We start from the raw sequence: 70,816 nt of genomic DNA on the forward strand, positions 1-70,816 counted from the left end.
TCCAGAGACTCCCCACACCATTTACATACTCAAGTCTTATTATGGCTGTGAGCTGCAGGAAATGGAGGCTCATGACTATTTCCCTGTGCCTTGTCATTGTTTCTCCTCCAATCTCCCACGATCTCTTTCATTCTGCAACAGTCATGGACAGAAATCACAGCATGCATTTATCAAAAATGCCAAACAAGTGGTGAAGAAGATCACAGGAAGGCATCAGTTGCTTGGAACACAAGATTTGCCTACCCGTCTCAGCCCCGGAGGCCCAGATCCTCACCATCACTTATCTCCCTCTAGAAGTACTTGAAAAAAGAAGAAAAGAAAGATAAACAAGCTTTAATTCTTGCTCACGAGGACAAGAAAAAGGCCCACACAAACTTAAAGTTGTGCGCTATTGATGTTTGTGCCATTATATTCCAGAAACAGGTGATCTGAATAAGAAGTGAAACCCGTGAGTCTTAGCCTGTTTCGTCCTTTTTCTTGTATTTCAAATAATTTGAGGGGGAGATTTGTGATGGTGAGGATCTGGGCCTTCTTATGTTCCAAGCAACTATTGCTTTTGTGTGATCTCCTTCATCACTTGTTTGGCATTTTTGATAAATGCATGCTGTGATTTGTGTCCATGACTGTTGCAGAATGAAAGAGATCTTCGGAGATTGATGGAGAAACAAGGACAAGGCACAGGAAATCATACCTCTTCTGACGGCGTGCGTGTGAGAGTGACGATCTGGTTTGTGATCAGGGAACTAGTTTTATCTTATTATGAATTATCAGTTATGTTTGGAAGTCTATATTTAATTGCTTGATGATTAATGCGCTTTCCATTTCCTATATATCATTTCAATCACATCCCCAGTTTCCGACGAGCGTTTGGTTTAGCTTTAAAAAGGTATTTTGCGCCTTATAAGACAAAATTGATCCCCTCATACGTCCATCTTGTACAGCTCAAAATCATTTAGAATAAGATAATTCAAACAGACATCTAGTAATTGGTAAGAGAGCTCCCCTGATCCAATGGTGGCCACTCACTCTTATTTGCAATATTCCATGCTAGAATAGAAGTGCAAGAATATTTTATCCTTACTTTAACTATTAATACAGTTCTGAAAGGCTTTTTTTCACCCAATGTTGAGTTTTTTTTTTTTTCAAAGGTATAATAACATGTTGCCAAAGAAAAGGATAATATCATACTGATTTTAAAACTTTCATATATTATGTTACTCCACAATTTTTATTAGGATCTAGTTTATCTAAATTTACTTTTGGGGCAAAAATTATACTTTAACCCATAAAATGTATAGTATAACTGGTTAAAACAACGGTAAAATGCATGCGAGTTATTATTCAATTATTCTTTTTTTTAATACAATATTATTCAATTATTCTAAATGTGACACATCATCACAAATGAGTATAATAGATTATACTGCTCTGGTATTTAATCTAAGACTTAATTAGATGGTTAGTGGTGGTTCTATATATAAGATTTATTTCACATATTTATCAATTTTTTCTTAAATTAACCCCATTGATATTCTCTCAATAGTAATCAAATAGGAAAAGGAGAGAGGGATGGAATTAAGAAAGATGCCTATGGTGTTTTGAAAAAAAAACATATTATATTAACTAATTTAACTAATATTTTTAATTTACTTAAATTAGTTAATTAAGGTTTATATTAAGAATTGGATGAGTATATGTATATCTTTTGCGAACCAATACTGCAAAAAAGTAAATAAAAGAAGAAAAATATATGCAAGACGACCCCAAAATTAGTTGGCATAGCGGAAAAAATGGGCCCCCAACAGGTGAGCCCAGTTTAGTTTGAAGTTCAAACTGTGCAAATGGAAGCTTGTAATCCTCGACTGGCTACTTGTATTTGGATCATCTAATGGCTTTTGCTTTAAATGCCCTTCATTAAATTTGGAATTCGAAAAACTACGCGAGAGATGCTAAAGAAGACATTGAGAATAATTTAATCTAGTATGCAGAAAGGTTACCGATTTAATCAGGAGCAATTTTTTTTATTTTTTTCCTGAAAAAAAAGATTATTAATGATTTCTTAACGTAAGAGCTAAATAACTACTCCTCCGGTCCTAATTATAAGACCCAATTGACTTATTTGAGGAGATTAAGGAAGTAAGTTAAGTTGGTTATTTATAATAAATAAGTGTTGTTATTCCTAAAATATCCTTACTAATTAAAAATGCATAAATATAAAAGAGAAAATGGATTGGGTCTTATAATTAGGACCAAATAAAAAGTCAAATTGGGTCTTATAATAAGGACCGGAGGAGTATTTTATACATATTAACAAAATTAATTAAATTAGTCATTTATGATATCATTTTTAATTATATACATTATAATTCCTTTATTATGTGCAATTGATAGAAATATTTTGAAAAATATTATAAGTTTAAGACATGAAATAGATTGAGATTTTATATTTGATATTAAAGTAAACTCCTTGTCTCTTATATTTAGTTCGGAAAGTCATATTTGAGTTTAGAAATGAGGATGAATAAACTACAAAAGATTGCCTTCAGTTATTAAGATGTGTTTGGATTAACAATAATAAAATAACTTAAATTATAATAAAAGTTAATTAGTGTTGTAAATTGGCTTTTAATCAAAAGATTAATTTAAAAAATTTAAACTTATTAATAAAAAAAATTTTAGATGTAAAATGATTGAAAATAACATAAATTTTATGAATAATACATATTTATATTTTTTTACATTATTATCAGGTATTCAGCGCTTTTGATAGTATATAATGTGATAATTTTAAGCGAAATATTAAAATTAGAGTTAATTATTAATTGAAATACTAAAATATTTAATGAATAAATTGAATATAAATTAAAAATCTTGTTGAAGTGAAACTCCTAAGCTTGGGAATTCCACACATGACTAGTGAGTTGCTTACACGAGAGAGGAGATAAATCACGATTGGTAAAAATTCTAGAACAGCGTCAAATGCCCTTCACGGCCATTCCCATTCAGATTATACTATGTAATTTGGAAAAAAAAAAAAATTTCAGGTCATCTGGTGAATTTTTCTTCGTTCAACTTTCATTTTGTCATACGATCTTTTGAAAGTAGCTCGCATATTTTTTCTATCCAAGCCATGAGATGGATAGTTTTTAAATTTTTTTGAAAATCATACTTTTCCTGATATTAAAATTTATCGACATTTAGAGAGAGAGAGAGTATTGTTTGGGCTTTCTTATAAGGAAAAAAATTCACATTTTGATTATTTGAATACATTAATTTTTGTAATATTTAATAATTTGACATTTGATATAATTATAATTTATATATTTTTATTCATTAAATATATGACTAAATGCTCAAAACCCTCTGAACTTTGAATTACCTGCATATAACTTCCTCAAACTTTACAATTTTAAATTAGGGATCCTAAAGTTTCATGTTCTAATTTTCAACTCCCATGCGATTAAAAATTTAGATTACCCATTAAAGTTTAACAGTTTTTGTGACGAAAGAATTTGTTATATTTTTAATTATATATCAAGACAATTTATAGCTCCATGTCCTAATGTTGCTAGCTAGTTGAAGCATAATATATTTTGGTGGTGATGTCCTCCAATGTAAGTGAATTTCAAGAAGATGATGCATTTTGATGAACTTGCAATTTGCAGTGAAAGCAATACAGGGAGAGAAAGATGATAGATCAAATGTCTTAAGATAATTCCCCAGTTCATGTCCTACACAACACATGCCGTTTAAATTATTTTAGTTTTACCAATGGAGATTAGGTCAAACGAAAAGGGTTAATCTTTTACAACATATCGAGTCAAGGTTCGAATCTCCGCTAGGTGATACATGTACTCAGATTTAGGGTGTGTTTGGATGAAACCAAACCATGGTTTGGAGAATAGCTTTGAGAGAATAGATCTGAAAAAATAGATTATGTGAAGAATAAATTTTATAAAAAGTGATTATGAGAAGTGAGAGTGTTTGGATAGTTGTTATCAAAAATACTTTTTATATATACAAATTACTAAAAAAATATAAGTTAATATGATAATTATATAAAAGATAAATTTTATGATATATTTTAATTTGAAAGAATAAAATTGTTAATAATATATTTTTTACCAACATAATTAATAATACATAAGATAATGTAATTAATAAATAATTAATATGTGTATATATGTTTATAAGATATAAGGTTAAATATGTTTATAAAAAAATAATTGAAAAATGTTAAAGTCATATTATTGTTGAGATCTACTCTGACAAGTACAATCATCTTTCCAATTTGAGTCAGAAGCAGAATGAATTCACTTCTCCTGAAACCATGGTTTTGGCCCAAACCATGGTTTCAGATTATTTGTCCAAAATTGATGCTGTTTGGGTGACATTTCACCAAAACCATGGTTTTGCCTCCCAAACCATCGTTTTGAGGGTCATCCAAACAGAGCCTTAGTGCCTAATTGTTATGATTGGGCCTGGTAGTATTGCAGATCAAGCAGCCCAAGAGAATGAAGGTCTAGGAGATACAAGCCTAAATAGGGAAAGCTCTGCACATGTGCCCCATAGAGGAAATCAGATTCGCAGGACCACCCGGATGGGAGAAAGAGGAATAAAAACTGTGAGACGCAGGGAGGAAGGGGCAAGCAAGCTTTTGGAATATCTCCTCTCTAATTATTCTCTTCTCTTTGACAAATTCTCTGCTACTTTCTGTTATTTCATATTCTCTTGCATTTTCCTCCAAAACAAAAAAAAGATTCTCTTGTATTTGCATTTCCAATTCCAATGTTTCCATCTGCTTATGCGATTAAGGATTCTTTGTAAATGTTGTGTCATCTTTGATTCTGGAATAATACAGAGATAGATTACATATTCTATATTTGATTTATCTTACTAACAGTATCTCAAAAAGGATTATATTGCCTCTCTAATGAGAGAATACCTATTACTTAGCCCAAAGAAAAAAAACTTAGCTTTTCAGTACGGGAAATCACAAAGGTTTAGGTTTGGCAGCTATTGGACGATGTGTTTTATCCTTTTGATGCGAGACAACACTCTTGATCACCCTTTGAGACAAATCTTTTTAGAGACAATTCATGATTGGGCCTGGTAGTATGCAGAAAGGTTAGCGATTTAATCAGGAGCAATTGTTTTTATTATTTTCCTGAAAAAATGTTATTGATGATTTCTTAATGTAAGAGCTAAATAACTAATTTATAGATATTAACAAAATTAATTAAATTAGCCATTTATGATATCATTTTTAGTTATGTGTATTATAATTCCTTTATTATGTGTAATTAATAAGGATATTTTAAAACAAATTATAAAATTAAGAGATGAAATATATTGACATTTTATATTTGATATCAAAGGAAACTCTTTGTCTCTTATATTTAGTTTGAAAAGTCATATTTGAGTTTAAAATGAGGATGAATAAACTACAAAAGATTGCCTTCAATTATTAAGATATCTTTGGATTAACAGTAACACAAAAACAACTTTTATTTCATTGACTATAGTAAACTTAAATTATGACAAAAATCCATGCTCGAATTTTGAGTACATTGTAAAATTATGACAAAATTATTTATAATTCATTGCACGGGAGAGTTTTCTAGTTAGTGTAATATAATGGTAAACTTAAATTATGATAAAAATTAATTAGTGTAATAGAATTTATATTTAGATTGACTTTTAATCAAAAGGTTAATTTAATAAAAAAATTAGATGTAAAAATAAAAATGACATAAATTTTATGAAATAATACATATTTATATTTTTTATATTATTATCCAGTATCCATCGCTTTTGACAGTATATAATGTGATAATTTTAAGGGAAATATTAAAGTTAAATTTATAAGAATAAAAAGAGTTATTTATTTATTGAAAAAAAATAGAAAATGCTAAAATATATAATGAATAAATGTGAATATAAATTAAAAATCTTGTTGAGATGAAACTCCTAAGCTCTTGGGAATTCCACTCGTGGCTAGTGAGTCACTGAGCTGCTTACACAAGAGAGGAGATAAATCATGATCGGTAAAAATTCTGGAACAGCGTCAAATGCTGAAATGCCCTTCACGGTCATTCCCATTCAGATTATGCTATGTAATTTGGGAAGAAAAAAAAAGAGAAACCTTTTCAGTTAATTGATAATTCTTTCAATCATATATGTTCATCTGGTGAAATTTTCTTCGTTCAACTTTCATTTTGTGATACGATCTTTTGAAAGTAGCTCGCGCGCGCGCGTGTATATATATATATTTATATTTTTTTTGTTTTTTCTATCCAAGCCATGAGATGGATAGTTTTTAAGGGCCAATTTGTTTACCTATTCTGAAAACAGTTTTTTGTTTTTTGTTTTTTTTAAAATCTTGTTTGGCAAGTTATTTTTAGTCTACTGTTTTTAAAAACAAGAAAGTAAAAATTTGTTTTGAAAAACTAAGAACAGAAAACAACTTTTAGATGTTTTTAAATTTTGTGTTCTAAACTTCCTAATTTCTTGTTTCAAAAAATCGGGCGTGATCTTTTTTCTCAATCGAACGCTTCTTTGCTCGACGGCTTGAAGATTTGTCCTCCAGTGTTCATGGCCCATTCTCTACTCTCAGTGCTCGTCCTCGCTTCATCGATGTCTTCAGCACGCTCGTTTCCTTACTCCTCTCTCCCTCATTGCTGCTTCCTCACTCCCCCAACATTTCTAGTCCCCAGTCTCTGCTTCCTCCCTTTTCAATCCTCAATAAGTGAGTCCTCAATCTATACTCTCTTTCCCTAACTGATTAATTTAGTCGATTTTTCAACTAAAATTTAATTTGTACCATTTAGTGGGTTTTCATGTATACGATTTAGTGGGCAAGGGCAGCGGCTTTGGTGGTTCCATTTGATAGAGCTACGAAGTTATACGAACAAGAGAGCTTGTCTTTATTTTAAGTTCAATTTAGGTATGGTACCATGCTTCTTCCACAATGTTGAAAACTTCCTTTAATGTTGCTCTTCTCTGTCTTGTTGTTTTTATGAATGATAGTTTGATGTGCCTTGTTGTTTTATCTAACTAGTATATCATTCATTTCGTTGAAATGTTGTCCTTAGAGACTCAATTTGAGTGTCGGTTTTTCTTACATGCTCAAATGGGTCTTGGACATGAAGGAGCTCATCTTCATGGGAGAGAGTTTTGAAATTGGGTCTTGAAAATGATGGATTTATTCGTAGTTGACTGGTACATATGTATGTGAATAATGGGCTCTTGAGTGAAGCGAGGAGAGTGTTTGATGGTCTCTTTGAATTTGGTGTTATAATTTGGAACTCATTGATCATAGGTCTTTCTAAATGCTAGGAAATTGAAGAGGCCAAGAACCTGTTTGATGAAATGCTTACAAGAGCTTCTGTCACATGGAATTCTATGATTAGCGAGTCTGTAAGAAACAGGAAACTAATAGAGGCATTATTATAGCTTTTTCACAGGATGCAGGAAGAAGGGGTTGAGCCTAGTGAGTTTATAATAGTAAGCTTGTTGAATGCTTGTACTCATGGGCTTACTTCAACAAGGAAAATGGATTCATGCATGATTGCATGAGAATGACTTTGAGTTTAACGTTATTGTTGTGACAGCAATAATTGACATATATTGCTAATGTGGATCTATTGAAAATGCTCTCTCCAGGTGTTTGAGGAGTGTCCTAGGAAAGGATCATCATGTTGGCAGGAACTCCATTATTATAGGGCTAGCCATGAATGGCCTTGAAAGAGAAGCAGTTGAGTTCTTCTCTGAACTTGAATCTTCTTTAAGTTTAAAGCCAGATTACATAAGTTTGATTGGTGTGTTTGACAACTTGTAAACATCTAGGCAAAGTTGATAAAGCTCAGGACTATTTAATGATGGACAAATATGAGATCAAACCATCATTTAAACATTATGCTTGCATGATTGAAGTGCTAGGCCAAGCTAGACTGCTGGAAGAGGCAGAAGAATATCTGTTTTATGATTTTTCTTTTACATTAATATTTTAGATTATCTTGCACATTCTATAGTAACAATTGTAATCAATAATTCAATATTGATGATCGAGCTTATAATGAATATTTCAGATTTATCTTGCACATTCTACGCGACTGTTTATGATTCCTGTTTTGTCTTATTTGAATTATGAATAATGCATGTAATCATGTATGATGCATTATATGATGTCATTGTTATGTTTCTTGTACGATCTGTCTCTGATTTGAAGTTATAAAGGCTCAGATTATGTTAAGAAGAAAACAGTAACATTCAATATATGATTTTAAAAACAAGTATCCCAAACAACTTTTTGTACTTTTTGTTTTTAAATATAATTTTTTAAAATAAACATCCAAACAATTTTTTTTTTGTTTTCAAAACTTGTTCTAGAAAACAGTTTTATAAAATTGTTTTGAAAACAAAAAAGACAAAACCAAACAGACCCTAAATTTTTTTGAAAATCATACTTTCCCTAATATTAAAATTTAGGGAAAAATCTCAAAAAAGTGACTATTGAATTTCAAAATGACAAATCAGTATTGGTTACTACACTTGTAAAAAAAATGACTACACTTACAAAGCAAATAATAACATATTTCTGTAGTAATTCCTGATTTGTCATTTTGAAATTCAACAGTCACTTTTTTGAGATTTTTCCTAAAATTTATTGACATTTAAAGAGAGAGTATTGTTTGGGCTTTTTTTATGGGGAAAAAAATTTCACACTTAGATTATTTGAATACGTTAATTTTTGTAATATTTAATAATTTGACATTTGATATAATTTAGAATTTATATATTTTTATTCATTAGATATATGACTAAAATGCTCAAAACCCTCTGAACTTTGAATTACCTGCATATAACTCCCTTAAACTTTAAACGTTTAAATTATGGATCCTAAAGTTGCATGTTCTTATTATCAACTCTCATGCGATTAAAATTTTAAATTACCCGTTAAAGTTATCAGTTTTTGTCATGAAAGAATTTGTTATATTTTTAATTATATGTCATGACAATTTATAGCTCCATGTCCTAATGCTGCTAGTTAGTTGAAGCATAATATATTTTGGTGGTGATGTCCTCCAATCTCAAGTGAATTTCAAGAAGATGATGCATTTCGATGAACTTGCAATTTGCAATGAAGGCAATACAAAGGGAGAGAGACAATAGATCAAACTTCTTAAGATAATTCCAACACATGCTGTTTAAATTATTTTAGTTTTACCAATGGAGATCTAGTTGAATGGAAAAGGCTAGTCTTTTATAACATATCTAGTTAAGGTTCAAATTTGTTAAGAGATGTATGTACTTATATTTAGTGTTTAATAGTATCTCGAGTAAGATTATATTGCCTGTAATGAAGTCGGGCAAATCACAAGGGTTTGGGTTTGGGTTTGGGTTTGGCAGCTATTGGCAAATCCTTTTGATGGGAGACAGCGCTTTCGACCACCCTTTGACACGGATCCTTCTAAAGACGGACCTGGTTTTCCTCCTTTTCTTTTACGGTCCGCTCCCATCCTCTACCCTCAAAACTACACCATTTTGCGGTAAAAGGGGAATGCCGGCACCTTTTTTCTTTTCCCCCCTCGAAATAACATCTAACAGTCTAAAATATTATTCTGAAAGTATCTAATATCTTAAAATAATCTTTACTACACTTAATGTAATAAGATAATTTTTGGAACCGTTAAACTATATTTTTTAGTGCAGTTTTACTCTTAATATATATATTTTTAAGTAGCAAAAAGTATCCTAAACTATTTAAGATACTGAGCATTGCTAAAAATATTTTAGGTGTTAAATGTATTGAAAATCACTTTAGAATACTGGATGCTACTAAAAAAAATATTTTACAGCGTCAACTGCTAAATATTGAGTGTTACTCAAAAAATATTTCAAATTTCAGATATTAAGATATTAGATACTGGGTAGTATTAGAAAAATATTCAAAGAGTTCTGAGTGTGCTAGAAATTATTATAACATATTAGGTATCACTGGGAAAAAAATTGAGGCGGCTGGATAATCTTTTTTAAAAAAAAAAAAAAAAAGTGTTCACCATCCCCATTTTACCCCAAAACTACAGGGCGGCGGACCGCAAGAGAAAAGGAGGAAAGCCGGGTCCTCTAAAGACAAGGAATCTCACGCATACAAATTGGGAAGCGTTACTGTTTCATGGCCAGAACGTGCCGTACCTCTTCTTTTTTGATACTGCTTAGGGGCGGGCCCAGTTTGCGATCTCGGTGTTTGCTTTTGTCTTTGAATGACAAAGTGTATGGCTTTCTGACTAGGCCCTTGGGTCTGGTCTGCTCCCTTCTCCCTGCCTCGGCTTGCCTTTTCATGCTAAAATATTAGGTTCCAAATGATATCCAAGTTCTACAAACTTATCATCACGCTAGAGGCTTTTTTCTGCTAGATATGACCCTCTTTTGCCTTTGCCATCTATTTCTGTTTCTGGCCGACGCACTCAATGGAATATACTGAAGTGCCAACTTTTCGCTCCTTTTCGGTCTTCTTTCATGCTAAGGATGCTACCCGGTAAATCAAATCAAAGTAAGTGGGGTTAATGACGTTAATTTTAACAAAATAAGTTTATTCATATTGTTGTATAAAACTTGAAATTTCTTACTACAGATGCAAACTTAATCTAACATTAATGTGTCATAAAGACTATTCATGAATTCCCAATCTGCTGGAAGAGATACCATGAATTAATGTTCCTTTTAACTTTTTTCTTCTCAGTGAAACTTGACTAGAAACATACATTTATTTAAATGTTTGTCATTCAGTCCAAAAATACGAGGGTGTTTTAATGCTTTTCTCAACCATTATTTTATCATACTTCCTCTCCTAGATATAAGACAATACAAATGAGATCTTATATTTAAAATTAGAAGTAGTATGATATCCCCTGTTTAGTTTTTTTTAAAAAAAAAAATCAATTGATAGCAAGTAATTATAGAACCTTACTACAAGTTTAATTTTTTTACAAGTTTAGATTGTTCAGCTTGGTATTATTGTCAAATGGTGTTTAGCCCGCAATTAATCTTTCTTTTAGCTCAGGTCATAAGCCAACCATTCATGAGGAGATTAGTAGCTAGATTTTCCAGTGTACTCCTCCCGTCTTTATATAAGATCTAATTAATTAATTTAAGTAGATTAATAATATTAGTTAAATTAGTTCATATGATTTTTTTTTCCTAAAACACCCTAATTAATAATCTTTTTTACTTATTCCTCTCATTTCCCCACTTAATTATTGTTGAGGGAATATTAATAGGGGTAATTTAGAAAAATTGATAAGTAGCCTTATATAGACCAACATTAATTATTGTTGAAGGAATATTAATAAGATTAATTTAAAAAAATTAATAAGTATGTGAAATAGGTCTTATATAGACCAACATTAACTTCTTAATTAGATTCTATATTACTAATTCTGGTTATAATCATAAGAACTAGCTGTCTAATTTGAGGAGATTAAAAAAAGTTAAATTAATTATTTGTCATAAATAGGTGTTGTTTTTCCTAAAATATCTTTGCTAGTCAAGTGTATTGGCTAGAACTACTATTGTTAGAAGGAGTATCTTGAAAAAAATGCATAAATATTATAGACAAAGTAAATTTGAGTTTTATATTTAAGATAAAAATAAAAATCAAATGATATCTTATATTAATTTTTAGCCAGCCCCTTGGGTGGATGTAGCTAGATATCTTAAATTCTTACAAGACAAGGTTTACGATGTTGATTACTTTTAGTTTTTATTTATTATCACATTTTCGAAATCATCACCTCTCAGTCACATTTTCTCTCTCTTTCGTAATTCTCCTTATTATACTAATTTTTTATTTTATTTTTTATACTCTCTTTTCCTATAAATAAAGATATTTTAGAGAAAAAAATTTTAATTTCTATTTATTTATTATCTTTAACTAATTTTAACTAATATTTTAATATACGAGGTAAAATATTACTTACAAAAAAAAAGACCGCAGGAGAAACGTCGGTTGAAATGGGACCCACTTGTGTGTGGCATGAGCGGAAATCGATGATGCGGCAGTTATCCGTGATGCCGTCATAAATCATTGACTTATATACCCAGCCGCTCTCACCAGAGCGTCCACCAGCCATCCACTTACTCAGATCTGGAGCAGTGGCAACCTCGCTCTCTTTCTCCTTTGGCTTGTCCTTCTCCCTCTCTTTTTCCTTCTTACTACACGTCTCTTGTCCTTCTCGGAGACTCATATCTCTTTTCCTGTGCCTTTTCCTTCTTGCTGCTTCAATTTCAAAACCCCAAGCTCCCTCCCTTCCTTCCTTCCCATTCTCCAACATTAATAGTGCACCCAAACCACGCCATGAGTTCGTGGAAAATGCCAAAACAAGTGGTGGTGGGGATGACGCGCAAATCCCTACCCGTCTCAGCCCTGGATGCCCAGATCCTCACCATCAGTAATCTCCCTTTCAGTATTTGAAAAAGAAGAAAAAGAAAGAACCAAGCTAAGACGCACGGGTTTTCCTTCTTATTCATCAGATGGCAGATATTCAATTCTTCTATCTTGAGGATAAGAAAAAGGGCCACACAGTCTGTTCCTTATCCTCGCGCTAAAACAATAGTGTATCTGCCGTCTGGATAAGAACGTGCATCTGTATAAGAAGAGAAACCCAGATGCAGAATAATGATCTCGTGTTTAGAAAGTAGTGCAGTTTCTTTCTTTATTCGGGCAGGCAGAGGTTTCTTAATCTCTCCCGCATTCTTCTTTGTTCTGTACCATTTTTGTTTCAAGTATTTACAATAATGAAACTTTAGAAGATTGTCTTGCTATTTCTTATACAAAGGATCTTGCCCAATACGGTATCTCATCATCAGACGATAGTGAACCTATTTTGACCCTAAGGCCTTTAGTTCCACAGAAGCCTTTTCTCATTCAGTTGGTAGACGCCGAAGGGAGTTATAACACAATCACAAATAAGCCTTCACCAATATTTTGAATGTGATTGTTTCATGTGTTGGGATATTTTATCATTTTCAATAATATACTACTTTGAAACATTATATATTATGTTACCCCGAAATTTTTATTATTAGGATCTAGCTAGTTCATCTAAATATACTTTTGAGGCAAAGTTTACACCTTAACTCCTAATGTATACAACATGTAAAAAAAAAAAAAGGGTAAAATGAATACAAGTAATTATTCAATTATTCTAAATGTGCATGTTAAATGAGTATAATAGATTATATATGTATGTATCTTTTTTAAAATGTGTAACAAAAAGTAAATAAATGAAGGAAAAAAAAGCACGATGAACCCAAAATTAGGTGGCATGGCGAACGAAATGGGCCCCCAACAGATGAGCCCAGTTTAAAGTTTACAAAGCGAAAGCAAACGCGGGTTTTGGGAGAAGAAAATAAAAGACCACGAAGGTGCAAAGCGTTCCTACTTCTTGAAACGAAACTTTAACCACACAGACAACAATCAATTTCCACGGAGACCAAGTTGAAACTATCTTCAACTCTCTCTCTCTCTCTCTCTCTCTCTCTCTCTCTCTCTCTCTCCCCTTCCCGGTCTTTTTGAACTCTTCTTCGTTTCCCTCTTGCTTGCTGGCTTGCGTGACTGAGCTACTGTGTTTTCGTAGCCGATGCTTTTGAGCTTCGCATTTTGATCCGATTCTCAGACCTACTACCTTACCCGGAAGCCTCCCCGATCCGACCCAAATCATGGCGGCTTACAGAGCTGACGATGACTACGACTACCTCTTCAAAGTGGTCCTGATCGGAGACTCCGGCGTTGGCAAATCGAACCTCCTCTCTCGATTCACTCGAAACGAGTTCAGCCTGGAGTCTAAATCCACTATTGGGGTTGAATTCGCCACTCGGAGTATAAAGGTTGACGACAAGATCGTCAAGGCCCAGATTTGGGATACCGCTGGCCAAGAAAGGTTCTTCCCCATTTCACTCCTTTTTTCCCCTTTATTCTGTACCGTGGATCTCGGGAATTTTAATTGCTAATGGTTTGATTGTCAATTGAATGACTTAAATGGTAGTATTCTGATTAGTGTATGCCTTCTTATTTTACTCACCTGGCACACTGTAAAAGCTTTTTTTTTTTTTTTCCTTTGTCTTTTTGTTTCTATTTCTCCAAATGATATGTGAACAGTTACGGGAGTTGGAGAAAGTATTAGGATCTCCTTATGCAGAAAATGTGTGATACCAATCAGCTTCTTTGACTGTGCATTGAACTTGATGAATTGGGGTGAAGTTTGTTTTGAGTCCAATGAGAGCTGAACTTTGAGCGCTGAGATGTTAGTGAACTGAATAGCTGAGAATTTATGGGTGCAGAGCAAAGACTTAGATAATTTAAGTGCAGGGTTTAATTATTTTCTGACCTTCACATCTGAATTACGGAGAGGTCCTCCTACGTACCCCCTAACGGGGGTTTTTGCCTGTAAGCTGATGTGATGTTGGTTGAAGTGAGCAAGTTGGATGTCTTCAATGCATTTTGGTCCTCCTACTTTAGCTTTAGAAGTTGGTCAGCATGGCGCATTACTGTTATGGATAAGACTAGAAAATAGTTGGGGTGTGGAAGCTTCTAAATTTGCTTCTGAAGCATAAAGTAGAGATTCTTGAAACTCGTACAAAATTAAAATTTGAAAATGTTGGTTTTATTTCAAAGTCTGAGACAGTCATAGAAGAGTGGAGAGGCAGATCACGGGGTGTTGTGTCCTATAAACGGGTACCACTGTGCAGATAGTCTAGTTTTCATCTTTTCAAGTGTGGCATCGCTAAAAGACACATATCAATATTTGCAACTATTGGCTTATGTTAACGTGATTAGTTATACTGTTACCAGCTTTATTTGTTCCATGTCAGTACATGGCTCAGCAATTGATCTAAGCATATTATTTTGGTTTGATTGCATGATTGGTTGAGCCTAGAACCCAAGTGACTTAATACGAGATGGACTATGATTAGAGATTTAAAGATCAGAATAAATTTTGCCTGACGTGATTATTTTGTACATCTTTTCTTTTCCTTGTGTGTTATTATCCCTATGTTTTCTTAAGTGAAATCAGTTGTCATTGTGCTATACGATGTTGAATATTAATGCATTCATGATCTTGTAAATGTAAAACATAATGAAAAGTAACCATTGGGAACATTGTTGGAAATTATTGTTTATTATGCACAATTTCTAATGATTAGATTCCTGACAAATGCTGCAATGTGCTGATTTTTATTATGACATTTTTTGGGGGTAATTTGAGCCATATAATAAATTCGGTTCTTTGAGAGATTCCTAAAAGTTTAAGAAACATTGCTTAACCATTATTTCTTTAGATATCGAGCAATCACAAGTGCATATTACCGAGGAGCTGTTGGTGCTTTACTTGTTTATGATGTCACTAGACATGTTACATTTGAGAATGTTGAGAGATGGTTGAAGGAGTTGAGAGACCACACAGATTCCAACATTGTCGTTATGCTTGTTGGTAACAAAGCGGACCTGCGTCACCTGCGAGCAGTCTCAACTGAAGATGCCAAATCCTTTGCCGAAAAGGAGAATACTTTCTTTATGGAGACATCTGCCCTTGAATCTTTGAATGTTGCGAATGCATTCACTGAAGTCTTAACCCAAATATATCAAGTGGTCAGTCGGAAAGCACTGGAAGCTGCGAATGATCCTGTAGAGTTACCTAAAGGACAAACAATAAATATGGGAAACAAGGATGATGTTTCTGCTGTTAAGAAAGTTGGTTGCTGCTCTGTCTAAATATGACTGGCTATCTACGGAGCAAGCATGTTCTCTGTTCATCGTTACCCTTCAAATACAAAATTTTTGCCTAGCGATTGGTGGACTTTCTGCTGAACCTTTTTCCCTGTTTTATTTATTTATTTTTTCCAGTCCTTGAGTATGTCTTAGGTTGATAGGTTTGATTTGGAAAAAGTAATTCTACGCACACTTGTCCCCTTTTACTTGCTTTGGTTCTACTGTACTTGGTTGCACTAGTTTAGGAAGAATCTATGGTCTATGATTTAGTTTAATTTTGTAATTGACAATCACTCTTGTTTATGGAATTGTATGATAGATTATTCAGATTCCTAATATGCCCCTCTTCATGACCAAGCCAAAAGCAGCTTAAACTCTTGGGTATGAAAGGGTAACATTTATCTCTATCTTTAGTTCTTTACATATATTAATGCCCATTGAGATGTTTCCTTTGAGAGTTTAGAAGACAATACCTAACAGCTTCATTTGGATCAAAGACTCAGCATTCATATAGACGCTTGTTTATACAGAATCTTCTTCTGTCTCCGTTGAAGGCACGGTATTTTCTTTAATTACCTTTTAAACTTTTTTGCCATCAATTACCTTTTAAACTATTACCATATAATCTAATCAATCACTTAATTTATAGGTGATGTTTACATAATTTTTGCTGAACTTTATTTTTACTTTTTAAAATATTAATTTTTCTTTATGCCTATGACACAGTCAATTCGAATCGCCCGTCGTTTCAAGAGGAGTGATTCAAATTATCGATGATTTAGAATCTTTTTAATGTCAATATTTTTGTTGAGGTAAATCGTCTTTAACTTGTGTTCTATTTTTAAAAAATAAAATGGAAAAATAGACATGAATGATTAACAAAAACTACGGTGTAGAATGAAGTGGTGATGAGGATGATAAAGACTTGATATATTATACCTTGTAATTAATTTATCCAAAATGTAATTTATAGCAAACTACATTATTTATAAATCGTAAATATTGCGAATCATTTTCTAAATCCCATGGATTATATTATAACCTGCGTAATTGTTGAAATACTCGTTATACCAAAAAGGTAATTTTATATTATATTCATGAAAAATAATGATATTGTCTTAATGTTAGATTCGAATTGAACTGAAAGAAATTGAACTGTTAAACCAATACTAAAATAGATTATGCTTATAATCTGATTTTTAAGTTGAGTCCCTAATGAATCATCGTAAGCTTGAAGTGGTGACTGAAGATCAATATCTCTCGTACTGGTCTCCGTCAAGATAACCAAGGAAAAAAGTAAACTCATCCTAATAAGATTTGCTCTCTACAAAGATTTGCTCTCTACACGTCCTCTAGAATTAAACCCCCAATAACTAGGCCTTGTTTTTAAGTTTTTCATGTACAAAAGTTATACTCAACAACAAACTATGACGGTGGATGCGCATGCAAAACCAGCAACAAGAAGCCATGACCAAATATGAGATAAATTTCAACATTTAAAATTTCTGCAATCAAAGACAAGGATGGTCACGCATCATGACACTATCAAGCCAAATGCAGTAACAAAACAGGAAGAAAGAAAACCTATAAGATCAGAGAGAATCATTAAGAGTAAAGACGTAAACTTCATTCTGAGCATGGTAATGGGGCTTCCAACCATACTTGTCAAAATGAACCAAAAAATGTCAAGGTAATAATATAATTACCCGAAGCTGATACATCACACAACAAAGTCTGTACAATTTGATAGATACAATGTCACTGGAGCCAACAAGTAAAAGAGTTGGACAGCGGAACTGTCTATATATGTGCAAGTACATATACAAAATTACACAACAAAATATGGACTGTGTCCAAAAATAAAGTTGCCAAAAGGGATGATGGGCATGGCTAGACGAAGAGATTTTGCCTTCATTTGGTTTTTATATCCTTGTCCTTTCCCGGACTCAATGCTTCCGATTTGCATATGGGACATACATTTTTCTCCTTAAGCCATCTCTTCAAGCAATGTGCATGATACTCATGACCGCATTGAAGAATTCCTATCTTCTGTTTGTTCTCATATTTCTCCTGTGAAATTATAAGCATGTATTTTAATTACTAGGGAAAATGTTATATCTTTTCATATTGAAGACAAAAATCTGAATTAGTTTTTCACATTCAAACGAATTAAACTCATACCAGGCATATTGTGCATGAATCAGTTTCCTGATCCTCTGAAGCTTCTTCCTCTTCCAGGTTAATAATAGTGGGTGTTGCATAAATTCTAGTTTTCATTAAAGCTGAAATGGACTCTTCTGATAAACCAGTGCTTACGTTGCCAATTCGCTCACTCAATGCGAGAAGCTCCTGTTGTCAAATTAAGTGTAAATTATGAAATTGAAAAACCCATAAGATCAGTATTCATATGATAACAAGCTTTTTGGTCGTCCACAACCTAAATTGATAGAAAATTATGCTAGTAGAATTTGACTACTTGCCTCGTAAGACATATCCTCAATGTCCAAGCGCATATCTCTGTGATGGTCGACCAATCCCACTTCATCCAGTATTGCAACATCCTACATAAACAATCAACATAGCCAACTCATGAAAAGACAGTATAAAGAAAATATAGTGAAAGAATTTGAAAGAAGAGAATACTACTACATCAACTTGGAGATAGCCCATAGGGTGAAGATTTCGATGCCCAATTGTTGTCTCATTCATGTATCCTCTATGAGGACGATATACCTGTAGGCCTGCTGAAGGTACAAGGCCAACAGGCCTATGACCCATCTCAAAACCATTCTGTGCAGGGATCACAGCATTGCGTAAAGGATTTGTAGGAACTCTATAAGAAGCTGCAGTTACTGGAGGTTGAAACATGATATTGTGGCCTCTGAATCCTCTCATTGGTACTGCTGGATGATGATAATTATGGTACTGGTGGTTGACAAGAGGATGAACAAACCTGAGGCCATTAATGTTACTAGCTGAATCATGATATCTCTGCAAACCCATAGTTGCATTCTCCAATGAACTTCCATTAACATTGGGTGCTGGGAAGTATAAGAATGAGTGTCAGAAAGACCAAATCCAGACCAGACAGCGCATCTTCAAAGAAAGCTTTGACATTCTTTGACACTCAAAATATGATTTGTAGCACAACTCAAATGATAGATGGTTGAAAACAAAACATCCAAAAAAATTAATTCCACTTCTAATCAGAAAACTGTATACTTCTTAGACGTAATAAATAACAACTTGCTAACAGAGTGCCCAAGTAAAAATGTCACTGATACGTGATGTGCCTTGTATGCATCTTTACCTTGCACGTAAGGCATTGGAAGAGACTGATTCCAAGCTGTAGCATGCCCATCACTGTGACTGTTGTTCAACTGTTGATCCAACCAGGGAGGAGCAACTGGCTGGAAGGGCTGCCCTAAATAATTACCTTGAATCAAATGGCTATGTTCATGCACCATAACAGACTCACCTGACCTGCTCCACAAACTACCAAAGGGACCTAAGTCCATGGGTGAAGGGATGCTATTTCCTCGGAATTGAGGAGGGGGCAAGGAAGCAGTATCCATAATAGTAACCCCGTCAGAGTGCCTTGCATCTGGGGGAACGACTGAAGAACTAGCTGAGGCATCAAAATGTGGGAAATTGCCCCTGACAGTTTCAGCATTTTTCCTTTTGAATGAAGCTCTGACGTCATCTGCATAGCTGCTGATCCTCCCAAAATTATCTGAAGAAACTCCGTATACAGCAAATGTGGTTGACGCTGGCAACTGATCATAGGCTCCGTGATTTGAAGGAAGCGGTAATACACCAGTACTAGAAGAAGGATTCATGCCAGAATAATGCAAGTTGGCCACAGCTGCAACACCCATATCAAGATTACGTTGATTTTGAATGGCATTGTATTGTGTCCCTCTATGCATTACTGCAGTGTCATAGACATCTGGTGAATAGTGGGAATCAACATTACTCGTGTTCCCTGAAGCCATTGCCACTGCGCGGATATTTGGCCGCAAAATGTTGGCACTACTCACAACGGTAGAAGGTTCAGAATTAGAATTCCCATGCCTTCGCCGATCCATATCTGAATGAGTCATCTCATCTATGCAGTCAAAATGTGCTGATTTCTGTTTTACAAGGAGAATAAAATCAATCAGATTTGAAAATGCAATTGAAAACCAAATAGAGAATACTGCAAATATAAACTATGCTACAACATACTTTCCTAACCCTCATTCTTTTAAGAAAACTAAACCAAACTCACATAAAGAAAAATTGTATGTAATCATTTGAGAACAAACAAGAGAAGGAACCAAAAGAGGAGCGCGGAATGAAAAAACCACCTCTCGCATTCTTCAATCCTAACAACAAAAGAGATATCAAGCACACAAAAATAACATTCAGTCAACGCCCCCTATTATTTTGTCCTTTACGTCTCATCCTTCAGTAACTGCAGATCAATAATAGTCAACGGCTACCAAGTAACCCAGGAAGATGTTCTGGCACGTATCATGAGTATTACAATCAGGAATTCAACACAATACCACTGGTCCATAAAAAAGGGGTTACTTATTTAAATAAACTAATTCACCAAGCCACTGAATTTGATAATAATAAAAGATAACAAATAACCAGAAGAGAAGCACAGAAATATATTCAATTATATTCAGGGTTTGCCAAGACAGTGCACAACACATTTTTATTTTTTACTCTGCGGAAAAGAGAAACAGGAGTAAAACTAAGAACAAGAAATAGAAGGAAGACAACAAAGGAAAACAGAGAACTAGAGATTCTAAAGATGTAAAACACAATGCCAAATTATCTAAAGATTAAAATTAATAATTAATTAAATGCATAAAACATCTATGTATGATACAAAACTAATAGAGGCGAAATGGCATATGATAATGATCCTTGATCGTTTATGGCATGCTTAAACACACGGCACACATAAATTCTGCATCACATGAAAGGCCTTTTGCTTTTGCTATGTTTCTGAAAGCCTCCCTCATCTTTCTTTTAAACAAACTAAAAGATAACAAGAAGTTTGATTAGACCAGCAGTCAAGGCGTACAACACTCTTTCAATATGATCAAAACCCATCTTGACCGCTAAGAAGATTCAAACTCGGGCAATCTGCAGGGAGTAAATCAAACAACAATTTTACAATTGAACTTTCACAAACTTTAAAAGTCGAACCCCAAGTAAAATCATTGAAGCTAAAGTGACAAAAAAATAATAATAAGGAAAGAAAGAAAGAAAGAAAGACAGAAAGGGGAGAAAAACGAAAGAACTGCGTTTAGGGTTATTTGCACAACCATACAACATTTCGCCACAAACTTAAGCAGGTTAATCCATGCTAATCATGATGCTAAGCGCTTCATCTGATATTATTCATCCAACAATAGCAAATTAGCTCTTATACTCATTTTGCCGTTTTCTCATATTTCTAAAACAAAAGGATCACTTAAATTATACATGATCATTCTGTGGTCGGCCACAAGATGATAGGTTCTTTTGTACAAAATTTGATAGCACAAAAAAAAAAAAGGCCATTGAGGCATTCGGCAACAAAAATTTCCAGCCAGGATATTTAAGTATAGAAAATACATAGGCAATGCAAAGGGAAAAAAAATACAAGCATATAAAATATTTGATCCTGTTAAGATTCTTAGCCCTTCAAGGAAAAGACGCAGCTTCATCATTCTGAAGATCGCAAGTTTGGGCCAAGCACAATAACACATCAATCATCCGCTATAGAAGACTATATAAGCATTCCAAACGCCCCCGCCCCCAAAAAAAAAAAAAAGGAAACAAAAGTTTTCTCCTTGTTTTTGTAGCCACGCCTCAAAAAATTCCAAAATATACACAAAACAGGCGTATTTCAAAGTTTGAGATGAACAAAAAATAATAACTGCAAATATTCAAAGACGTGAAGCTTGACTATGGGAATGAGTTTCAGAATCCTTGTGATTTATTGAGCAAGCAAACAAATATTTAAAGCAAAGTGTAAAAGAAAATATCCTTTTTCCTTCATCATTTGTTAACAACCAAAGAAAGCACCGCACCCATATTATCCCAACCTAATCAACCACAAAAACAATAAAAGAACACATCAAAACTTTACCTCGTTATCATGAAAAGGTCGCAACTCCCAAGTTTCAGAGACCAATTTAACTTACAACGAACCCGACATCAACTCTATTAAAATTAAAAACAAAAAAAACAAAATTTATTAATGGGTCGAATAAGAAATTAACATCATTGACCGGGGGAAAAAAGAAATTAACATCGCATATAGTAAATATCCTCATGAACAAAGAATGCAAGTTCTTTTCTTTCACAGGACAATCAAAAGAACGCGCTTTTAGCCCTAGATAGCCAGGAAAAGCCCAAATTTTTGCAGGGAAAAACACAAGAAATCCGATGTAAAATTCATTTACCGAAGAGAGAATCCCACAGAACCGATAAATGATCAGAGCAAACTACCGAAGGATCCGAGGTAAAAAGATCACCCAGAAAGAGAGAGCGGAGAGCAAAGAAAGGATCGTGAGGAGAAATCTCTATCTGTACTCTATTTTTTTAATGTACGGTTCGCATTCTGTTTGATATTTTTTTTCTTTTACCGTTTTCTTAGCAAAATGAGTTTTTGAATTATTACCGTTATTACTTATATCGCGTTTTAAATTTAATATTGGTAAGAAATGCCACTTCAATAATATTTATTGTGAACACAAAATCTTTCAGTGCGGTAAAAGAAATAAGAAAGTAAGAGATCGATGCATCAAGTATCAACTTATCAGTTCATTTGTTTTAAATTATTTTATTTTATTTTTATATAAAAAGTAAATTACACAAAAGCCCGTAATTTTATATCATAGATAAATAATATCCCAAACCTTTTGACAGTTAAAAATACTTACCTAAAATTTTACGTTTCTACAAATAATTCAGGCCATCAATTCTTTACCAGTTAAACAGTTAAACTTTATTTTCTTTTTATGTTTATAACCCCTCGAACTTTGAGTTATATACAAATAAATTTTTTAAATATTAAATTATTTATTTGTAGATAAATAATAAATAAAACTAATAATATAACAATTACTCGCATAAATGTAAAAATTCAGGAAAATTTATTATAAAATTTCAATAGCTGGAAAGTTCATCTATCTATATATGATATAAAATTCAAGAGGTTTTATGTAATTTCATTTACAAAAAATAAATAATGCATATTTAGATGGAAATAAATTTTCTTTTTTTTTGGTGAACAAGTAAATAAATAACTGTGTTGACCCCTATCAAAGTTACGTTGGCGCAAGCGAAGTAAGTATTCTGAAGATAAGTCTGACGTCAACTTGAGGCATCAGTTAAGATTTTTTTAAAGTTATCTGAAGTTATCCTCAGTACGTATTTCACGCTACTTAATTAATTGTGATTAAGTAAAATTCTTTGTCATTTAGTGATCAGCTTAGGGGAAGTAAAACTTTCTTTAAAAATAAGTTATTTTCTTAAAAAAATATTTAAAAATTTTATTTTCTGGAAGTTTTATGTTGATATTTTAAAAATAATTCGAAATCGAAGGTAGTATATTTATTAAAAATTAATTTCAGCGTCCCCAAAAACATAATTTTTTATGCAACCACCAAAAGTATATAATACTACTACCTCCGGTCCTTAATATAAGACCCTATTTGACTTTTATTTTGGTCCTAAATATAAGATTCCAATCCACTTTGTCTCTCATCTTTACTCAATTTTTTTCAAGATAGTCCTTCTAGTAATTGTAGTTCTAATCAATACACTTGATTAGCAAGGATATTTTAGGAAAGACAACACCTATTTAGGAGAAATAACTAACTCAACTTACTTTCTTAATCTCCTCAAATTAGTCAATTGGCTCTTATAATTAGGACCGGAGGTAGTATTAAACAGGCCAGTTATTTCGGTAACAAAAAAAAAAAGCAGGTTATTACGAACTTTCTAAAAATTTAATATTCCGAGAGGCGTATTTGTTGACAATTTGTGAATTGGTTAAACTAAGCTTTCCAAATTTAAAAAAAATATTCCCAAATGGTTTATTTGTTGAGAATTTATTTACACGTGACTCGAGAGTCAGATTCTTTTTTTCGCAATTTAATCTAAAAATAGTAATATAATTATAAAGTTTAGCAGACTTTCTAAAAATTTAATATTCCAAGAGGCATATTTGTTGACAAATTGTGAATTAGTTAAACTAGGCTTTCCAAATTTAAAAAACTATTCCCAAAAGGTTTATTTGTTGAGAATTTATTTCCACGTGACTCGAGAGTCAGAATTTTTTTGGCAATTTAATCTAAAAATAGTAATATAATTATAAAATTTGGCAGACTTTCTAAAAGTTTAATATTCCAAGAGGTATATTTGTTGACAAATTGTGAATTAGTTAAACTAAGCTTTCCAAATTTAAAATACTATTCCTTGGCTCAAAAAAAAAATACTATTCCCAAAAGGTTTGTTTGTTGAGAATTTATTTACACATGGCTCCAGAATCAGATTTTTTTTTTTGCAATTTAATCTAAAAATAGTAATATAATTACAAAGTTTAGCAGATTTTTCACGGGTGAAATTAGCTTTCCTATATTTTAGAAGATTGGGCCTTGAAAAAAATCAGCAACACACGAAACACCCATAACCAAACATTAACCAATTTAATTACTAACCATGGAAATAGAAACTATTAAAAAATGGAAATACAATCTCACGTAATATGTGAGATTTAGAAAGTCGTCTTTAGGTGGCCAAGATCGAAATAGTCATCACTCATCATGCATGATGAACAGGACCTTTTTAAAAAAAAAAAATCTCAGGGAGATATCTAATAAGGTCTGAAATGGCATAAAACGCACCGTTTTAATTTGTTCAACAGAAACTAGATTTAAATATGGAAATAGTCAAACATCTTACAATAATATAATACTGATTGTTGTTGAAAATTGAAATAACACAAGGCTTAATATTGTTATTGGTCTTTATTTCTTTTAATCAGATTTTAGTTTTAGCCCATATAATTTCAAATTATGATTTTTTGTCTTTATAGTTTCGTAAGAATTTTATCTGAGTTTGATGGCATTAAAATTTTTAATCCATGCTGCTAAGTATAGGGGTGAAAATCAAATTTGGTTTTACTCATCATATTTTTAACGAGTTTTAATTTTAGTTTATATTCTTAAAACCGTTAGTTCATGTTAAATTCTTCTGAAATTATAAAAATGACAAGCACGATTTGAAACTATAGAAAATAAAGCCAAAATTCAATCAAATTATAAGAATCAACAATAACAGTAGTATTAATTTAAAATTGACTTAGGTTGTATAAATATGCTGGAATATGAACAAATGATTTCAATTTAAATCCCTGTAATATATTCCCTTCCTTCTTAAATATATAAGTTATTTGGAAAATTTGTTATGGTCTCAGTTAAATTTTTTTCCTAAACCATTCCAATTAAGTACACATGGTAATAGGAGTCTCCACCATAAAATATTTTCAATGTAAATGATGATTAAATAAGATGTTTTAGGAGGGATTAAACCCATCACGGATTCATACGAATCAGTTTTGTCTTTGTTTTAATATGTCTTCCTTATTCAGTAACTCAAGAATAATCATATGAATATTCCTTAATGTCACACACAGATGCATATTACTGTGGCGCACACGTACTCTTTCCGTCCTAAATATAAGATCCATTTTCTAATATAAATTACACTACAAAATATGCTTATATTTACGAAAGAGGATTAAAATAGCATTATTTCTTATTTCTAATATAAAAGTTAGTGGGAGTTAGAGTTAATACTACCTCCGGTCCTAATTATAAGAGCTAGTTGATTAATTTGAGGGGATTAAAAAAATAAGTTAAGTTGGTTATTTGTAATAAATAGGTGTTGTCCTTTCTAAAATATCCTTGCTAATTAAGTGTGTTGGCTAGAATTACCATTATTAGAAGGATTATTTTGGAAAAAAAAATGTACAAATATTAGAGACAAAGTGAATTGGATTCTTATACTTAAGACCAAAATAAAAGTCAAATAAGGTCTTATATTAAAGATTGGAAGTAGTATCAAATATGTGTATAAAATAAAGGCTAAAGTGATTATTAAACTTTAGTCTTAAATAAAATTTTTTTATAACATTCATGATTGTTTTGAAAATTAAATTTAACATGTTAATATTTAAGAATATTTTATCAACATTGAATATCTTAATATCACTATTTTTTTTGTTGATAGTTTTAGAGTTACAGGATTAAAAGTATACTTTTTAAAGTTAAATTATTAAAGTATATTTTGGCCTAAAATAAAATAGTTAATCTTAAATATAAAATCTTAATCTACATATCACTCATACATATTATTTTTTTCAAACTAATTTATATAACTCATAAATTGATATATTATCTAATATTATACCTCTAAATTCTAATCAATAAATTTTTTCCAAGCCCTAATAAATAATTGAACTACTGGTGTACTTAATTAAGAATAAGTAAGTTGGTACAAAAATTAAAATTTAAAGAATTTCATTGATCTCCCTCGTCCCTCCCCTCTTCCTCGTCTGCTTCCATTCGGGCCCACTCCCTCCCTATCTCTCCTCCCCTGCTCAAACCAATGATTAAGGTGGGCCCCCCGTAAACTCCGTAACGTTTTGTTTTTTTTGGGGGTAAGTAAGAATTCAGTCACAGAACTTTTAATTCTCATTATTGTTCCTATTATCTTCTCATTTTCATCCCACGTGCTCCTCCTTCTCTGTCCCTTCAATGTTGCCAGCCTTGTTTCTGAATTTCCCATTATTAACGCTTTGTCACGCTGCAAAACCATTAAGATTCTTTATGTAAAGATAATTCATATTCATATTATTGTTACAGAAAATTTGTTATGAAATTCTAAAGAACAAACATAATTATTAAAAAATTTTACTGCAGGATAATTTAGTATGCGTTTATAAATTAAATTAGGGTCGTTCGCTGCAATTTTAGCTGAAGAAAGAAAATAAAGTAAATATCAAATCACAGATTTCCAAGTTGAAAAGGGCAGTATATGGTGCAGCCGCGGCAGCATTAATATAAAGCGTGAATTGTCAGAATCAAAGGTCACCCCACTTTTCGCCTAGCTTTGCAGCCTGCACACTCGCTAACCCAATGACAATCCCAGCTGTTCCACCCAATAAAATATAATTATTAGCATATTAATAATCATCCTGACTTATAACCAATAGGCACTAAGTATGTAAGGCGACATAAACCAAGTGTGTCCTGTTTAGCTTCAAGATCAAAATTATTTATAAACATATATTTTATGTAAATTAAGATAAATTTTTTTATATATATTTATTTTGTATTTTATGAATTATAATTAAAAAAATTATTTATAAATCATTTAAAATAAATATTAAAATGTACCAATAAATACATATACTAGTTGCAGGAGAGGAAAAAGCCTGCAACAACTTGATGAACAACATCTTTATGGTACGGAGTGTCCCAGATTTTCTTCCACTCAATATCATTATTATTAAGGAAAAATCGCAAAAAAAAATCATAAAATTAGAAAATGATATAAGACCGGCTCATAAAAATTATTGTCAAAGCTCAAATTATTATTATTGCGAGTCCCAATTTATAATTTTTCTAATTTTATGGTCTTTTTGTGATTTTTCCTATTATTAATTCTTACAATTTGATTGAATTTTAATCTCAGTTCAAATAGTAGTTTTTTATCCCTATCGTGTCATAAAAACTATATGAACCAAAATAAAAACTTGTAAAAAGTACATAGACAAAAAACCAAAACTCATCAAGATAATATACTTTTAATTTTATTTTGGTTTTGATCCTTATGCTTTCAATGAAGTTTGATTTTGGTCTTTATATTTAATAGTGTTAACCAAACCGTTAAACTCAAACTAAATTTTTATGAAATTATAGAGATTAAACTAGAATTTGAAACTACAAATATTAAATTTATATAATACTACCTCTAGGTCTCAATTAACTACATCTTACTCCTCCGTTCCTTAATATAAGACTCATTTAACTAAGTTGATTAGATTAAGAAAATTAGGTAAATTAGTTAATTATAAAAAATGTGACGCGTTTTTCCTAAAACACCATAATCATCTTTCTTAATATCCCATCTTCCTCTTCTACTTGATTATGGTTGAGGAAGTATCCATAGCGTTGATTTAGAGAAAATTGATAAATATAAGAAATGTGTTTTGTATTTAGGATTAAAACCAACTCAACAATTAGGTTTTATATTAAGGACAAAAAAAGTATATTATATTGATCTCACTATGTGAAGATCAAAGCATATGTATAGGACTGAGCGATGGGTTTCTTGTACCCAACCACAAAGGTTGCCCCTCGCCTTGTCCAAAACTACAATTTGCTTGCACACCGAATCCCTCACCTCATTCTTTGTTTCTTTACCCTCAAGTTATGCAAGCCGATGTTCGTTTTTAGTTGGTTGTTTCAATTATTGATGTCAATATTGAAATATAAATTCTAAAACAAATCACACTCTCCATAAAATCATAAATAGTGCAGCGTATTCACGTTTAATTTCTGTAATTTGTTTTTAAAACTTGAATAAAACCATTGCAGTCATCTAAATCTGAGACGAACACCCGAAATAAATAATAAATAATAAATATAATATTTAGCCATGTGAAAATTAAATTGTTTATAAATTACGAGTATTTTAACTCATCTCAGGCACAATCTCTGCTGTTAAAATTTGTCATTGTGTTTTTTTCCCACCCAAAACCTTGATGGTTCTATGCCCCTAGCTAATTTTCTTAGGGCTCAAGGCCTATTATTAAGGGAGTGTTTGGGTAAGATCAAAACCATGATTTCAGAAGTGCTTTTACAGTATATAAGTGGAGGAGTTTGCCTTGATTTGCGGAAAAATACTTCTGAAAAGTGTTTATTGAGGTTCCCAAACACCCTCTCAGTTGAAGATGCTAGCTGTGCTTCTTTTACTTTGCATGATGGAAGGAAGATGGATTAATCAATCTTGGGCTTTCGAGCTTATTTAGAATGGTTTATAAATAATTTTTTAATTATAATTTATGGAATATGAGGTAAATATGTAAAAAGAGTTTTATTTTAACTTATGTGAAACATGCTTATAAGTGATTTCAATCATAACCCTAAGCAGGATCTTTGTCTTCATGACTTGTGTGTCTATATTGACTTTTGTGGTTTTTTTTTGTGTAGAGCTGCTTTTTAAATATCCATTTTATAATTTGAATTTCCAATTACCTACCAAATCTATACATGTTAATTCATATATAGAACTCTTTGATGAAATAAAGAAAATTGTTTTTTTTTAAGTAAAGGTATATTCAATGCCCTACTCTTATTTTATGGAGCATAGGATACTGAATATATCATAAATAAGATCAAAATGTTAAATACATATAAAAAATAATATTAAGATACTGGATGTACTTTTATTTAAATTTTGACTAACCTTCGTTTGAAGGGGTCATTCGTAAAGATAATACGAAAAGTCAAATCACTATCCATGAGATTAAAATATTGTGAGACCTATGTAAGCATATTAAAACACATTATTTGAAGAAACTAAGAAAGGTAGAAAGAAATAAGGGAAAATTGTAAATAAAGACTCCCTAATATATAAAATGACAATCAGGGACCCTGAATTTGAGAAATTGCTCACAAGGATCCAGTCTCAATTTACAATTATGAAATCATGGCCAAATTACCAAAATACTCCTCTTTAATTTTTTTTTTAAAAAAGAACACCACTGCCTCGCCGGAATCCGGCCGCCGAAGCTCCGCCACCCCGGCTGCCAGCCGTCGGAGCTCCGATGCCGGCGGCCTTCCTTTGGTTTTTTTTTTTTGCAATTGTTTTTTTTTAAATAGGGGGAAGTGAGGTTGGGGGGATTTGATCCCCCAACCTAATGCTTCCCAAAATTAGGAATGACTATCGAGCCAACAAATTTTTGCTAACATTATAATACAAAAAAAAATATAAGTTAACTCATTTACTCTTGTTTCAGGTGATAACAACAATACATTTAAAAATAACAAGTTCTGATTGTAAAATAACACATCTGGAATGAAAATTTAACAATATGTTTTTTTATAGCAACAAATTTTGTTGCAAGTGATAACAACAATACATTTAAAAATAACAAGTTCTGATTATAAAATAACAAGTCTGAGATTAAAATTTAACAACACGTTTTTTTTATAACAATACACTTTGTTTCAGGTGATAAAAACAATACATTTGGAAATAACAAGTTTTGATTATAAAATAACAAGTTTGGGATTAAAATTTAACAACACATTTTTTTAGAAAATTATTTATATTATGATTTTGGAAAATAAATTATTTATAACTTATAAAAATATTTTTAATATATTTATTGTTTCTAAAAAATACTTTTTAATCTATATATCTATACAACTCATTATAAATCAAACTACTTTTTATAAATGATAAAGCATTTATAATTAAGTATTTTTAATCTATAAATCATAGTATAAATTTTTATATTATTTTATTCTTTAAATATTAAAATTTATTATTAAGTATTTAAATATTATAGTATAATTTATTATTTCATTCTTTAAATATTAAAAATAGTTTTTATATTTAAAGAATAAAATAGTATTTTTAATTATAAATTAGAGATAAATTTCATTTATAAATTTAAGCAATCAAAAAGTATTTTTAATCTACAATAAATTGTACTATTTATAATTTATAAGAAGTAGTTTGATTTATAATGAGTTGTATAGATATATAGATTAAAATTTTTTTAAAAAAAATAAAAAAAGTGTGTTGTCATTTTCCCTAAATTTTATTTATAAATTTGAACAATAAAAAAGTATTTTTAATCTATAATAAATTACACTTCAAGTTCTGATTATAAATTGGAGATAAAAATTATTTTTTAGCAAATTAAATAGATTAAAAATAATTTTTATAAGTTATAAATAATTTATTTTTCAAAAGTATAAAATAATTAATTGTTATAAAAAAACGTGTTGTTAAATTTTAATTCCAGATTTCTTATTTTATAATCAGAACTTGTTATTTTCAAATGTATTGTTGTTATCACTTGGAATAAAATATGTTGTTATATATAAAAAAAAAGGTGCTATTAAATTTTAATTTCAAATTAGTTATTTTATAATCAGAACTTGTTATTTCCAAATGTATTGTTGTTATCATCTGAAACAAAGTATGTTGTTATAAAAAAAACATGTTGTTAAATTTTAATCCCAGACTTGTTATTTTATAATCAAAACTTGTTATTTTCAAATGTATTGTTATTATCACCTGCAACAAAATTTGTTGTTATAAAAAAAACATATTGTTAAATTTTCATTCCAGACGTGTTATTTTATAATCAGAACTTGTTATTTCTAAATGTATTGTTGTTATCACCTGGAACAAAAGTAAATGAGTTAACTTATATTTTTTTTTGTATTATAATGTTAGCAAAAATTTGTTGGCTGGATGATCATTCCTAATTTTGGAAAGCATTAGGTTGGGGGATCAAATCCCCCCAACCTCACTTTCCCCTATTTAAAAAAAAAACAGTTGCAAAAAAAAAACCAAAGGAAGGCTGCCGGCAATGGCCGGAATCCGGCTGCCGGCATCTGAGCTCCAGCGGCCGGAGCTCTGGATTTCGGCGAGGTAGTGGTGTTTTTTTTTAAAAAAAATAAAGAGGGGTATTTTAGTAATTTGGTCATGATTTCATAATTGCAAATTGGGACCGGGTCCTTGTGAGCAATTTCTCAAATTCAGGGTCCTGATTGCCATTTTATATATTAGGAGTCTTTATTTGCAATTTTCCCAAAAAATAACCCAGCTCTGTCAATCCCTCTACTCGTTTGAGTTTCAGGCCAAAATGAAAAATAAAAAATAAAAAAAATCCCTTTTTTTTTTAACCAGCATAAAAAAAAAAACCGTACTCGCAGAGAAAAGTGATGATTATGATGATGAAGCTGGTAATTTTATAACCTGGGTATGAATAAGAAGCTGACTATCCGTACTTTTTGAAAGATTATATAAATATACCCTTCGAATTCATAATATAAGAACTAATTAAAGAGTTAATATTAATTCTACATATGAGACATATTTTACATTTTGTCAATTTTTTAAAATTAACTCTATTGATATTCTTTTAATAATAATCAAGTAGGAGAGAGGAAGAAAATTAAGAAAATACTTAGAGTGTTTTAGAAAAAATACATATCATATTAACTAATTTAACTAATATTTTTAATCTACTCAAATTAGTTAGTTGGATTTCATATTAAAGATCAAAAGAGTGTGTGTATATATATTATATTCTTGCTGAACATAGATTTGCTAACGGCTTGCTATACACAGTTAAAAAAAAAAACCAAAATGCTAAAATTTTAAAAGTATTTGCCAGTATACTATACTTAAAATTGTTTTTGGTAAGAATAATTTTCAAAGTGTATAAAAGTAAGCCTTACCAAGAAAAATTTGTATGTTACCTAAACAAAAAATGAAATCGTTATTGACATTTTATTTTTTCTAAATCAAAAAGTAAACTTGTTGACGCAAAGAACGATTTCACTTTTTAATTGCAATATTCTTGTATGCGAATCTCTTTACAATTTCCTTCCTAATGCAAATATTCACTTCTCTTACTTGTCAACTCAATTCATCCTCTCCATACAAAAGTTACAACAAATGTTCATGCTTCTGTATATTCTACTTCTTCAACTTTGATTTTGTTTCATCTTCTTTTATCCTGAAATTCACTCTTCTTCTTTATTCTCCCTATGGTTTATTTGCTCTATCTTAGTTGTTTGCAGATTATTTGTTTGTAATTAAAATAAATTTTTTTTAAGAAATAGAGATTTTTTTCCCTCTTGTTTCTTCCACTATTTCTATAATTTTATTTATATTAATTATTAATTAATATATTGTTTGCACTATATAGAATATGCCAAACTGAAATCTTTTTAGTGTTAAAATTCTTTCTTTTGATATTATTTTAATAAATAACAAATCATGGAATTTTTTAATTTTTGGTATACATATATTATTTATACCTTATAATACATATTTATTATTTCATTATCTTTGTCAAACATAATTTAATAAATATCAATTTATTGCATGAAACTAAAAATTTAATTGGATTAAAATTTTTGGGCCAAAATAATTGGGTTAAAATGAAAGGTTCCAAAATAAAGATCTCTTCTCTAATTTTTTTCCCAAAAATATCCAAGTAAATATGGGAAGTTATGATCATTCTAGTTTAAAAGAATTGGTCATGTTTATTCGTCAATCCTATTCCCCCCAATATAGTTATGAGTAGAAAGACCTTTGATTCAAATCACTAATGTCATGATATGTCATCACCAATTCAAAAATGCAAAATAGCAAATACCAAGGAAAAGGCAAAATGAAGAAAATGAATTTATGAGTGTCTTTCATTCATTTCAATTTTTCGTTACTTACACTCTATTTTTACCTAAAAAAATATATGAAAGCAATAGTTCACTTGATGTGTGTAGCAAACTTTCTTTTTTTTTTGGCCAACTTCCTACTTATTATATATACCATAGATTTGATATTTAAGGTATATGTATAATTATTCGTCAGTTTTATCTTATCAAATTTAAACTTTTGAAGAAGTATACTTTTATAAGAAAAAAAATAATATGAATGTACCTAGAAAAGATTAGAGCTTATATCAAAATCTTAACATCTTAGAACAATATAGCAGATGATAATTTTACTGTAAAAATGAGAGGTACCTAACTTAAAAAAAGTATAAATATTTCATATCGTTGAACCCACCACTTATCTCCTAAAAATTAGAATAATAGAATATTAGCTCATCAAAGGTAGTAGGGATAAAAATAAAATTCTATATTACAGTTACAAATTTAAAGAGAGAGAGAGAGGAGAGAAACAACATACCCACAACAGCAGTAAAAGAGCTTGTCAAGTGTTTGGAAGTAAGAGTGAAGAAATAACAAAGTAAAGTAAAAGAATAATGAAGGTGGAGGAAATAAACCACATAGAGGAAGAAAAGAAGAGTGAACTTTAGGATGAAAGATGATGAAGCAAGAAACCAAAGTTGAAGAAATAGAATATATAAAAGCATGCACATTTGTTGTAGCTCTACGGGTTTGCATGGGGAGGATAAGTTTAATTGACAAGTGAGAGAAGTGAATATTTGTATTGGGAAGGAAATTGTAGAGAAATTTGCATGTGAGAATATTGTAGTCAGAAAGTGAAATCATTTTTTACCTGAACAAATTCATTTTTTGATTTCAAAAAAATAAGATATCAAAAAGTGAAATCATTCAAGCGAATAATGATTTCACTTCCTGTTAAATAATATATAAATCGTTCTTAGTAAGAGTGTTAGAGGAAATAAATAAATAGACAATATACACCCTTTTTATGATTCTGTATAATATCCTGTGTACACGTGTAGGGTCCTGATTGTATCATTCCTTTTACCCACATTGGGTTTATCTATAAGAGACAATGGTAGGGTCACCTTTTCGGTACCCTAGAATATTCAAACATTTTCCTCACTGTTTTCTTTCTTGGTACCAGAGCCCTAGCCGTCATGTCGACATCCTCAGCCACCTCGCCTTCCAATGCGTCGTCTTCTTCAGCTAAGACATATTCCTTATTTCATTCGTCCAGTCAAACCTCCTCTATCAAGTTGGATAGAGAAAATTACCTCATCTGGGAGTCCGTGGTCCTTCCTCTGATTGAAGGAAACCAACTTGAACATCATATTATTGGAGAAGATACGACTCCAGTGCGACTCATTACTGAAGAAGGTAAATCTGTCTCAAATCCAGCATATGAAGAATGGCACACCACAGACCGCATGCTCGTTGGATGGCTCCGCAACACAATGACGGTGGACGTCGGTGCTCAACTCCTTCACTGTAAAACCGCTCGTGAGCTGTGGAATGGAGCCCGTGAACTCACCTGTGCGTCCCTCAAGTCTCGAGTGATGGTATTCAAGATGGAACTACACAACACTCGGAAAAACGGACTGAAAATGACCGAATATTTGGCAAAACTGAAGAATCTCGCCGATCAACTCCAGCTCGCCGGCGCCCCTGTTGCGCCTGAAGATCTGATCCTTCACACCCTCAATGGTCTCGATGGTGAGTACAATGCCGTAGTGGTAAAACTCATAGATCAACCAGATCTGACCTGGGTAGCTGTTCAATCCGCTCTCCTTGCCTTCGAATCTCGTCTTGAACAGCTAAATCACTTCTCTGCTCTATCAATTCAACCTATGGCCAATGTTGTTACACACGGCCCTCATGAAAATCGCCACACTGATTCGAGTCGAGGCTCTCCCTGGCATGGGTCTCGTGGCCGTGGTTGACGCTCCAGAGGTCGCCAAGGGGGATATTACAGCAGGGGGAACTATGGCAGCAACTATGACAACCGGCCCTATTGTCATAACTGTGATCGGTATGGTCACTATTTTAATCAATGCTATAATCGATCTGACCGAGTTTTCCCTTCATCTGATTTTAGTAGAAATCTTGGGAACTATAATGGAGCACCTCCTCAAGCACACTATGCATCTCCACAAACTGTGGTGGATCCTTCTTGGTACATGGATAGCGGTGCTACCTATCATGTTACCCCGAACCCGAATCAGCTGGACTCTTATCTTCCAGTAGGTAAGATTGATCTCTACACTTGTACTGGTGAGAAGGCCCCTGTTGCTGGTATTGGATCTGCTACTTTATCTGCTCCTAATACTTCCTTACACTTGAATGATATTTTAATCGTCCCATCTGCTACTAAACAATTGATCAGTGTTCATAAACTGGCTAAAGACAATGGTGTTGATGTTAATTTCTCTGATGATTCATGTACTGTGAAGGCCAAGAAAACAGGGGAGGTACTGGTCCGAGGGACGACAAATCAGGGAATGTATCCCGTGCGTAATCTGGCTCCAGCGAAGGTCTTCATAGCAGCTACTTCACCATCTCTTGGTCGTGATGAAATTCTCAAGTGGCATTACAAGTTAGGACATCCTAGTTTTAGAATCCTGAAACTTATTCTAGATAAATGTAATGTTAAAGCTCAGTGTAGAACTGAGTTTATTTGTGAAGCCTGTCAGTTCGGTAAATCTAAACAGCTACCATTTTCAAAGTCTATGTCTCATGCATCCTTTCCTCTTGAACTGGTTCACACTGATCTTTGGGGTCCTTCACCGGTGCAATCTGAACATGGTCATCGTTTCTATATCCATTTTATTGATGATTACAACAGATATACGTGGTTCTTTCCTCTGAAACATAAGGGTGAAGCTATCAATGCCTTTAAAATGTTTAAAGCGCAGGTTGAAAACAAGTTTAATGCTAAAATTAAGGCTCTTCAATGTGATAATGGTACAGAATATAAACCATTGTTGAAATGAGGTTTACTTGCCCCTATACTTCTCCACAAAATGGAAGGGCAGAACGTAAGCACAGACACATTGTTGAAATGGGCCTGACTCTATTGGCCCAAGCTCATCTTCCTCTCACCTACTGGGTTGATGCCTTCCAAGTTGCTGTATATTTAATTAACCGACTACCCACTCCAACTCTTGGTGACTCTACGCCTCTTTTTCATCTCACCAAGACTGAACCAGATTATAAAGCTCTTCAGCCTTTTGGCTGTGCTTGTTACCCGTGCTTCAGACCCTACAATGCTAATAAATTTCAATTTCACAGCCAACGCTGTGTTTATCTTGGGCCTGCGTCTCAACACAAGGGATACAAGTGCCTTAGTGCTACAGGTCGTATCTTTATATCTAGACATGTAGTCTTTGACCCATTCTTATTTCCATGTGTTACAGGTTTTCTTAATAAAAGAGCTGCATCCATAGATAATGACGGCCTACTCCCATTCATCATTACCTCATCCAAAGCCCAAGTTCACGAGTCTCTTGAGCCCAATACTCAGCCACCATTAGTTCCCCGCACCAGAGACGAGATGTGCCCGGACTCAAGCCCAATAGTGGACTTAAGCCCACTTGACAGCCCGCCGAGGTCACCAAGTCCACAACTTTCTCATGCTGACTCCACTCCATTTTCGTCCAATAGTGAGTCATCTTCTCCTGGTCCAAGTTCAAGTCCTATTTTGCAACCGACGGACCAAGTCTCTGTCTCCCTTGAAACCTTGCCTCCACTGAACACTCATCCTATGGTTACGAGAGCTAAGGATGGGATTCACAAACCAAAATATCCTTTCATTGGTCTCCTCGCACATGAAGACCCAGCATCTCTTTCCTCTCTTGCCGAACCACGCACCACTCACGAAGCCTTGAATTCTCCCTACTGGAAACGAGCCATGGTCGACGAGTTCGAAGCTTTGCGGCGCAATCAAACTTGGGTCCTTGTTCCTTACAATGGGAGTCAGAAACTTGTGGATTGCAAATGGGTCTTCAAGACTAAATTCAACGCCGATGGGTCCATTCTTAAACCAAAAGCTCGCCTCGTTGCTAAAGGTTTTCAACAATCTCCAGGGATCGATTACGGTGAGACTTTCAGTCCGGTCATCAAGCCGACCACGGTACGCGTTGTTCTTACAATCGCTGTAACATTTAACTGGGAGATTCGACAGCTTGATGTAAACAATGCGTTTCTGAATGGATACCTTCAAGAGGATGTTTATATGCGACAGCCTGAGGGATTTCAAGATCCAAAACGACCGACTCACATATGCAAGCTTATGAAAGCGATTTATGGGCTCAAACAAGCTCCTCGTGGGTGGTACGATCGGTTGAAACTCACCTTGCTCAGTTGGGGTTTTCAGAATGCTCGCAGTGATGTGTCACTGTTTTATCTTCGACAACAGGGGATCATGGTATTTATTCTCATATATGTTGATGATATTCTCATTACCGGGAATAATCCTGTTTACTTAAAACAATTTGTTGCAAGGTTGAACTCTCTGTTCTCATTAAAGGACCTTGGACCGCTCTATTTTTTTCTTGGCATTGAAATTTTTCGAGACTCCTCCGGCTTGTATTTGAATCAAGGAAAATACACCTTAGATATTTTGAAGAAATTCAATATGCTTGACTGTGCTCCTGTTCCAACCCCCATGGTCACTGGACGGATCTTCTCCAAGACTGACGGTGACTTAATGAAGGATCCCTCACTTTATCGAAGAGCCATCGGATCCCTCCAATATCTTACTACAACCAGACCAGACATAGCCTACTCGGTTAACAAGCTTAGTCAGTTTTTGTCTAATCCAACTGACATACATTTTCAGGGGGTGAAACGGATTCTTAGATATCTCAAAGGAAAATATCATTATGGGCTGCATATCAAACCTTTTTCTTCACTTCAATTAACTGCATTCACCGATGCAGATTGGGCTACAGATGTGGATGATAGAAAGTCTATGGCTGGTTTATGTGTCTACTTGGGAGACACTCTGATCTCTTGGGCCTCTCGAAAGCAACGTGTAGTGTCCCGATCAAGCACAGAGTCTGAATACCGAGCCTTGGCCGACGGAGCTGCTGAACTAAAATGGATACATTCACTACTGTCTGAGCTCGGATTGTTCCTAAAAGAACCAGCTATGATCTGGTGCGACAACCTCAGTGCCAAAGCACTTGCAGCAAATCCAATTCAGCATTCTTGCAGCAAGCACATTGACATTGATCTTCATTTCATACGAGATATGATTCAATCACGTTTTCTTAATATTCAACACATTTCATCTCCTCTTCAAGTTGCTGACTGTCTCACTAAGGCCCTCACGCACACGCAATTTCTTCATCATAGAGACAAACTCGGGCTGTTCAGGACACCCTCTCGTTTGAGGGGGAATGTTAGAGGAAATAAATAAATAGACAATATACACCCTTTTTATGATTCTGTATAATATCCTGTGTACACGTGTAGGGTCCTGATTGTATCATTCCTTTTACCCACATTGGGTTTATCTATAAGAGACAATGGTAGGGTCACCTTTTCGGTACCCTAGAATATTCAAACATTTTCCTCACTGTTTTCTTTCTAAGAGTGACTTATGTACGATTTGAAAATCGTTCTTTACAGGAACGATTTTAAATATAGCATACTAGTAAATACTTTTGATATGGTAGCATCTTGATTTTTTTTTTTTGGCATAGCATGCGGGTAAAAAAAGCCATTTGCTGACTCTATCGTGGGCACCTATGCTGACTCTAGCTAGCGTGGCTCTTTGCTCGGGATTGAGTCCATGCAGTGCGGATATGATTCCAAACAAGCACGTTCCAGATATAGTAATGCGATGCCATTTCAGGATGTCTCAAGTGAGGAATTGCTTGGTGAAAACAATTTTCAAATGAAGAGAAGTTGTTTGCTTTTTCGAAACTGTGCGAAACTGCCTTGGAGCTCCCATCCCAGACTAACTGATCAGGCCTAATAGAAATTGAAGGGGTATCAATAATTAAATTAATCACAGATGGGATGCATAAGGCACTTACCAAATGCTTGTTCCACTGAATTGGGTAACCACTCGAAAGGGATACAGAGTCTTGTTGCATGGACCAGCATAAATAGTGGTTGAATGAAAAAGAAAAAGCTATCCCCAACTTTCATTCGAGTTTATTGAGTTGGTTAAGTGAGAATGACTTAGTTTTTCTTGAGTTTTTCTTGAAACATGGTTGATAGATCAAATTCTATGATGAAAAAAGAATGCTTTTTTATGTTAAATACACGAAATTCTGTGTGAGACAGTGTCAAAAACCAAACTTTTTTTTGCAGTAACGATTCGAATTTTTGTCCATCATGTTATAAGAAATCTAATTGGTTGGGAAAATGGGAATAATGTATAAAGGAAGTGTGAAAGATAGACACACCATAATTTTTGGGTCCACAGATTGATTGAGAAAGAGATAGGGATGTATAAAATAAGAAATCCCATTCGCGCAAGTGGGCCTTGGATTAGACCATCCTGCGTCTGATCATCGTACCTGTCACCCGCCTCACTCCTCTCCTCTTCGCAACATCACAAGGTTTGAATCCTAACGCCCTTCTTACCCTTTTCCCCGCTGTTATCTAAAATTCCTAACCGTTTTCAAATTAGTTCGATAGGCACTTTTGCATTTTCCCTCTTGCATTAGCTGCTCGTGCTCAACAAAGCAGTTTGTATCTGATTTTTCTTGTTCTCTTTATATGATCGCTTCGTTTCCCGTTGCTTCACCGAAATCGTAGGGGAAAAGGAGTCATGGGTAGGCCACCCAGCAACGGAGGCCCTGCCTTCCGCTTTACTCAGGCTGAGGTATTCGTCTATTTAAGTTTCGATTGAAATTTGTTATTTTTGTGTGAACCAGGTGCATGAGTCGTGCGAACTTACTTTTGAGCTTGATTTAGCTGTTTTTTGTTGAAATTTCTGTGTGATTAGTTCCATTGCTGTGTTTAATGAATGCGTTTTCAGAGGCCAATTTTCGATTTTTTTTTTTCTGTTTTTATGAAGTCAGCCTGTGTTAATATCTGTTTTAATTTTGGGGCTCACAATTCTTTTATTTGTCTTCTGTTTCATTCAATTAAGACTCGAGAGATTTTATTTTTCTTGTTATTTTTATGCTTCGCTGGACATGGACCGCTCTGTTTCTTGCGTCGAATCTTGAATGGTGCTACTTATCGTTTATTTCAATCCACTCTTTTTCTCACGAGATCGGCTTTAGCTTGTTCAAATTGCGCCTTATATTTTGCCTTAGATGGTTCTGTAGGATTCCTAGCATGCATGCGTGCTGTGTATTGGTGGATAAAAGATATTTATTCGTGTTGGTGTTACACCAATGCTGGGTGCTGCCAAGTTTTCTGCGATACAAGTCTCCTTGCTTACAATGTTATCTGTAGCTCTGGACCTCCCGAAGTCCTTACCATTAACTCAGTTGAGTTTCCGGCTGAAGCAGTTCTAATTAAACATATTTATTATTCATCTTTGTTTATCTTCCTCATGATAAAGGAAAATTTTAGTTTTATCTTATTGGACAAGTTAGGTGCTGGGTCCAAATTTCTTTTCACTAACCTGAACCCTAAGATATGCAAAAGCCACCCCTGAGTATGCATTTCTGTGTTGAGTCTGTTCAGTAGCAGCATTATGCCCCTTGGACGGTTGCCATGTCCAGTCATTTGACTGCAAAACATGGTTTATTTATGTTAAATACCGTATATTCATAGACTCCACAATGACATATGTAACTAGTACAAAATAAAAACTAAAGTGGAAGCTACTGTACATTTACCGGCTCTGATGATTTTCCCAACGGCATGTTCCAAGTCATGGATGAATGCCTTTTATGTTACACACATTTCATTATTCACAACTTAGTTTTCTCGCTTTGTGAATCTTAACGTGTTAGATTGCAATGCTTATTTTCTTATCCAATTTGCAAACTTGTTGACATTTTCGTCCAAAACAAATGGACACCAGCCTCATCTGAACCTTGAATGACTTGTTATACTCTGCTCCTCTGGTGCAGATGGTTTCCCGTGATGGCTTGCCTGGTAACAAGCGATCAATACCTTAATCTATTGCCCAAATTTATTTATTCACAGCATAGAGTGTTTGTACTGTGGATCTCAAACCTTACAATGCTGTCTTTCTTCTCTTACCCAATTTGGTATTTAGCTAAACTTTCTTCTGTAACAGAAATGAAAACCCACACTAGCATTGGAGAACTTACATATGATTGCCTTTTATTTCTTCCCTTAAAATATTGTCATTCCGCTGCCTGCAATAGGGTCTAAATAGAGGACTAACCTCACTCGAATTGCTGTAAGGAAGATAATTAAGATTTCCTTAATTGCTTAAAGCAAGATTCTATTGATTCTTTTGGAGAAATACAAACATGAACCTTGGTTTCTCACCAGTCAGGTTTTATTTCTTTTCTTTTGTTTCCTTTTTTTCTTTTTGTCAACGGTTTTATGTCATTTTGTTGAATGATATGTGATGGAATGGAAAGGACTACTATAGTATTAATGCATTAAGCATTAGTCCATGAGATAGACCAGAGAAAGGGTACCACTATGTGACAATTATTCCTTTGTTTGGATTGCCTGCCACTTGAGAAGTAAATAATTGGTAATGCATGTTTGGGAGCACCATGCAATAGAAAGAAAAGGAATTTTTTATAGAATTTTACTATTTGATTTTTTCTCCTTTACTTGAGTCCTTTTATTTTTAGCGGACAAACATGGAAGTTCATAAATAAAATTTGCTATCTCTGCATTTTCCATGGGCTTTTGGAGTGAACTAAAAGCGAGGAAAATGCCTAGGGGAAAATCTCATTCCCTTGGCTTCCTTTCTTAATTAATTATGCTACATCCAAACAAAGGATTGGGTGATTCCTTGTATAGTTTCCATACTATTTTCTGTGTCAAAATGACGCCTCACTGTCAGCTCTCTACTTTTGCTATATCTCTCTTGGTTTACTTTTGCTCTCTTGCATACTCACTGTCAGTCCTCTGTTAAGCACCTTTGACAATTGACAAAGGTCAGAAAAATCTAAGCTTGGTTTGGGTGTGATCCAAAGTTATTTCAGTGTATCACTTTTCCTTTTCACCCCCTTAAAATATATACCCTATGCACGCTGTTTCCTGTGATGGGGACTGCATTGCTTCAGTTATTTTTTTGGCCTATTGGCTATGGCAAATAGAATGGCCGCCAGGATAAATGAGCTCTAACTTTTCTTTGTTGAATGAACTAGTAACGTGTGTGTGGATACACTTTAGATGACTGCTTGCACTATCATGCCAAACATTGAGCTTTCAGGTTGCTATCGCAGACCTACATTGGTTGTCTTAGGTGCACATGTAAATGTACTTACTTCCAAACATTTTTCAAGACCATCAATATTCAGACATCTGTAAATGCTATATAGGTGAAAGTTTTAGTATGGTTCCGTGTGTAAATTAGTGCAAATCATGGTTATTATTTAAATTTTGTTCTGTGTATTTTTCTCTACGATGCCATATGTACATACACTCAAATTTATGATGGGATTAACTAGGTGTTTGGATTCTGGTCGTATATTTTCTGCAAACAATATCTGTACAGGTTGCAGAAATGGAAGCAATTTTGCAAGAGCATAACAATGCTATGCCAGCACGTGATGTTCTCACAGCTCTTGCAGAGAAGTTCAGGTGTGCTATGTATTTATGATTACTTGATTACAGCAAAGTGTTTAAATATTATTTATTCTGCCCATGAAAGTGGGCAGCGGATTGATCTTATCATTTCCTTTTGTCTTGGTTGTAGTGAATCTCCTGACCGTAGAGGAAAGATTACTGTGCAGATGAAGCAAGTATGAATGTAACACCTGTACTTTTTTTGAGTTACAAAAATATCTTCTTGCTTCTTTTTCTTATCTGTCTACTTCATTATAGGTTTGGAACTGGTTTCAAAATAAACGATATGCTATAAGGGCAAAATCTAGTAAGGCTCCTGGAAAATTAAGTATCACTCCTATGGCTCGAGATGAGTCAACCCCACTTAGAAGTATGCCTCAGCCAGTGGCTGCTCCCATACCTCCTGCTTCAGGTAGGAATTGTTGCATTTTGGTGCTTTGACATCTTTCTTTCTTTCTTTCGGTAGTCCTAGATGCTTTATATTGTCGTATTCATTTTGGTTGAATCTTGTATCCTTGTCAATGATTCTACCGATTAAGCTTGTATTTTGCAATTTTCTCTTCTTGGGTGCCTGATTTATTTAAGCTGGTTCTTCTGGTTTTGCCTAAATTGTTGGTTTTTACTTTCCTAGATGGCATGTATGATACAGTGGCATCTTCTTGAGGCTTCTTTTGAAATTTAAACTTTGTTTGTATTGTTCATGGGTGAATGGTAAAAAATTATTCTTTTGTGAAAGGGTCTCTGCTCCCTCCCATTAGAAGCCTTATCAACGAAAGCTCCTTCTACCATTTTATTCTTTGTTATTTTCTGGTTTAAATGTCATACTAATTTCAGTATGATGATTTTGTGCTTATGAACTGTGTCTACTGACATTTCCTATCTCTATTTTTCTTTTTTTGGCAAAAAAAGAGAGTGGAGAATGGAACAAGGTTTCAATTAGAATTTTAAGGCTTCAACTCCATCGGTGCCAATTAGAATTTTAAACTCCCTCCTAAAAAAAGCATGTTAACAATTCTTCTGGCCCCTAGCGTATAGCATTTCACTCTTCTGGGACCTGCTAACACATGTTATAATGCACTTAGTAGCTTGCCAAGTTTGTACCGCCTTCACCTGCTAACTCTGCTATTATTTGATGCACTTCATACTTTGTGCTTTGGTCATGATACGGCTACTATACTGAACCTGTTGCTTTAAAAGATTTTGTCTGGACCCTAGACAGTTGCAAACACTGAAAACTAAGGTTAACTGTCTAATTTTCTAAGTGTTGATCACATCATCATTGCACAGGGCCTAACAGATACTGCCTATACCAAAACCATAGTAACTAGAATTTTGTATTGATTTCTGACCATCTTTGCTCAGTCTTTATTTGAAGGCATGTAATAGTATTGTCTAACTGGAAAGCAAGACAACTTGCACGCTGATGAAGTTCCTGGCTGGAATACCAATTTCTTCTTGGCTGTTTGAAGTCTTGAATTGTGATAGAGAAACCTGGATCATGAAATATTGTCTCACTTCGTATTGTGGCCTCAATTGTTTTTTTACAGCCTATCTAGAATGTTTGTGCTCTCATGTCATATTATGCATTTATTCATTTCGTTCCCAGTTTCAACTGTAAAAAGTGCTCCGGAAAACTCAGCAATGGAGTTTGAAGCTAAGTCTGGAAGGGATGGAGCATGGTAATATTTCTCACCATTCATGTCTACAATATTCTTTTGTTACCCCCCCCCCCCCAAAAAAAAAGAAAAACGAAAAAAAACTTTACGATCTTAGATATGCAGACCTGACTTTTGTTCTTTTGTTGATAAGGTACGATGTTGCAAACTTTCTATCCCACAGGCATTTGGAATCCAGTGATCCGGTAATTTGAGGATGAATTGTTATCAGTTAATTTATTTAAAAGAATTAGTAGGGCCTTTGCAGGGTTGCCATCTAGGTTTTGTTCTTTTTTCTTTCTTAACTAATAACTAACGATATATTGCTGATTTGGTGACTTTTCAACCGATCCATTTTCATATGCATTTTCATACCAGTTGTGGCGTTGCTTGATGAGGTTGTACTTGTAAGATGTTTATAGGCGGTCAAAAGTGTTGGTTTTGCTTCTGTCAAACTATTGCAGTGATGAAAATCAAATTAGAATGAACTAAATATCTGCATCATGAAGTCATAAACAGTCATTCGTTTTGGGTGAACCACTTGTTTGCAGTGCCAGCTGTTTGATATTTTTTATCCTCTTCTTTTGCTGGTTGGATGACTGATGAATGTACTTCTGAGTGACAGTTTTAACCCACATTTTATTGCTATAGTAGGCTATAGTGGTTTGTATTTACAGGAATAAAATTGCTTTGGCTGTCAGTTCTAGGCCACTCATAATTGTGCTGTAAATATCTCTAATTTTTTGCCCTTAAATTTTTGAAAGAATGGGAATACTTTGTCATGCTTTTCATCTTATATTGCTTTGGGCTCTACCTATATGATCATTCCAATAATATCTTCTTTGTTCCAGGAAGTTATGGTCAGATTTGCTGGTTTTGGATCTGAGGAAGATGAGTGGATTAATGTGCGAAAAAATATCCGGCCACGCTCTCTGCCATGTGAATCATCAGAATGTGTGGCAGTTCTCCCAGGGGATCTCATACTGTGTTTTCAGGTGGGATATTGGTAGCCAGTTGCCAAGTGAAAACATTGATATGATTTTGACCATTTTCACTCCCTTTCCTTTTCATAACCCCCCCCCCCCCCAAATTCTTTCTCTGAAGTTCTGGTTTTGCAACATGTAGGAAGGTAAGGAGCAGGCTCTTTATTTCGATGCTCATGTCCTTGATGCTCAAAGACGGAGGCATGATGTTAGAGGCTGCCGTTGTAGATTTCTGGTCCGTTATGATCATGATCAATCAGAGGTATGCAATATGATTATTATGTACTGCTGTGGCATTCATCTTTTCATGATTGGACCCGGCCACTTTATCTTACATCCTTGAACTCTATAATATGTAGCCAAGGGCCTTATCTAATCTGTTGTAGGTATTACCTCCTGTAATTTTATAGTGGGAACACCTCTACAAGTATTTTCTAGATGTATAACTTTTAACCACTAACAAAAAGTCATTTGCACTCCAGTTCCATCATGGGTCTTTATATGTCACACTGTGATTGTTGTATTAAAATGATTCCTGAATATTTCCAATCAGATAGATGTGAGGTACCCTACTTTTCTTTTTCTGATTATGTGGCCATATTAAGGCCCTGTTTTCTGATTTGATGTCAAGTTCGGATTGGCATTATTGTCTGGAGATTATCGTGGAATGCGGAATGACTGTAAATCAGTGAATCACAATGAGGCATTGGCTGTACATACTTAAGAAAACTATATTGATGTGTTTGCTTGACCAAGACCGAAAATTTATTTATAACAACTAGCTGTCCGTAATTGCCAAGTGGTAGTGTTCTCAGTTGGTCTTCTTTCTAACTCGTAGCTTTCTCTCCAACTATGTTTATAATTACAAAAATGATAATAGTAAATATCACCAGATCAGTGTGATATTCTCTGTCCTCTTGTTTTTTATTGTGCGGAGATGTCACTGATAGATAACCTACTACCTCGACTTGTCAATGTTTTACAAGCTCCTCTTATTTGATATATTTTTTTGACTCATCGAAGTTGGGTTTGGCAGGAAATTGTTCCACTTAGGAAGGTTTGTCGTAGGCCCGAGACTGATTACAGGTTGCAACAACTTCACGCTATGAATGAGGCAGCACCTGTGGACCAGCAAAAGACCAGCATGGACTTAATGCCTGCTTATGCTGTCAGGGTAACAAGCTCAGCTGAAACGGTGCCAAAACAGCAGAGTGCAAACATTGCCATTGCCCCACAAGTTTTGCAAGCTACTGTTACTTTAGCCCCACAAACTATGAATGTGGATCAGAGAAAAGCTGAAGTAGCCAATGATATGACCGGAGGAAACACTGTTATCCGCCCAAGTGGTGCTGCATTTACCCCCAGTGTTGTTACCAGCAGTGTTCCCCCGCTGGTACGGCATTTCCCAGCAGTGTTCCGCTCAGTGGTACTGCATTTCCCAGCAATGTTGTTACAAGCAGTGTTCCAGTAGTTTCGAATCAGAATCTGGCCGAAGGAAAATGATTTAAGGCATGTTTCCTTGCCTTGTTCTCCCTTTGAGGTTCAATTTTTCATGCGCCCGTTTTTTCTTCGGACAGTTAACTTGCTGGGGAAATACCTTTCTGCGCATGATGCTTGTAAATGCGTTTCTCATGCTTTATATGAACCCTGGAAACTGAAAGGAAGAGAGAGATTATACATTTTGGTCATCACCTTCTAAATCCTTCTAAGACATGATACATATTAGTTGTTAATTTTTGTTTCTAATTTTGCAGCAAGCAAATTTTCTTGCGATCCCTTTTCCTTAACGAAGTTAGAATTGGAATGGCTTCAATTGGCAACGGTGTTGAGTCTTGTGGGGCATTACCCACACACACAGGCATTTAAAAGTAAGCTTTTGTAGGAAGTGAGGACTAGTAAAAGCGTGTTGGTCACTTTGGAAGGTTGGTTTTAGGTGTGGTTGGATGAGGTGGTTTAAATATGCTAATATTTAAATGATTGGTTGTGACTTCTAAGTTTAATGAATAGGGGTAGGTTATTCCTTGCTTCTATTTTAAAACCACTCTCAAGTCTCAACAGTGGTTTAGGTCTTTTACAGTATATTCTTTCTAACTTGTTCTTTATCTAAAGCGTCATCCCTATCCTAATAACCCTTTCTTATAGGCTAGGGTAACCTAACAGACATTCCCGCACACTTTTGCACTACTTGGGGTTTGGAGAAGCGACCTCTCTTTTTACGAGGAGGGCTTACTGTCACTGTGCCATATAACCTTTGGTGTCTCTGTAAGCACAACGAAGATCGTAACATTGGCCTGTGTTTTTTTTTTTTTTAAATCTTGTTAACATATGTAGTATTAAAAAGTACACTTCAAACCAAACTTGATTATATTATAAGTTTATATAACATTCAATTGATGGGAGGGTAAATGATTCAATTTTAAATGGGATTATTCAAATATATTTTGATTTGTTTTGAAAATCACATTGTGTAATGATTTCTTAGAATATATATATTAAGGGGGTGTTTGTATGGAAACAAAATTATAGTTTTAGAAGTGATTTTACGATATAAGAAGTAAATATGTGGAGAATTTTGTTTTGATCCGTAGAAAAGTACTTTTAAAAAATATTTTTACAGTTTTCCAAATACTCCCTAAGGATGGGTTCAGTGGTTCATTGGGCCAGATCTTAGGAGTATTTTAGCAAGCTAACTATCCTAAACATTTTTTTAAAAAAATTAAAAATAAAAATAACAAAAAGGCTAAAAGGGAAAAATCTGCTTATCCAAGCCAATCAACCTCTTGCAACGTAAGAGAGGATTAGTGAAGCAAACAAAAGGACCGTCCAGAATAGAAACTTGTGAGGCCAACCAACCAATTTGCACATCTCCTATACGTTTTTTCAGTCTCATTAGTGAACGAATAAACTCTCTTCATTAAAAAAAAAAAAGTAATAAACTATTTAGTTGCTATCAATCTCTTAACCAAATTTGATGAGTGCGATTCCAACGTTCTCTTCTTAAAACTAACTGAAGCCGACTCCACACACTACTTTTTATGATTCAGAGACAACTCACGAACTTAACGAGAGATGACTCACTTTATAGCTTCTTCATTATTGATATCTGAAAGCTATGTATATGCCATGGAAGCTGGCAAAGATGGCGAAGAATCATGCGAGTCCGATAAACATTTCAAATCAAACACACAAATTAGAGAGGATAAGAAGATCCTAAGAGGCAAGAGACAGGCACCCCTATCTTTCTCTTTCTTCGAACTTAAACAGGGTTTGTTCATTCCACTGTGGTTTGATAATAGATGAACAGTGCCTTTCTTTTCTTTTTCTGGGTTCTCACTGTATCACAGAAAGTGGAAGCTTTGGAGTTTTTCAATTGTTCATGAATATGAATAAATATCTAATCAATATATATATATATATAGTTCAGAAATTTCTGGGATGATGTTGACTTTTAATCTGTAAGTACTTAGTCAAATGTTTTTTTTATCCTAACGTTTGACTTGGAATGTGGTGATATGATGGTCATATACAGTGAAATGTTGTCAAGAAATGTGTAATATTGAAAAATTAAAATGATGAATTATGAGGACAAAGATATGCTGAGTTGCTCCTTAGTACTGGCCTCTAGGCCATGATCCTCTTGACCTTGCTACTTGTTAGGCACCAACTTCTGGTCAAAAACAAAAAGGCACCAACTTTTTTTTTTTAATTATAATTTTTTCTAATTTTTGAACTATACTTTCCCCTATTTTTTCTATTAAAAAAATTAGGATAATTTTTGAATTATAATTTCCCCATATACAGTCCTATTTATAAGAAATAATAACATCTTATTTAAAAAATTTTAATAAAAAATTTATGAAAATTTTTCTTTTATACTACCTCCGGTCCTTAATATAAGACCTCATTTGACTTTTAATTTGGTCTTAATTATAAGAACTCAATCCACTTTATCTCTCATATTTATACATTTTTACCTAAAGTAGTCCTTCTAATAATGATAGTTCTAACCAATAAACTTGATTAGTAAAGATATTTTAAGAAAGATAACACTTATTTATTACAAATAACTAACTTAACTTATTTCTTTAATCTTCTCAAATTAGTCAACTAGCTTTTATAATTAGAACCGAAAGTAGTATTAACCAATTATTGAATGACGGTTTTTTTTTTAAATTATTTTTAACATGTTTATTAATCCAACTATTTTTAATTATATTTCTTATTCTTGAAAATTAGTTATCGGTTTACCGTGAGAGGCACTAAAGAGAGCAATTAATTGATATATACTACTCTGTGTGTGTGTGTGTGTGTGTGTAACTAAAACCCGACAACCTCATATCATGTACACGTGTTGTTGTGAAACTTTAGTATTGAGAAGTGCACTTTAATGCATGCGCCGATGGTGACAATGTCTCGTATTTATCTTAAACATCATCCACTCACAATGCATTATATTGCATATGATCAAAATGTCCAAGAGGCTCTCCCCCATGTTTAAAGCTTTGGGTACGCGTAGATATAGAAAATATCTTTAAAAAAGTTATTTCTGATTCTGATCTAATCAAATAGTCATAGTAAAATGTAAAAATCATCGTTATTAACTAAGTTTATTGACATGAATTTAATATCTTTTAAGATTGAAAATTCAAACTTTACGATATTAAAAATTATCTTTATTTAAGCCTAATAATGATCTAATCTATATCAATCGGTTGTGCTAGATATAGAACAGTTGTTTAAAAATAAATATGTTGAAATGACATGCTCTAGTGTTTTAACATGTTTCACAAAAGCCTCACTTTCATTCATTCATGTAGATTGAGACATTTGTGGTTGAAACGAGGTGACAAGTTGGGAGAGTCACAACTAAGCACCTTTAGCTTTTCATAAAATTAATTTTAAGAAAAACGACATTTAAATGACTTAATTTTGCCTCTTAGGAACGGCATGAAGCTAATATGAATATCAAATATATATGAAATTTATAACTAAATTTCACTCATTACAAGATTATAAACAACCATATTGTGAATTGGTATTTTGCATAGAATTTGAGATGAATCGAATTGCAGATAATTTTTATTTTAAAAATAGTATGGAATTAGTTGTTAGTGTTAAAAGTTGAGAGGGAAGGGCACATGAATATAAATGCATAATTGGAGAATAATGGACGGAGAGGGGTTTGTGGGGCAAAATGGCATTGAAACCTTACAAGCCATAGATGAGGTCTGTGTCACCCAAGTACATCAATGGACCACCTTCCCTTACAACTTGGCCTCCCCTGCCCCATTCCTCCATAAATCCTTCATAAAACTATCGGGGTTGATACAAATTTTAGCATTTTAAATTTGTTTTTATTTTAATTTTGGTCATTCAAGTTTTAAATCATATGTTTTAGTTTCTCAAGTTTCTTTTCATTTATAATATTGGTCCTATAATCTAATAAAAATTTGAACGATTATACCCTTTAAAAGACTAAAAACTATGGTTTGAACTTTGAGAGACCAAAATCAAAATAAAAGTAAATTTGAAAGACCAAATATTATATTAGCCAAAACCAATTCTACTACTACTTGTTTATAAATGAAGAAAATATCTAATATATATGTATCATATTTTGGTTCTAAATATAAGTTATTTGTATGAAAAAGTTTTGGTCTTAAATGTAAAGTAACTTGTAATACATTCAATGTTTATTTTTCAATTTCATCCTTATTTAATTTTTATTGAAAATAGATAAAGGATGAATAAGTATGGGAATGATTTCTAAATTTAGAGAGAGAAAACTTTAATAAATGTAAAATTTAAAATTTTGTCAACTTAATGTATTGATTGACATGCGAAAATACATTACAAATGGCTTATATAAAAAATTAGGATGATGTATATTGATTTTAAATTGTTGCGTATTTTTTCCAACTGTTTAGGTTATTTATATTTATGTAACCAACACATACACAAAGTATGGCCCCCCGTGTGAAATTCCTCAAAAAATGTATAAAAAATCACAAGGTAAGAGTCTTATGATTGATAACTTTTTTTTTTTAAAAAAAAAATTCTCTTGAGGGCAATAAAAATAAAACATTAAGACTTTAGATATATTGGCTAATGTCTAGACGGCCGAAAAGTGAAATGTCTCAAAAGACCCTATGGAGTGTTGAGTGATTCATCAAAATGAATTTTTTAATTTAAAAAAAAAGAGAGAGAAAAAGAAAGGAAGCGTTGTTGGTTACATCATGTGATATTAATAGAAGTTTTGTCTGGTAGTGAAGTGGCAAGTCTGCATTCAAACCCCTTCTTTTTAAGAAACCCTTGACCCACTCATTATTTTACCGTCTTCTCTCTATAATTTTCTCCTTTTGCACTTTGACCCATTAATTAATCACTAATTGCCTTCTCCTTTTCGCCTTTGTTTCCTGTGTCTCCTTTCCTCTGTTACCTAGAGCATGCCATGTTTGTCCATTAAGCTTAGTTGAATGATCATCAGCATCTGTGATCACAATTTCATTTGGCTTCCTACACGTGGCAGGCCATGAGATGATGCGTTCATGTTTGCTTTTGTGATGGTTGCCGCACCTGATTTCAGCACTCTGCATTCTCTTTTGTTCCACGCGCCACGAGTGCGCGCTTCTCTATGTCATGCGTGGGAACGAGGCACAGGTCTCTCTGCCATCGGGACCCGCTTGCACTTCCAGAATTTTATATCCATAATCCACTCTCCTTTTTCGTACGCTCTCCATACAATATTTTAGCTTTTTCTCATGCCGGATTTTCTCCCAAAAAATCAGAAAAAAAAATTCTGCTTTTTTAAGAGAGGCTAGATAATTAAATTAAACAAAAAAAATTAGGAAAATGGATGAAAAATCAACCTTTGAAATAGTTAGTGCCAAAAACATTTAAAATTTGTTCAATGACAGAAGTACAAATTCTTTTTTAGCAGTATATAATTCACATTTAATGTAAAACGAAAGATCTGCACATCGGTAAAAAAATATTGGCCAAAACTAAAAAACAATTTATACCTACCAATGAGTCCACCTAATCAATTCAAGTCCTGCAAGCAAAAAAAAAAACTTTTAAATATAAACTTTTCACTACTTCATCTTATTCTAAATATAGCTTAAATATGTAAAATAAACATAGGAAGCTCGGATAATAAAACATGAGGTGGCATTGGGAAACACGGGAAAGGGTGGCGCGTGGAGGGGGGGCTGAGCTGTGACGAATGATTGGTGGGGATGGTGGACTTCGATCTTTACGTACTCAAGCCTTTAGACTGCGGTCACGTGCACCTTCCGATTCCCCCACTCCCACGTGACCACCCCCTTCCCAAGCTACCCCTCCTCTTTCTCTTCTATCTACTACCCTCCCAATCAAATTCACAGACTAATTATTTCCTCTCAATTTAATTTTTATTAGTGGTGTTATATATTGAATTTACCAAAAATAAAATGACAAGCAGGTGACGGTAAATTATATTTATTTTATTTTTAAAAAATATAATGCATTTTCCATGTTTAAATTTAATGCATCACTTTCCAATGTCTATGCCTTCTGTAACGTTAACATATATGCTTGCGTGTGAATATATGTAAATATATAAAACTGGTGCTTGCATGATCAGCTGGCCACGTTCATGCAATTGCTCAAAATAATAAAATAAAAATAATTCCCATGTTTTGTGGCACCTTATCACTTTTGTATATTATTAACCCTACATATAGATCAAATCAGAAAATGTGGGAGTGATATATATATATACTCTGGTCCTTAACATATGACCCCATTTTTGAGTTAATTTTGGTCCTAAATATAAGACCTATTTATCATATTTATCAGTTTTCTTTAAATTATCCCTATGGATACTCTCTCAACCATAATCAAGTAAAAGAAGGAGATGAGGTATTAAGAAAGATGATTATGATGTTTTAGGAAAAATGTGTCATTTTTCTTATAATTAACTAACTTACCTAATTTTTTTTAATCTAATCAAATTAGTTAAATAGGTCTTATATCAAAGACCGAAGGAGTATATATATCCATTTTAATTTGTCAAGTGTCAAGACATTTATGTTCATCTTCTTGTGGTCTCCTGGATTCCATCCATTCTCAAAGACCCAGAATATTTTCTTTCTCTCTTCAATTATTTTCCTTGTTGGCATGCAGGAGAAAATCTTTGAATGAAGCAAGAACTGCTGAATATATCAATTATAAAATAATGTCTCAGTGTTGTAGCTTATTATTGGTCATGATTAGGGACAAAATATATCAGTAATATGTTTCAATCTAATATTATGTTGCCTGTTCTGAATGAAAACAAAGATATTTCCCTTTTCTCTTATCTATATGGGAAATAAGAATTTCAAATATTGTATTATCTTTTATTATTATCATAGTTTATTCTACTTAAGCATTGTAGATACATCTCATGAGAGGAGGAAAAGAGAAATTTCAGTCATGGTGGCTGTTCCTAATTATAGCAGCTGGTGGATAATATCCCATAAGTGACTGTCATCTATATTAAAAACATCTCCCAATTGTTTATAATATTGTAATTAAATAACATCAATTCCAAATATTATCTTTTATTTAGTGAAAGCTAATTTGACTAATATTAAATTTAACTAATAATCAATCTAATATTATTTAATTTAGCCAAACAGTCTTATTAAACACCTCTCCACCCATCAAGAGGTATCTGAAATCCAACGCTTCCATGAAAAAAATTACTCACGTCTCTAACTAGCTAATTTTGCTATCATATGTTTAAATTTAAATAGAATAATTACGGTTTATTAGATTCCCGTCCATTGTTCTCTAATCTATAATTCTTTTGTTTTTTTTTTTCCATTTTCATGCGGGCCTTTGACAGGGTATTATAGCGTTTTAAGCTTGGGATTTTATACATACAAATAAATATATATCGCTGCAGAAGTAATTACAAAAAGAAAAATTGCATAGCAATATAGAGAATGAATTGCTTAAAAACAATTTTTTAATCATAACTTATAGTATATGTAATAAATAGTACTCCTCCGGTCTTCAATATAAAATCTTTATACATATTAATATAATAATCTTATATTTAGAATTATAAAAATTTTATATTTAAGACCGGAAAAGTACGTAAAAAGAATTTTTATTTTCACTGAATTTGTTTATGGTAAGCAATTCTTTTTTTTTTGATTGCCCATCCAATTTATCAGAACTTTACTCTAATTACGTCTGAATTCTATCCGTATCACGTATCTGGCTGTGTGATAAGTAATTCTAAACAGTCCCAAAATATGGTTGTTTTGGTGCAATTGGAGCTTTCCCGCACGGTAACTCTTGCTGCACTTTTTTGGGTCTTCACTTCACTTTCCGATGTTACCGAAGTTGTTCATCTGCCAAAGCTCTCGGGCACGCAGTTTCACTTCCTTTTTCTGCTCTCCCTCACCCTCCTATCTTTCTAATCATGCCACGTGTCCTCACGAATTTTAATAATAGACCAAGGGCATTATCGTCATAAATGTCAAGAAAATATAACAAACCAGGCCTTACAGTCCCCTAACCCACACCCTAAAGGCCTCCTCAGTTACATTCAGGGTGTGTTTGGATAGAAACCAAACCATGGTTTCAGAAGTGCTTTTACGGATTACGAAGTAAATATGTGGAGGAGATTATCTCGTTTTGCGGAAAAGTGCTTCTGAAACCACGGTTTGGAGATACCCAAACAGGCCCTCAGCTAAAGACAAACGGCATTTCGTCACCTTCCATTAAACCCTCCCCCATCCCCCCGCCCCTCTCTCTCTCTCTCATATGTATTCTGTAGTACTACTCTCTCTGGAAATCCTATCCCATCCACCATTAAAGCATTGATATTTCTTCATCAACTTAGCTTAGGATCCCCAAAAAACCTTCTCCTCTCAGTCGCCATGCTTTAGGTTTTTTTTATCGAAGAGAGGGACTTTAATGGAAGTAGAGAGACCCCATCATCACAATAACAGCACCAGCGAGCTCTTCATCTGCTTCACCTCTCGCTTGTCTTCCTCCTCATCCATGAAGCTCTCGTCCAAGTCCATTCTCAGCCCAGGTCGCAGCAGAGAACCGTCTCAGATTACTCTTTCTACTTCTCTGAGCCGGAGGCTCAGAAACAATGGCAGCATAAAAGGCGGTACCGGTCAGGCCTCACCGATGTTCCCGACGACCGGCAAGAAGAGGGGATGTGCTTTCGAGAACCCAGAACCTTCTTCGCCGAAAGTAACATGCATTGGGCAAGTACGAGTGAAGACGAAGAAACAGGGGAAGAAGATGAGGGCGAGATCGAAGAAGAGGAGAGGAGAAGCAAGTTTTCGAAAGGCAGAGCAAGGGTTTTCAGATCTTCAGAATTTGCAGCAAGAAGCGGATTTAACGCATCGGAATCAGAGATGGGTTCACCTGCCACTGACGATTTGTGAAGCCTTGAGATCGTTCGGAGCCGAGTTCAGCTGTTTATTTCCTTGCCGTTCGTCTTCTTGTGGGAGAGAGAAAGACGAAGAAGAGAAGGTGGGGAAAGGCGAGGGATCTGGTGAAGGACAGAGTAGGGAGGGTTCTTGTGGGGCTGCATTTGCGCGATGGTTGGTGGCGTTGCAAGAAGGTGAAGTTAAGGGGAGAGAGATTGAGCTGGTGGTGGGTGAAGAAAATGAAAAAGAAGATGATAGAAAGGAGGATACGCCAGAGAGAAGTAGAAGAAGACACGTGCTTGAAGATATTGAGATTGATGTAGAGAAGAAGAATGAGGAGGAAGAAGATAAGGCAAGAGTGAGTATATGTATTCCTCCAAAGAATGCTCTTTTGTTGATGAGGTGCAGATCTGATCCGGTGAAAATGGCTGCTCTCGCCAATCGGTTCTGGGAGTCCCCTGCTCCGAAAGATGAAGAAGTTGAACAAGATGATGAACTACGCCGAGAAGAAGAAGAAGAAGAAGAACAAGTACACATGGAAGAAGAAGAGCGGGACAGAATTGAAGTTCCAGCAGTGGAAGAAGATAGCAGCATTTGTGAACGAGAAATCCCAGAAGAAGTAGAAACAGAAGCACAATCAGTAATTGAAGCTTGTGAATCTGAAATCCCAACAACCCCAGAAATTAGTGAAGTTGCCGAAGCAAGTGAAGGAAAGCCAGAAGTCGAAGAAGAGCAAGCAAAGGAAGTCGAAGTCGAAGTCGAAGTTGAAGTTGAAGTTGAAGTTGAAGTTGAAGAAGGTAATGGCAATCTGAAAGACGAAAACTTGTGTGATAATTCTCCTGAAGTCCTCGCAGATCTTGAAAAACCAGAACTTGAAGAGTTTCATGAAGAGAAACTACAGGAGGAGAAGGACAACGGCGAAGATTTTTGTTGCAACGAACTAAAAATCTCAGAATCTGCTTCTTTATCGCCTATAATTTCTGTAACGTCAGAATCAGAAAACAATGAAGAAGAAAAAGTAGAAATTTCTGTGCCGCCTGAAACATCCGCACGAGAAGAAGCAACTGTGGAGTCAACGGAAAAGGAAGAACAAGAGAAAGAGACGGAAGAGGGACCTGGGGAAGACGAATCGACAGCGACCCAAGTTAGATCCGACCCGGAAGACCCGAAACCCAGGGAACAGAAGCAGGGTCAGGTTCTACCCGATTGCTTGCTGTTGATGATGTGTGAGCCGAAGCTATCTATGGAGGTGTCGAAGGAGACGTGGGTGTGCAGTACGGACTTCGTACGGTGGCTACCCGAGAGGCCGGCGAAGAGAAAGGGCGGGGGAGATGAGCCAAAGAAGAGGATTAGCATTGACGCCAAGCCGCCGCTGGGGCCGCCTCCACTGATGCAGCCGCCGAGGTCGTCCTGTTCGTTTCCGGCGCCGGCGGCTCACGGCGGAGGGATGTCAATGGCGAGCATGATCGAGCAGAAGCTGGTGGGGTCCAATGCCTACGAGCCATTTGTACTTACTCGCTGCAAGTCGGAGCCGATGAGGTCGTCGACTAAGCTGGCCCCGGACGCTTGTTTCTGGAAGAACAGGAAGCTGGAGCCACATCACCGTCCGGCTGCGCTCGGCGTCGGCGCGGCTGGGGTTGGATTTTGATCTCAATTCTTTTTTGTTTTTAACTTTCTTCATATTATGAAAAATAATCTATGAGATTCTGTAGATTGTTGGACAAGGTTTGGAATCACATATGGTCATCATGATGAAGTTCCTGCATTTAGGTTTTCCCTTGTAAATTTATCAGCGATATTCAGGTAATTATGGTTCTGTCCTGTACTTTTTATTTTTTTCTGAGCCATGTCACAATTTAAAAATTGTCTACTTTCTTCCTCCTTTGTCAGTGGCCACGACATCATAAAATTCAGAACGGGGTCTGCTACTTATATCCCAATTATAAATTTTCTGACCGGTCAAAAAAATTATAAATTCACTTGGGATATGTAATAAATGTTGGAATGATTAAATGCCCAAGAGAGGGTGAATTGAGTGTTGATTAAAATTAAAAATCTTTTCGCAATATAATGAAATTCATAAGAAATTCCGAGTATAAAAAACAATAAATCGAGATAAGCATAATCACAGTAGTAAAATGGTTTAGCTGGAAATATAAAGAGGTAAGGGAAGAGAAGATGCAAACAGTGATTTATCCTAGTTCGGTCCTCACTGACCTACGTCCAGTCTCCAGGCTCCCCCTGAGATTTTCAATCGACTATCTCCCTCAAGTTAAACACGGGTACTTAAGAACCACTACAATCACAAGTTTGATCCGGGCACTTGTGATGCCACTTACAATTCTTAGACTAACCAATCTATTCAGCAGCAACCTCACATCGAAGTAAATACTCCCCCTTACTCACCGTAAGGATACAATCTGATAAGGATAATGAAGATTGAATATTTCTTCTCTCAAAGAAGTGATAGATGAATCTTAAGCACGTTTGGGAAACTCTCCTCTCTATCTCACGAATACATATGTTTTAGTCTATGAAGTACAGAGACAGGGAGTTTTCTCTCGGAGCTCTAAATGAAAATATGTTGATTTAGCATTTTAGCATTTGATGTTGTAAGCTCAAGCTCTTCTCATTTTTTTCTTGTTTTGAATGCTCTTCTATTTATAGATGATGTTGGGTAGTTGACCGTTGAGCTTTTTCTTCCCATTTGGCTTGAAGAATATGACCGTTGAAACTAGCCGTTGGAAGCTTCTGATGAACATCGATTCTTCACATCATAAATTCGTTGTGGCTCTTTATCTGAAATAATCTTCCTCAGATCAAGTGATAAGTATCTGATAATTATAGAAACAATAAGTTGGAAAACATGGAATCAATCATCAGATATTCAGAAAGTAAGATGAACTTACTTGATCGATGTCTTGATCGATAAAGCTTTGATCGATTATATTATAGATTAATTACATGAAGAAAAGATATAGCAGATAGATGCATTTATCGAATAGATTATAGATCATATGATGATCGAACAAATGATCGATAAATGATGAAGCATGAATACAGTGACCCAAAAATGATTTATGCAAGAATAAACCTTTTCAAGTTACGTTTGCTTTCGTATCCTTTTAATAGAGAGTTATGTGTAAAAAGAAGGCTGAGAAAAGCTTGAAGATAAAAAGATAAAAGATTTTGAAATCATCGTGAAATGCTGTTATGAAATGAACTTGTACAATGATCAAACAAGTGATCGAATACTTGTTGATCGATCAGGTTATCGATAAACAAGGTATTATAGAATCAGATATTAAACCAATAATAATCGAACACATTATCGATAAATGGATTATGGATAAGGTTATCGATAAACAATGAGTAAGAATATATTCAGCAAAAAACACAGACTATGTGGATTAATCGAACAGGTGATCGATTAATGAATATTCGATCAAGTGATCGATAAAATGAAAAACAGAGATTTAATCCTGTAAGGTAAAGAAACTGATTATCGATCACGTTATGTGAAAACAGGAGTTTCAGGAAATCGAATGATCGATCATTTTATCAATAAATCAATGATCAATTAGGTGAAAAAAATGATTCAACATAAGTTAATGCAGTGAAGATAATAATCGATCATTTGATCGATAAATGTTTGATCGATCAATTGATCGATAAAAGATTTTGAACGAATGGTTTTGACAGAGCACTATATCGAGTAAGAAGACATGTAATATTCGAACAAGTTATCGATAAAGGTCTGATCAATTAAGTGATCGATTATTTCCTGCAACATCTTATATTAAGCAGCTATACCAATTATCGATTAGTTGATCGATTAATCTAGCAAGTTATTGAGCAGACTAAATTATCTATCACGTGATCGATAAAACTTGACAGTTATCGATCAAGTGATCGATAAACATATTCATCTATAACGTTACCCAAAAATCATTTATCCATCATGTTACTGATAAAACCTTAATAATATGTATGAAGATAAAAGAGAAGAATTGAGGAGATAGTACCAGTAACTCGATGAGTATGTAGTCGCTTGATCAGGCTCGAGTAACATATGATAATGGCTTTTCATTTCTTCATCTCTTCTAGAGCTTTTACTCAATAACATGTTTGAGTAGCATGTTGCTTGAGAACTTAATCGTTCAGTGTAGAACTTCTGGTCTTTGCCTCAATAAATTCGAAGTCTGATTCCAGCAAAACGAAGGTCAACTTTGGGTGATCATAAATCTTCCAATTCAACTCCAATTTTTGCAAATGACCTATCCCCAGAAATATCTTTGAGTCTACTTTCTAATGCAACAAGAATCACCCTAAAATTCGTTGTAGTTACAAAGTTATCTTCATCACAGTGACTGAAGGTCGGAATCAAGGCGTTAATCCTTACTGCAATGTTTCGAGCACCATATCTCCCTCATATGAAACTCTTTGAAGTTGATTTTGGTGTCCATGAACCGTGTTCTGAGTCTAGTTTCATATGAATTAAGTTTCACCTCAAACGGATTTGTGGTTTGAGAGATATTAGAGAAATACTGAACCTATATCAGAGCTGAACGAAGAACAGAGCATAACAGAGGATGTATTTTATCGATAATTTGATCGATAAATGGATGATCGATCAAGTGATCGATAATTGCCCATGAAAATCACCTCTAAAGCTTATTTTCCATGTTTGTATGAAGGGTGACTCAATATATGATGGTATAACTTCCCGGTTGTATATTTTAGCTTCCGACTGAGCCATTCAAACTTCTAATTGAGTATAGCAACATTTAACATCAAATCTATGAACTTGAATCTTGATATTTTCATTTGATCTTGCAAGTTCTTCTTTTCTCAATCTCTCTTCTTCTTCTTCCTCTTGATCATTCTCCATAACTCAAAGTGCAACATAATAACTCCTTTCTTTTCTTGAGGAAACTACACAAGATATTAAGTATGATAGTTAGTCAAAATATGAGATAAATAATTTATGTAAACTTTTTGCTCTATTATTTGACATCATCAAAACTAATCATATCTAACAATAAATTCACCACAATCAGACGAGTATTTGAGATGTGAAGCTTGACTTATCTTTAGTCACGTGAGTATTCTTGCCAAATTTTCGTTAAGCAAAATCATTCATGTGGTACACTGATTAGCATTATTTGGGGCCTACCATTTTGGCTGATTGAGTGGAAAAAACAGGATAAAGTGATTAACAAGATGTCTCTATGCTATTGAAGAAATAAGCAATAATCAAAGTCAAGAAGCATAGGATGCAAGGTAATGTAATTTCGTACAAGACAACAAAAACAAAGATGAGCACAATATGTGGTTGTTTGGTTAACAAGGAAACTGTAATATCACCTTCGGTCTCATATTAATAGTTTTAGGGGGTGTTAGGTTAGCCTCAGAAGTATTTTTTCGCAAATCGTGATAAACTCCTTCACATATTTATTTCATATACCGTAAAAGTATTTTTAAAATCATGATTTTATTTCTATCCAAACATCCCCTTAATAAAAGAGCTAGACAAGGAAAAAATAAAGAGATTGGTTTACTTTGCCTCTAAATTTGTACTACTTGATGTTTTAATATTACCTCTGGTCTTTGCACTACAAATTGGATATTTACTTAACTAATTTAGTCCAAATTGTCTTTGTTAGTTGCACATGTTAAAGAGACTTGCAATCAGAAGATAATTCCAATGCATATGATTAAAAAAAATAATTCAGAAAATTCGAGACATATTTATTATAAATAACTAATTTAACTAATTTTATTAATATTTACAACCTAATTATCTAGTTTTTGTATTAAAGATCAAAGGAAGTAATACTTTCCCATCCTAAATATAGAAATTGATTGAGGTTTATTTTATTTTATCTTAAATATAATTTCTTAATTGCTACTAATTAATACAGAATTAATTAATTGGGAGGGAAGGAAGGAAAGGACAGAGAGAAGGAAGAATTTGGGAAGGACAGAGGGGTTAAGGTTGTTAGGTGTCTGTTGGGTTGTCTGCTTGTGGTTTGTTTGTACGCGCTTTTTGGTTCATCCATCTTATCTTAATTCCCTCTTTACTTTTCCCTTTTACTATTAAGACCATACGTGTGTACATTTGGTTACTTGACTCGTTAGATTGTGAAAATGATAGCTTTAGTACACACACTAATTCTTGCAATTCATTTCTTGGGAATATTTAATTCGTCTCTAAGTTTGCTTGTCATGTGGGCTTACGTGTATTTATCAATTTTAATCATTTCATACTATTTTTTGATCCATTGTTTTAATACTCCCTCTACCGTTCTACGCCTATTCATAATAAACAAATTGTATAAAAAAAAATGAATACATTTGTCTAAGGAATATTTAATCTGCTGATCCCTGTGATTTTAGTTCACTTATAGTTCAAGCATTAAGTTTTCATTTAATGTAACCCAATCCTTATGGTTTTGATTCAACTATAACTCGGATTTTAAAGTTTAACCCACTATATATCAGTCTCTATGTTTTAACCATTTAAAACTTTAATTACTGAGTTTTATAAAATATATAATTTTACTTTTTAAGAGATTAAAGTTTTAAATTATTAAAGCAATAGGGATGATATTATACCACGTTTAAATTTAAGGATTAAGTTATAACCGACTTATTTAACTATTATTTCTTATAAACGTGCCCAAAAGAAATATCAATAAAAGCATATTTACAGCCAAAGAACACAAATATGAGATAACTTGATTCAAGACCTATTTTTCATGTAAGTCAAGTTAGTAGGTAGGTATTTTATAAGCAATTTTTAAATCATGAGATTTACCTTACCCTTAATTAATCATTTAAGAAAATATTTTATGTAAAAGAGTTGGTTTATTTGATAAGATGAAACTCAGTTTGAATTCCATTTCTAATATAAGACTCTTGTTGGATGACAATTTCTAAGGACTTGTTTGGATTTACAATCAATAAGCATGTTTATGTAAATTGAGTCAAAACTATTTTCATATATCCACCTCGTATTTTATAAATCACGATTAAAAGCCTGTTTATAAGTTATTTATAAGTCATTCCAAACAAGACCATAAAATTGTTTAATACATTCAAGCAACAATATGATACCCAACAATAACATTTTAGGCTTAAAATGTATGGCCAAGCGCATGAGACCAGGAGGGTTATTGATTGCCATATCTAGAACAAACTTGAATAATTAAGCTCTGCTGGTCACAAGAAGATAAAAGAATTGTCTTTTGTTGCACAAAAAAAATCAAGATATTAAGTAACAAACAGAAAAAATAATACTCGTACTACTACATATTTTTCCATTTGATTATTTATTTTGCCTACCAAACAAGCCTGCAGGAACCATAGGCGAAACAAATTAGACGTGAGAATTTGGTTGAGAATAGAAGGGCGTTTGGTAAGATTTTAGAAAGTGAGGGGTTTGATTACGAGATGTAACTAAGAATTTTCACCCATAGTAAATATTAGGTATGGATATATATAGAGAGAGAGAGAGCAGGCGAACAAATTGTATTTAAATAAAATAACCATGACTTTTATATAAAATGAGGTTTTTTTTTCTTTCCAAGATGAGGATTCCATTAAGATATGGATATCGTATACGGTAAAAGAATTCTAGTGACCCCTTTTCGGTGGGTTCAGTGAGTAAAAGGGTTGGACACACTCACTGAGGGAGCGGTTTTGACACTGGAGCACGTTGTGATGTTGGAGGAGATATCTTTGAAACTAAAACCTCAGCTCGTAACATGTGGTTATCCTCCGCGTGGAACTCTCGCTGTCTCAATTGCTACGGCATTAGGTAGGGTTGAGGTCAGGGGTTAGCTGCTCTGTTTTTGAATCGTGAATGAGCTCAACTCCTTTCTTAAAATTTTTCTCACAAAAAAAACAAAAAGAATTCCAACAGTGTAGTTTTCTTTTGGCTCTTTACAGGTGGCTTCCTCGTACAGTTTCACAGCACTTTGAAATGCTTTTCTTCAAAGACAGGGCACAAGAATTATATTCCCAAGGCATCAAATCCTATGCTTTGAAGGGCCTTCTATCTCTGCGAGTATGATCAAATAACATCTTTCTCAAAAGTAACCCAACCAATTTGTGGGTATCTTCACTTATCCTAGGTAGATTATATATGTCAATCAAACTTTATGTTCCCAACATTGCAATTAGTTTATTATTAGTTTCTTAGATTTAGTTAAATTGGACTAATAACATGAATTGGCACAAATAGCGAGAAATTTGGAGGAAAGAAGTCTAATAATCACTCATGGGTATGAATTCTAATCCTTCTAAAATCATTTAATTTAGTGCCTCCTTTCACTAGAAGGTGTCAATTTCAATCGAGATTCTCTTATGCTTAGTGACTTATATTTTAGGGTAAAGGTAAATCCAGTGCTCTGATCTTATTTTTCAGGCACATTCAGCATCTTGATCTTTTGTATAATGCATTCAATATTCCGATCTTATTTTTGATACATCCAGTATCCTATAAACTGAGGTGCTAGATGCAACTAAAAAATTAATATCATAATACTGCATGCACTAAAAAAATAAAATTGAGGTGTTGGATGCACCATACAAAAAATTAGGATACTGAATATAGCCCGAAAATAACATTAGAGTCTTTAGATCAGGGCCTTTATCCCATATTTTACTATCTCCTAACCAAGATAAAACCAAAGAACAAGACAAAGGGACTTGTGTTTACTCATTGGACTCGAAATTTGCGGTCTTTTAGGCAGCTTCTTCTTGGCTCTACCATGTTTAGAAGTCTGAGACAAAATATTATTTAGATTAAAATTGACAGCTACAACTTACACCCAACTTTTTACAAGTTTCAGCAGCATTTTCAAAATTTAGATTCAGATATTTTCGAGTAGATCGAAAAGAGATGAAAACTTAAATTAAACTAAATTCTATATTTCAAGTTAAAAGATACGTCTATATATAAGTTTAATAAATTAAAAACTCATAAAAGATTGATGTATCGAAAACAATAATTAAAAAAAAAAAAGGTCGATAAGCTAGTAGTGGATGGCTTTTAAATTGAGAAACGATTATGAAATTGTGGCCCCAAAAAAGGTATGATTATGAAATAATTGAGGACACGATGCCTATGATACAGACTTCAATTCCTTTTAAAAAGATAGTGATTTTCATGAAGAGCATTCAATTGCAAAGAAAAGTCGCGCAAAAGCTTCTTTCTATGAGCAAGATAGTTCTACACACACGCATATATAAATATATAAATATATATATATATATATATATATATATATATAAAGTGCTTCTAAACACACACACATAATGCTGCTTCTTCCTTGAGCACCTTCCATCATAACCATACGCGTATATATTCACTCCTTTAACATTCTCTCTCTTCCTCTGTGTGTGTATATATCTATTAGGTAAATATGCATTGAACACTTTGTTCTTATTTTTCAAATATATCCAGCACCCTAATTTTTTTTATGGTCATATAGCACATCGATCTTATTTTCCTGCTGCCCAGTATCATTTTTTCAGTTATATTCAACACTCTAATATTTAAGACGTTAGATACACTTACGAAATAAGATTGGAGTGTTGGGTATACTTATATATATTTAAAATGAACACAATATAGTAACGGGAATTAAGTCTAACAAAAGGAGCTAGTCCCTCACAATGTGATGAACTAAGGTTTGAATCCCTGCTAGGAGAAGTGTCCATATGTAGTGCCCAACAGTGCTTCGAATAGGAGAATACCTATGTTTTAGCCAAAAAGAAAATGAACACAGTATATGGCTACGTGATAAATTAAAGTTGGCCAGATGGATTGGAATCTACAAGGAAAGAGACAAAAGAAAGAAAAACACAATGGAAGATGCTAATATAAACGTTGTGTTTTGCTGCTGCTGTAAACTTTAGCCAACAGCAGTGACATATATGTGTATATACACCCACATACATATATGTATGGAAGTAGCGGCTAGTGAGAGACATTCTGGCTCCCACAAATTGACAGTCCTCACATGCGATGCTTAACGCTTTCATAAAGCCATGCCCTCACAATGAGCCAATCTAGTCAACCTCAACTTTTGCCCCCCTCCTTTATTTTACTATACACACACGCGACAAGTATAATATATAAATATATATGTGTGTGTATTATATATCATGAGGAGTATATATATAATATTGATAATAGCAGCGATAATAATTAATAGTGTGAGAAGAAGGGGACAAAATATGATAATCAGGAAGATTATTGTCTGTTAATCGAAGTGATGAGGTTTGTTTTCTGATAGAAAGCTGTGACAGAGTCTGAACAATGTTGGTTTTTTCCCCCTAAATACATATTAAAAAATATAATATTGTTTTTTTTAAATAAAAAAAACCTAAACCCACCTCATTTTAATCATAGAATTTATCGACAATCTAAACTAATCAAGATTGAGTCGAGCGGGACTACAAAAGGGTGGCAAAGTTTATTATTGTAGTAAAAGCAGATGCACTTAGCTGTTTGAGATAGACTAATCTTTTTCAAAGTGTACATTATGAAGGAGGATAAAAAAGTAAATACACAACAAGGGTTAAGAATTGATTAAACACCCAACCACTCAGTTAAGAAACAAGAGTTTTTTTTTTACAAGTCACACCAATTTGAGTTAGATTAGTCTAGCATTTATATCAGTGTGATTTAAAGTTTTAAATTACTGTTTTTTAATTGAATTTGGAGGGGTAAAAAAGGAAAAGTGGAAGCGAAAACATTGTAAATATGACGCTTATTTTTTTTATTTTTTGCATGACTTTCTCCTTAATTTCGACGGAAAAAAAATTAGTATATTTCGACATGTGCTTGTGACACGGACAGCATGAATCAAAGTGTTTTTGTTGCTCGAAATTAAATATGATACTCCACCGGTCCTTAATATAGGACCCAATTCTTGAGTTGGTTTTGGTCCTAAATATAAGACCCATTTCTCATATTTATCAATTTTCTCTAAATTACCCCTATGGATACTCCCTCAACCATAATCAAGTAGAAGAGGGAGAGGAGGTATTAAGAAAGATGATTGTGGTGTTTTAGGAAAAATGTGTCACTTTTTTTATAATTAACTAACTTACCTAACTACCTTAATCTAATCAAATTAGTTAAATGGGTTTTATATTAAGGACCGGACGAGTATATTTATTTAATTATAGTTTGGAAGGGAAAGGATAATTCAGTCTATTATTTGTCGTCTGCATGAACATAAGCATGTGCTCAAAATTAGAACCAGATAAGGACTCTGTACTTGTTGTCTATGTGAACATCAAAATTTTCGCACATATTTGTGTTATAACGAGGTGGTATTTTAATTCAATTTTTCCTCCTTTATGTAATTGATGTCATTATTAAATGTTATTTTTTTTGCCAGCTAAATGTTATGTTGTTGACTATTTTCATTTATTAAATCCATACTGCTACTATCCAACTCGGATACAGGAATGGGGCTCGATGGATCGTCAACTGAGTAAAATGAATTGGATTCATGGGCCGGGCTTTGAGAAACCTTACTTCTTTTTTTGAGAAACCTTACCGTATATGTACACACACAAACATATAGGTTTAACACTGGGCCGGAAGGGAGTCCAATTTTTAAGGCCCAGATCCGTTACCTCAAAGAAATGTTGTGGGAAGTGATTGGGTGATCTGGTCTTCAATGAGGTTTCAAGGAAGATATTAATGTAATAGTTAAAAAGTCTCAAACAAGTGAGTAGCATGCGCTATCTTAAGGATTGGAGGTGGTATAATTTTTTTTTTTGACATACAAAAGTTTAGATAAGTTGGATCCTCGAAAGCTTATCAATGTTAGGAGCATGCCTCCATATCCAAATAGTACTTATAAAGGTATTTCTCTGTCCTGTATTACAAGATTCAATTTTTTGAATATATTTGTCCCTTTTTATAAGGTTCCTTTTGAGTTTTCTGAATATTTAATGTATTATTACCTATTTTACCCCTAGTTTAATGTATTTAATACATTCTCTTTCTTTATTTATCTCATTATTACTCTCTCACATCTATCCATTTATATATAGGGGTATATTTGAAAAAAAATTACATTTGCTACATATTAATTACTTTTAATTAATTTTAACTGCTTTCTTAAACTGTGTAATTTAGTTAGACAGATCTTATAATAAGAGACGGAGTAGTACTTACAAATTACTCATCAATAGTCCTTTCATCGGTGATGGAATTTAAAAGTTGCACTTGATGATTTTGGTTCATTCATGTATGGCATGAGAAGTGGCAAGTTTTGATCTCTTTGATCCACATGCGTAGCCTCCTTAACTTTCTTATGGTGGTTTCTTTAATCATATGTGCTAGAACCAACCTTTAGTCAGAGCCTCATAGTATGTACTCCTACGGTTCTTAATATAAGACTTATTTAACTAATTTGATTATATTAAGAAAGTTAGGTAAGTTAATTAATTATAAAAAATATGACATGTTTTTGTCAAATACCATAATTATCTTTCTAATATCCTCCCTCCATCACTTACTTGATTATGGTTGAGTGAGTATACAAGAGTAATTTAGAAAAAGCTGATAAATATGATAAATCAGTCTTATATTTAGGATCAAAATTAACTTAACAATTAAGTCATATATTAATGATCACCAGATGGGTATAATCAATAGGAATGTTTCGGGGACAAAATTATAAAAATAAAAGACAAAATACTATAATTCTTATATAAGCATGAGATGCTACTTTATTTAGGATACATTTGATATGTAATTAATCCCAAATATTGAGTCGGATCAATATTCTTGTCTATTAATGGTCCCTCTCTATTAAGCCACAACCCTTTATTTATCTCGCTCCTAATTCCTTTTTTTTTCTCGTCGTGTGCATTTTTTTCGGATAAAAAAAAACAAATATGAATATATTTTTCTTAATGTCATTAATATTGATTAGTCTTAGGGATTTAATATTTATAAGTCAAGTTGCATGATCATTTGCATGTCAAATCTTCATATTTATAAAATGGGAGTTGCATTATTTACCAATCAAATTTGAAAATATTAAATTTCTCTCAAATCTTATTCGTATTAAATAAAATTTTAAGAAACCTATTTGTATTTAATCTTATTACGTAAAACCTGTGATAATTTTTGCCTTTCCTCATTTGTGCATTTCTTTTAATGGCTTCAATTTACACGTGCCAAAACGTGTTTTATGAGGATTTTGCTTATTTTCTTTTTCCTACCAATCACATTTTTTTAAAAAAAAATCACCATTAAAAGTTATTTTTTAAAATCTCATTTCAAAAAAAGTGCATCCACATTAATTTGATAAAAAGTAATCGCCCAGTGACTTTAAGGTAATTCTGAAAAAAAAATGGAGAGGGGCAATCATAGAAAAAAATTAATTAATGATTCAACTAATATATAAAAGCAAGAATTACAATTAGGTTCCAAGGGTGAGATTTAATTACCTAAAATCCATCAACAATAAAAGTAAATGATGACAAATTCTGGAACAGAAAATGACAAGAAGTTTAAACTGCTTTATTACTGGACTTTAGAGTAATTAAATTTTTTTCTTGAGACTTCTTGATAATTCTCCTATATAAAACCATCCATATTGTTGAACAAGTGCCCAATATGGAAGAAACGAAAGAGTATTTAAGGAAGGTATTATTTAAAAAAAAAAAAAAAAACTCCCTCTAATGTTTTTTATAAGCCATAATAAATAACTAGGTTACGTACACTAAGAACTTTGTTAAAATTGTGTAAAAGTAATAATATACAATGTTTTCAAATACACTTTTATTTATAGAGAGTTGAAGTTTAAAAAACATGAAAGGCTAAAAGAGAATATGCATGGAAAAGAGTACATATAATTAAGTATAGATAAAATAGAAAAATGGATCAAATATTCAGATATCTCCAAAAGCGTAGCTAATTAATAAAAAGATCACACTCGTTTTAAAATTGTAGTTTATTATAAGACAGAAGGAGACGGGAGTAGCATTAAACTAATTTTCCAATTTGCGTAAAGTAAGTAAATTAATTGGTCTTATTGAAAAAAGGGGAGAAGAGAATGAATATAGTTTTTTTCCCCTTGTTTCCCAGCAATATTTCTTTCGCCTTCTTTAATTCCTCCAAAATGTGGGGATAAAAAACGGGGGGAAAATTACACTCAGGTCCCACAGAGCACAATTAATATCAAAAAGGTCCCATGAAATCACAAATGATTCTGAAGTCCCCAGGGACCTGTGTGTAATTAATTTTAATTGTGAAATTACCTATACCCCTGTTAATTTTATTGCAACAATTCGTTTACAATCTCAACAATGGCTGTTAACAACCGAGAAGACGTGATTGACAACCTCAACAGTGCATGACAACTCACTCTGTGGAATGCCAGGGCATTATTGAGGTTGTTAACCACCTCTTCTCGGGTTGTTAACAGTCACTGTTGATGTTGTAATAGGTTCTAATTTTATTGCAGCAATTCGTTTACAATCTCAACAGTGGCTGTTAACACCCGAGAAGACGTGATTGACAAACTCGGCAGTGCTCATGACAACTCACTGTGAAATACCAGGGGCGTTGTTGAGGTTGTTAACCACCTCTTTCGAGTTGTTAACAGTCACTGTTGAGGTTGTAAATAGGTTCAAATTAACAGGGGTAACTACGTATTTCACAATTAGAATTAATTACACACAGGTTCCTAGGGACTTCAGAATCATTTTGCGATTTCGAAGGACCTTTTCATAT

General features: G+C 33.6%; 4 protein-coding genes and 1 long non-coding RNA gene across 11 annotated transcripts; 4 read left to right on the plus strand and 1 right to left on the minus strand.

Moving 5' to 3' along the window:
* Positions 1–13,454: 13,454 nt before the first annotated feature.
* On the plus strand, positions 13,455–16,177 carry LOC114714925 (ras-related protein RABA1f-like). Its single transcript, XM_028899718.1, has 2 exons — positions 13,455–13,943; positions 15,343–16,177. Exons 1-2 carry the CDS (start codon positions 13,723–13,725, stop codon positions 15,773–15,775), a joined length of 654 nt encoding a protein of 217 aa, XP_028755551.1. The 5' UTR covers positions 13,455–13,722; the 3' UTR covers positions 15,776–16,177.
* A 1,200-nt stretch (positions 16,178–17,377) lies between these two features.
* On the minus strand, positions 17,378–22,325 carry LOC114714923 (probable E3 ubiquitin-protein ligase ZFP1). 5 transcript variants are annotated; one of them, XM_028899714.1, is made up of 7 exons: positions 22,222–22,325; positions 21,906–21,979; positions 19,083–19,905; positions 18,419–18,813; positions 18,253–18,333; positions 17,954–18,121; positions 17,378–17,842 (listed from the first exon to the last, which is right to left on the minus strand). In XM_028899714.1, the coding sequence occupies exons 3-7, from the start codon at positions 19,873–19,875 to the stop codon at positions 17,684–17,686; spliced, it is 1,596 nt and encodes a 531-aa protein (XP_028755547.1). In that variant the 5' UTR covers positions 19,876–19,905; positions 21,906–21,979; positions 22,222–22,325; the 3' UTR covers positions 17,378–17,683. The 5 variants fall into 5 exon arrangements, with proteins under 5 accessions (XP_028755547.1, XP_028755548.1, XP_028755545.1 ...); XM_028899715.1 differs by lacking the exon at positions 21,906–21,979; XM_028899712.1 differs by lacking the exons at positions 21,906–21,979; positions 22,222–22,325 and adding an exon at positions 20,122–20,506.
* A 13,057-nt stretch (positions 22,326–35,382) lies between these two features.
* LOC114714918 (uncharacterized) lies at positions 35,383–36,100 on the plus strand. The gene is made up of 2 exons (XR_003737493.1): positions 35,383–35,526; positions 35,733–36,100. It is a non-coding gene; the product is annotated as an uncharacterized LOC114714918 (long non-coding RNA).
* A 3,686-nt stretch (positions 36,101–39,786) lies between these two features.
* LOC114714917 (protein SAWADEE HOMEODOMAIN HOMOLOG 2) lies at positions 39,787–47,654 on the plus strand. Of its 3 annotated transcripts, none has more exons than XM_028899709.1 (10): positions 39,787–39,854; positions 40,054–40,120; positions 42,905–42,990; positions 43,106–43,151; positions 43,234–43,387; positions 44,582–44,654; positions 44,785–44,836; positions 45,482–45,625; positions 45,756–45,875; positions 46,650–47,359. In XM_028899709.1, exons 2-10 carry the CDS (start codon positions 40,067–40,069, stop codon positions 47,082–47,084), a joined length of 1,164 nt encoding a protein of 387 aa, XP_028755542.1. In that variant the 5' UTR covers positions 39,787–39,854; positions 40,054–40,066; the 3' UTR covers positions 47,085–47,359. The 3 variants fall into 3 exon arrangements, with proteins under 3 accessions (XP_028755542.1, XP_028755541.1, XP_028755540.1); XM_028899708.1 differs by lacking the exons at positions 39,787–39,854; positions 40,054–40,120 and adding exons at positions 40,374–40,735; positions 47,368–47,654 and having other exon boundaries at positions 46,650–47,122; XM_028899707.1 differs by lacking the exons at positions 39,787–39,854; positions 40,054–40,120 and adding an exon at positions 40,375–40,735.
* A 7,767-nt stretch (positions 47,655–55,421) lies between these two features.
* LOC114714915 (histone-lysine N-methyltransferase SETD1B) lies at positions 55,422–57,760 on the plus strand. The gene is made up of 2 exons (XM_028899706.1): positions 55,422–56,794; positions 56,825–57,760. Exons 1-2 carry the CDS (start codon positions 55,568–55,570, stop codon positions 57,683–57,685), a joined length of 2,088 nt encoding a protein of 695 aa, XP_028755539.1. The 5' UTR covers positions 55,422–55,567; the 3' UTR covers positions 57,686–57,760.
* Positions 57,761–70,816: the final 13,056 nt, after the last annotated feature.

This window comes from Neltuma alba, unplaced genomic scaffold (assembly GCF_004799145.2).
Source record: "Neltuma alba isolate B1F8T4 unplaced genomic scaffold, ASM479914v2 tig00011551_pilon, whole genome shotgun sequence".
Taxonomy (NCBI): Eukaryota; Viridiplantae; Streptophyta; class Magnoliopsida; order Fabales; family Fabaceae; genus Neltuma; species Neltuma alba.

Bases quoted from the DNA above. Each gene is read 5' to 3' on its own strand.
- LOC114714917 (XM_028899708.1), top strand. From the start codon at position 40,586: ATGCGTGCTGTGTATTGGTGGATAAAAGATATTTATTCGTGTTGGTGT. The intron at 40,736-42,904 runs GTTGAGTTTCCG...ATATCTGTACAG, and splicing joins AAGTCCTTACCATTAACTCA to GTTGCAGAAATGGAAGCAAT. The intron at 43,152-43,233 runs GTATGAATGTAA...ACTTCATTATAG, and splicing joins TTACTGTGCAGATGAAGCAA to GTTTGGAACTGGTTTCAAAA.
- LOC114714923 (XM_028899712.1), bottom strand. The intron at 18,334-18,418 runs GTAGTATTCTCT...TTGTTTATGTAG, and splicing joins GCTATCTCCAAGTTGATGTA to GATGTTGCAATACTGGATGA. The intron at 18,122-18,252 runs GCAAGTAGTCAA...ATTTGACAACAG, and splicing joins TTGAGGATATGTCTTACGAG to GAGCTTCTCGCATTGAGTGA.
- LOC114714915 (XM_028899706.1), top strand. From the start codon at position 55,568: ATGGAAGTAGAGAGACCCCATCATCACAATAACAGCACCAGCGAGCTC. The intron at 56,795-56,824 runs GTCGAAGTTGAA...GTTGAAGTTGAA, and splicing joins CAAAGGAAGTCGAAGTCGAA to GTTGAAGAAGGTAATGGCAA.
- LOC114714925 (XM_028899718.1), top strand. From the start codon at position 13,723: ATGGCGGCTTACAGAGCTGACGATGACTACGACTACCTCTTCAAAGTG. The intron at 13,944-15,342 runs GTTCTTCCCCAT...TTATTTCTTTAG, and splicing joins GATACCGCTGGCCAAGAAAG to ATATCGAGCAATCACAAGTG.